At 45.5% G+C, this 72,089-nt stretch overlaps 1 protein-coding gene across 1 annotated transcript; it reads left to right on the forward strand.

Moving 5' to 3' along the window:
- Positions 1-12,321: 12,321 nt before the first annotated feature.
- On the forward strand, positions 12,322-58,063 carry CAPZA2 (capping actin protein of muscle Z-line subunit alpha 2). The gene is made up of 10 exons (XM_075345035.1): positions 12,322-12,420; positions 28,444-28,507; positions 32,405-32,456; positions 36,737-36,800; positions 41,730-41,936; positions 42,445-42,524; positions 47,865-47,943; positions 49,105-49,176; positions 51,597-51,659; positions 57,237-58,063. The coding sequence occupies exons 1-10, from the start codon at positions 12,382-12,384 to the stop codon at positions 57,375-57,377; spliced, it is 861 nt and encodes a 286-aa protein (XP_075201150.1). The 5' UTR covers positions 12,322-12,381; the 3' UTR covers positions 57,378-58,063.
- The last annotated feature ends 14,026 nt before the right edge of the window (positions 58,064-72,089 follow it).

Genomic DNA, 72,089 nt, shown 5'->3' on the forward strand with positions numbered 1-72,089 from the left:
TTCCAGATGTGGCTTTTCAAGTGATTTATAGAGGGGTAACAATACATTGGGATCACGGGATCTAATCTATTTATACACCCTAAAATTTTGTTTGCTTTAGCAGCTGCTGCTTGCCATTGAGTACTGCTGCTCAGCTTATTTGTAATACGAATACCCAAGTCCTTCTCCTGTTCTGTAGTCCCGAGTTTACTTCCATTTAATGTATACACAGTTATAGGATTACTCCGCCCTAGGTGCATTACATTACATTTATCAACATTAAATCTCATTTGCCAAGTATCTGCCCATTCTGACATCTTATCCAGATCTTTTTGTAATATTGTACTATCAAGGTCAGTTTTTAATATCCTACATAGTTTGGTGTCATCAGCAAAGACTGACACTTTACTATCAATCCCATCCACAAGGCCATTAATAAAGAGATTAAAAAGAATCGGTCCTAGCACAGATCGCTGCGGCACCCCACTGCTGTCTCTAGCCCATTTAGAGAATGTACCATTTATGACTACTCTTTGTTTCCTAGACTGATACAAATACAGACAGAGAGATAGAAACAGACTGACAGAGACAGACACAGACAGACAAGGAAAGAGACAGAGAGACAGACAGACAGCGACACACAGACAGAGACTGGGAGAGAGACAGAGAGACAGTTACTATCCCGGGCAACGCCCGGGTACTACAGCGAGTCTATTATATAAAGCTGAGTGTATGTATGTATTTATGTATGTGTGTGTGTGTATGTCCGCTAAAGGAATTCAAATCATGGAATGTACAATCATGAAATTTTGCACAGACACAGACTGATGTGCCGCAGGGCGGATGCAACGCAAGACCATCCATTGCAATCCGCCCTTAATAGAAGCCTATGAGGAATAAACGGATTACTGCAACGGTTACCGTAATTCCTCAAGACGGCGGATCGCAACGGATGCCGCACAACGCAAGTGTGAAAGTAGCCTTGGATACATGTAAAACAGCTATTACAGATTTTAAGAGATAAACTGTATCACAAACTGGAGAAGAGTGTTATTGCTGTCCAAGGGGTACAATTTTTGGGGTACTTATTGTCGTCTTCACGTTTTCGGATGAATCCTGAGAAGTGTAACAGCACTTTCTAGGATTTGCCAACTTTTGTCAGAAATGTATTAAGAACTTTTCAGTAATTGTAAAGCCTCTCACTGACATGACAAAAAAAGGGACACATTTCTCTAAATGGTCAGATTCCACCCAGCAGGCTTTTTCCTCTTTAAAAAGATGTTTTTTTTCACAGCAACTATACTAAAGGCCACGTCACACACAGAGATAAATCTTTGGCAGATCTGTGGTTGCAGTGAAATCATGGACATATTGTTCCATTTGTACACAGCCACAAACCTGGCACTGATTGTCCACAATTTCACTGCAACCACAGATCTGTTGCAGATTTATCACTGTGTGTGACAGGGCCTTTAGTCTTTCTGATGTTTTGCAGATTTTTATCTTGGAGGTCGATGCATCTGAGGTGGCAGTTTCTGCTGTGTTGTCACAAGGTCTGTCTCCTGGTAAGTTGCATCCTTTTACTTTCTTTTCCAAGAAATTGTCCTCAGCTGAGAAAAACTATAATGTTGGTAACAGAGAGCTCTTGGCGATTAAGCTATCTTTCGAGGAATGGCATCATTAGCTGGAGGGGGCAGTTCATCCCATTACAGTAATCACAGACCATAAAAACCTGTCATATCTTGAGTCTGCCAAATGTCTGTCTTGCTAAATTTTCCTAAAAAGGGGGCTGAAAGCCCGTACTTACGAAGTGCTCACTGATATCCTAATCAGGCACAAATACTAATATTCTTTATAGCAAGATACTATTTATTTTAATAGCACATGAATAATCAATGGTACATAGGCATTAGAACTACTTTATAGTCATAGAATCCTATACAATAACAGAAATATGCATCAACATTACCGTATGTTGTAGCACGCCTTTCTCATCGGAGGGACTCGATTAGTGAGAAGGAAACAACATGGCATCTGCATCACAGGAACAGTGCGTCCACTTGAGCGTCCTGGAAATGTACCCATCTCATTAAGCGAGTCCGGTATTTTTATAGGAAACTTTGTACCTCGTGTGCACTGAATGGTGAATTGGTGACCAGCATGTGACAGCTGAGTCATGTTCATGTAACTTGACCACAAGCTGCTGTGGGCACCAGTAGCTTCCTGCACATTTTGCCAGTTGACCACTGGCCGACCACAGTTTCCTGGAGATATTGCAAGGAGCCGTGAATTTTACATGCCAGTTTCCTTACACCTGTTGTCACCTAGCCACGAGTTTCCTGACTGTTGAACTGTAAACGTTACTTCCTCATAATTGTGGTTTGTTCAAGATCTGCTAACACGTACGCTTTGGTCATGGTGAAATAGCTTCAACCAGAGGACACCTCTTTGATTCTGAGTATTGGATGGATCAAATAATACCTGTGATCACTATCTTTTGATTATGATTCCTATCTATTCACACTCATTCTTCAGTCATATCACATTGGTATCACAATCGGTCCTTGATCCCAGGGATTATTTTCCATCATCAGTATTCCACTAGAGGAAGATCACTCGGAATACACCATACCATGACAAAGAGGCATCGTTTGCCATAAATTTTGTTTTCTTGGTTTGTTTAAATAAACGTTGAATCATAAATATAATCACTTTCACTACTATGTATATTAAAACTAAAAACAATATTATCTGAAAAGCTCCCTTGAATATCATGTGTTTTGGCATTTGCTCAATATTCAGAGGAATGATTACACATTAAATTTCCCAATATGTTACTACAAGTTTCACTAGTGCCATTTATTAATATATTGGCATAAGGCCATAACATATCATGAATTGTCCTTTTCACTAAGCTGTGTTTAAAAGCATCTACAGTATTTATAGCTGTCCCAAAACTTATTTTTATATTCTCCATAGGGATGAATCCCAGGTTAGTCAGTCCATTCTTGGTACCCAAAGTCCTCCCTTAAAAGTCAGATATTGTAAATTGGTGACTGTTCCACTCAAATTGCCTTGCCACCATGGAAGATTGAGCCATCACACTACGGGAATGGGTACTGTAGTATTCCATAGACGAACATTTCGAGTGTCTTTATCAGCAAGATGATCAGAACAACTTTTCCACTTTAAGATTTCCTCCATTGATACCGGGGTAGCCAGATAAGGGATACTGGTGGTTGTAACTGGAGAATGTGTACAGATCCAACAATCTGTGTTGACTACTGTTCAGCGCATCAGTTAAAATGTGATGGTGCATCAGAAATTTATTTGCCATAGGTTCCTCCTGATGTAGACTTGTCCATCCAACGACCAAAGAGGCAAACATCAAACACAGGAATTTTTCCATCTCATCACTATCGAGCTCTTCACAGTACCGATAAAATGGATTCCGCTTATTTACAACACCATCTGCAAATAGAGATACACTATTATTCTCGTAAATAACATTTTTCTTGTGGAACATATTCCCACTTCTCCACTCCTGGTCTCATTATCAGAAGAGTACAATCTTTTCCGATTGCTATTACCTCTGCCTCTAAGGGCGGTCCTTGGAGGTTTTGAATCCATATTTTTGTTCCTACATTTGTAATATTAGAGGATCCAAAACCTTTAGTACCCTGTATTGTTAATTCTGCCGGGGCAGTTCCTTCTCTTATCTTATACAAGTTTACTGGAATTATCAACATCTGAGCCACCTTCTGGTGTTTCACCAAGATCAAAGGTTAATTTCCCAAATTTAGCATCAGTACCTTGATTTCTTTCTGATAATCTGCATCTATTACCCCTCCCACAACTATGCTCCTTTTAACGCTAGACTAGAACAAGTGGCTATTTGACCATAATGATCCTTTGGAATCTGGTAACCCAATCCTGTTGAAATTGGTTTTACCTTACCTGAGGGTACCATGACAGTTTCCAATGTACTGAGGTCTAAACCTGCTGAATAAGGTGTCGCTCTTTCTGGTGTGCCCAAACAGCTGTACCTTGCAAATATGCCTCTTTTTTCCTTGTCAACTGTTGGACTGATTTGTCTGATGGCTGCTGCTTTATCTGCTTCTGAATTAAACAAACGTTCAAGTGAGTTAGTAGGGAAATGAGCATCGACATGAAATACAGTGGTCTTGGTAGATTGAATCTCTTCAATGTCTTGCCACACTTCCTTACCCCAAATCTCTTTTCCATGAATTAACCATTTGTGTTTTTTGACCAAGAATCGATATAAAGATGACACTCTTTTCCCTGTTCAAAAGATAATGCCAAGAATATGGCATAGAGTTATGCATATTGGCTACTTTTGCCTTCCCCTTCTATTGACAGAAATTTTTCCAATCTGTGATTATATGCAACACTTTTCCACAACTTTTTCCCGCTCACATAATGAGCCGATCCGTCTGTGAACCATGCATATGTTTGTTGTTGTTTGGTTAAATCTTCATATGCTTTCCCCCACTTGACCGGGGATTCTTCCTTCAACAGTCGGGCATTACATTCCAGAACTGTTTTCTGGCCACCTAATTCTATCATCTTTTGTTCCATCTGGGAACATTTCTTCTGCATCTTTACATTACGCTCATGCATCGCGCGATATGCACTTGCCAAAATCCAGATGCGCCGTCCTAAAGACAGTACATCACCTGCTTTCACAGGGACACTACTGAGTACATTCACAACATCAGTAGGTTCACTACCCTTGACATCACCTGCTTTCACAGGGACACTACTGAGTACATTCACAACATGAGTAGGTTCACAACCCTTGACATCACCTGCTTTCACAGGGACACTACTGAGTACATTCACAACATCAGTAGGTTCACAACCCTTGACATCACCTGCTTTCACAGGGACACTACTGAGTACATTCACATCAGTAGGTTCACAACCCTTAAGCTTATGCTGCCATTGTTCTGCCAATCCACAAGTGACCAATTCATGTGCTATAAGATTGTAGGGAGCCTCAGTCCAGCCGGGGATCTCCACAACAACCTCCTTAACATTATTCTTATGTTTTCTGAACATTTTGACACTATGCAAAAAGATTTAAAAAAAAATGTGGAAATTTGCCAAATATATGTTTTCAATTTTTAAATTACAAAAATTCATTTAATTACTTCTTATAGAAGTAATCCTGCCGACTACGCCAATGTATGTCTTGCTAAATTCTCCTAAAAAGGGGGCTGAAAGCCCGTACTTATGAAGCACTCACTGATATCCTAATCAGGCATGAATACTAAGATTCTTTATAGCAAGATACTATTTATTTTAATAGCACATGAATAATAAATGGTACATAGGCATTAGAACTACTTTATAGTCATAGAATCCTATACAATAACAGAAATATGCATCAACATTACCGTATGTTGTACCACGCCTTTCTCATCGGAGGGACTCGATTAGTGAGAAGGAAACAACATGGCATCTGCATCACAGGAACAGTGCGTCCACTTGAGCGTCGTGGAAATGTACCCATCTCATTAAGTGAGTCCGGTATTTTTATAGGAAACTTTGTACGTCGTGTGCACTGAGTGGTGAATTGGTGACCAGCATGTGACAGCTGAGTCATGTTCATGTAACTTGACCACAAGCTGCTGTGGGCACCAGTAGCTTCCTGCACATTTTGCCAGTTAACCACTAGCCGACCAGTTTCCTTGAGATATTGCAAGGAGCCGTGAATTTTACATGCCAGTTTCCTTACACCTGTTGTCAACTAACCACGAGTTTCCTGACTGTTGAACTGTAAACGTTACTTCCTCATAATCGTGGTTTGTTCAAGATCTGCTAACACGTACGCTTTGGTCATGGTGAAATAGGTTCAACCAGAGGACACCTCTTTGATACTGAGTATTGGATGGATCAAATAATACCTGTGATCACTATCTTTTGATTATGATTCCTATCTAATCATACTCATTCTCCAGTCATATCACATTGGTATCACAACGTCTCAATCCCAGGCAGGCTAGATATTCTTTGTTTTTTACCAGGTTTAATGTTACTGTCATTTATCATCTAGGGATTAAAAACATCAAAGCAGATGCATTATCCTGGAGGTAGTGATCATGTGAACCCGGTACCCATTTTGCATAAGGGTTCCTTTCGACCTTGTGCCCAGACCTGGAGGGGGAAGTGTTGGAGTATCAAGGGGACGCCCCGGCCTCTTGCCCTTCAGGGAAGTTGTTTGTGCTACCCAATTTGCATCGTAAACTAATTGGGGAACATCATAATTCTGTACTTGCGGGTCATCCAGGTAGTAAAGCATCCTTGGCCCTTTTGTCTCATCATTTTTGGTGACCGAGATTGCACCAGTATGTGGTTAACTATGTGTCTGCTTGTAGTATTTGCGCATATTCCAAGGTAACTCATACCTGTCCATCGGTATCTCTCTGGCTATTAGCTATCCCGATTAGACCATGGATGCATTTAGTCATGGAGTTCATTGCTGACCTACCTTTGTCTTCGGGAAACACTGTGGTTTTTTTGGTTGTGGATATGTTCAGTAAGATGATGCATTTCATCGCGTTACTGGCACTTCTGAATGCCAAGACTCTGGGTCAGGTGTTCATCAATCAGATCGTGAAGCTTCACGGGGTTCCTTCCAATGTGGTCTCAGATTAAGGAACCCAGTTTGCTTTCAAATTTTGGAAAACATTTTGTGCTCGACTGGGTGTACAGCTGTCATTCTCTTCTGCCTTCCATCCTCAGTTGAATGGCAAACAGAGTGCAAAAATCAAAATATTGGAAACTTACCTTAGGTGCTTTGTCTCCAAGAACCAGGAGGATTGGGCATTTCATTTACCATTGACCAAATTTGCTTTAAATAATCGTCACCAGGAGTCTACCAGAAAGTCATCATTCTTTGGTGCATACGGTTTTCATCCACAATTTGATACCTTTAGTAGTAGGGTTGCTTCAGAAATTCCTGAGGAGCGTTCTGCCTCATCGCTCTCTTCAGTATGGCAAGGGGTTCTGAGTAATTTGAAGCACATGGGAGACAGATACAAACATATGGCTGACAAAAACCACTTGCCTGGTCCGGACCCAAGTGTGAATGATTATGTGTGGTTGTCTACAGGAACATAAAGTTCAAAATTAATTCCTGCAAGCTGGGGCTTAGGTTTATTGGTCCCTATAAAATAACTGCTCGGGTGTTCACTACTCATAACTAGTGATGAGCGGGCACTACCATACCCAGATTAACCCAGGAGCATTTTGTCTAGAGTTACCTCAGGCTCTTAAGATCCACAATGTGTTCCACACGGCACTGCTCAAAAAATATGAGGTACCTTTGGAGCCATTCCCCTTGCCCTCGGCCCCAACCATGGTTGATGTTAACTTGAAGTTTCAAATAGCTAAAATTGTTGACTCTCATTTTGTATGTCGTTCCCTTCAATACTTGGTGCACTGGAGGGGTTACGGACCAGAGGCAAGGATGTGGGTCCCAGCATTGGATGTGAATGCCACAAGACTGGTTCATTCATTACATGCTGCCCATCCAGATAGGCCTGACCCTGAGACCACTCGTAGAAAGGGGGGTACCGTCTCAGGTGTGTCACAAGTGACATATAATCATGTGGTTTCTGACCATCGAAAGTCACGGCATCTGGCTGCTCAGAATGCTACCTGATTTTCCATTTTTCCTGCTGTCAGTATTCATTGGTATAGGTAGCTTTCCTGCTGGATTCACCTCTCCCTCTTTTGGGCCAAGCAGGAGCTTGCCACCCAGCTGCTGTTCATTAGCATTATCTTCGTGCTTATCTACTCCTTTGTTCCTTGGACTGGTGCTGATTTTCAGTTCATTCATGCCTTGGTTACAAGCAGGTGGCTTGCACGCCTCTGTGGTGTTGTTGTTGAAAGCTTTGCTGAATCTTTACCTGTGTCATATGTAGATAAGTAGTTCATGCATTTTCTCTGTGTGTCGCTCCTGTGTTATCTTTAGTGTTTAGTGGGGTTGACAAAGAGCTCATTCCATCGATTCCCTATTTAGGGCTCAGCACTAGGGATACCAGGTCAGGTATCCGGCTTGGCACATAGGTTCCACACCTATCTGGACTGGTGATGGATCAGCAGTAGATTTGGTCAGGAGTCCCCATCTTCCCAAGGCAAAGGGTTTCACTTTTATTTTGCTTGCTACTTCCCTGTACCAAGTGTGACAGTGGGAAATTTGCTCCCTGTGATATTGTGGGCGTCTGTAATAAGGTAGCTTCCTGGGATATTGTGGGCGTCTGTAATAAGGTGGTGTAATACTATTGTATGAACTTGAAGATTCTTATCGCTTAGGGCAATGAAGAGCAGAAGCGGGTTCTTGGTGCAAGGAATTTATATAATACACAGCCAACAATATGTACCCAGTATATAACACACAGAAACATAACACAAAAACGGTATATGTCGCTGAGCACAGTCCTTACGAATATAGTCAGGAAAATAAGCAGTCCAGATAACGTAGATCCGAATGAACAAAGTTCGTGGCACAAATCCTCACACCGGTGTGACCGGGTGATAAGTCCCTGGTTTTAGTCCACAGGAATAAGGTATCAATTAGTCCTGGCAAAGTTCAATAAGTCCAAACATATCTTTAGTTCTGGGAAGACAGTCACAATATAGTTATCTGGTAGTATTGCTTACATACACTTGGGACGTCCAGCCGCTGGTAGAAGCAATACTGCCAGGAGTTCACCTGAGACCAGCCTGACAAGGAAGCCACGGGTAATTCACAAGGATCCGGAAAGGCAACCAGGTAACGAGAGCAGCTGAGCAAGAGCAGACAGGAAGCAGTATACTCAAGCAACTAGACTAAGCTTATGGGTGGGCTTTTATACAGATGAACCGGAAGTAGGTCACATAGCATAGAAACTCTATTTTAACCAAGGGCAAAATCAGAAGCAACCTGGAAACCCCGGAACACTGACAGGTGGCTTCCTGGGATATTGTGGGCATCCTTAATAAGGTAGCTTCCTGGGATTTTTTTGGGCGTCTGTAATAAGGGGGCTTCCTGGAATATTGTGGGCGTCTGTAATACGGTGGCTCCGTGGAATATTGGGGGGGTCCATAATAAGGGGGCTTCCTGGGGTATTTTGGGGGTGTGTAATAAGGGGTCTTCCTGGGGTATTGTGGGAGTCTGTAATAAAGGGGCTTTCTGGGATATTGTGGGTGTCTCTAATAAGGTGGCTCCTAGGGTATTGTGGGCATCTGTAATAAGGGGGATCTCTGTAATATTGTGGGCATCTGTAATAAGGTGGCTTCCTCGGGTATGTTGAGCATCTGTAATAAGGGGGCTTCCTGGTGTATTGTGGGTGTATGTAATATGGTGGCTCCCTGGGATATTATGGGGGTCCATAATAAGAGGGCTTCCTGGGATATTGCGGCAGTCTGTAAAAAGGGGGCTTCCTGGGGTATTGTGGGCATCCTTAATAAGGTAGCTTCCTGGGATTTTTTTAGGCGTCTATAATAAGGGGGCTTCCTGGAATATTGTGGGCGTCTGTAATACGGTGGCTCCCTGGAATATTGGGGGGTCCATAATAAGGGGGCTTCCTGGGGTATTGTGGGGGTGTGTAATAAGGGGGCTTCCTGGGGTATTGTGGGAGTCTGTAATAAGGTGGCTTCCTGGGATATTGTGGGCGTCTGTAATAAGGTGACTTCCTGGGATATTGTGGGAGTCTGTAATAAAGGGGCTTTCTGGGATATTTTGGGTGTCTCTAATAAGGTGGCTCCTAGGGTATTGTGGGCATCTGTAATAAGGGGGATCTCTGTAATATTGTGGGCATCTGTAATAAGGTGGCTTCCTCGGGTATGTTGAGCATCTGTAATAAGGGGGCTTCCTGGTGTATTGTGGGTGTATGTAATATGGTGGCTCCCTGGGATATTATGGGGGTCCATAATAAGAGGGCTTCCTGGGATATTGCGGCAGTCTGTAAAAAGGGGGCTTCCTGGGGTATTGTGGGCATCCTTAATAAGGTAGCTTCCTGGGATTTTTTTAGGCGTCTATAATAAGGGGGCTTCCTGGAATATTGTGGGCGTCTGTAATACGGTGGCTCCCTGGAATATTGGGGGGTCCATAATAAGGGGGCTTCCTGGGGTATTGTGGGGGTGTGTAATAAGGGGGCTTCCTGGGGTATTGTGGGACTCTGTAATAAGGTGGCTTCCTGGGATATTGTGGGCGTCTGTAATAAGGTGGCTTCCTGGGATATTGTGGGAGTCTGTAATAAAGGGGCTTTCTGGGATATTTTGGGTGTCTCTAATAAGGTGGCTCCTAGGGTATTGTGGGCATCTGTAATAAGGGGGATCTCTGTGATATTGTGGGCATCTGTAATAAGGTGGCTTCCTGGGGTATGTTGAGCGTCTGTAATAAGGGGGCTTCCTGGTGTATTGTGGGTGAATGTAATATGGTGGCTCCCTGGATATTATGGGGGTCCATAATAAGAGGGCTTCCTGGGATATTGCGGCAGTCTGTAAAAAGGGGGCTTCCTGGGGTATTGTGGGCATCCTTAATAAGGTAGCTTCCTGGGATTTTTTTAGGCGTCTATAATAAGGGGGCTTCCTGGAATATTGTGGGCGTCTGTAATACGGTGGCTCCCTGGAATATTGGGGGGGGTCCATAATAAGGGGGCTTCCTGGGGTATTGTGGGGGGGTGTAATAAGGGGGCTTCCTGGGGTATTGTGGGAGTCTGTAATAAGGTGGCTTCCTGGGATATTGTGGGCGTCTGTAATAAGGTGGCTTCCTGGGATATTGTGGGAGTCTGTAATAAAGGGGCTTTCTGGGATATTTTGGGTGTCTCTAATAAGGTGGCTCCTAGGGTATTGTGGGCATCTGTAATAAGGGGGATCTCTGTGATATTGTGGGCATCTGTAATAAGGTGGCTTCCTGGGGTATGTTGAGCGTCTGTAATAAGGGGGCTTCCTGGTGTATTGTGGGTGTATGTAATATGGTGGCTCCCTGGGATATTATGGGGGTCCATAATAAGAGGGCTTCCTGGGATATTGCGGCAGTCTGTAAAAAGGGGGCTTCCTGGGGTATTGTGGGCATCCTTAATAAGGTAGCTTCCTGGGATTTTTTTGGGCGTCTGTAATAAGGGGGCTTCCTGGGATATTGTGGGCGTCTATAATAAGGGGGCTTCCTGGGATATTGTGGACGTCTGTAATAAGGGGGCTCTCTGGGATATTGTGGGCATCTGTAATAAGGGGGCTTCCTGGGCTATTGTGGGCATCTGTAATAAGCGGGCTTCCTGGGCTATTGTGGGCGTCTGTAATAAGGGGGCTTCCTGGGCTATTGTGGACGTCTGTAATAAGGAGGCTTCCTGGGCTATTGTGGGCGTCTGTAATAATGGGGCTTCCTGGGATATTGTGGGGGTCTATAATAAGGGGGCTCTCTGGGATATTGTGGGCGTCTGTAATAAGGGGGTTTCCTGGGCTATTGTGGGTGTCTGTAATAAGGGGGCTTCCTGGGCTATTGTGGGCATCTGTAATAAGGGGGCTTCCTGGGCTATTGTGGGCGTCTGTAATAAGGGGGCTTCCTGGGATATTGTGGGCGTCTGTAATAGGAGGGCTTCCTGGGGTATTGTGGACGTCTGTGATAAGGGGGTTTCCTGGGGTATTGTGGGCATCTGTAATAAGGTGGCTTTCTGGGATATTATGGGAGTCTGTAATAAGGGGGCTTCCTGGGATATTGTGGACGTCTGTAATAAGGGGGCTCTCTGGGATATTGTGGGCGTCTGTAATAAGGGGATAAGGGGGCTTCCTGGGATATTGTAAGCCTCTGTAATAAGGGGGTTTCCTGGGTATTGTGGGCGTCTGTAATAAGAGGGCTTCCTGGGGTATTGTGGACGTCTGTGATAAGGGGGTTTCCTGGGGTATTGTGGGCATCTGTAATAAGGTGGCTCTCTGGGATATTATGGACGTCTATAGTAAGGGGGCTTCTTGGGATATTGTGGACGTCTGTAATAAGGGGGCTCTCTGGGATATTGTGGGCGTCTGTAATAAGAGGGCTTCCTGGGATATTGTGGGCGTCTGTAATAAGGGGGCTTCCTGGGCGTCTGTAATAACGGGGCTATTGTGGGCGTCTGTAATAAGGGGGCTTCCTGGGATATTGTCGGGGTCTATAATAAGGGGGATCTCTGGGATATTGTGGGCGTCTGTAGGAGGCCCCCTTTTTTTGCATCTACAGCCCCTGGTGACCCCGGTATCCACGCAGTAGGGCGCAGGCAGACCTCTCTCATACAGATGCTGTACGTAAGTCACACGTGACTGGGCGCGCGCTCCCGCCTCACTCCAAGCCGTCCTGTGACGTCAGGCTCCGCCCACTGGGCGCGCACCGTCATTCAGGAAAAGGGGGTGAAGAAAATGGCGGACGTGGACGATCAGCTGTCCGATGAGGACAAGGTTGGTGCTGTGCTGTGTGCGGGCGGCCGGTGCTCTTTATCACCATTGTCCGGGGGCTGCCGTGCAGGTTCTCAGGCCGGGCTGCTGGGGGCGCTGTTTATAGGCCGCTTGTGAGGCCGTTAATGGGCCGGGTTAGCAGGTGACTCCAGGACTGGCTGACAGCTCCGGGGCGGCGGACTCCGCTCAGCTGCGGCTCGTCCTCCTCCGCCCGTGTATCCGCTCCTTGTACGGCCGGAGCCGAAAATAGTCAGGAGGGTGGAGACCGGGGCACAACGGGGCCTGCATGGCCGGTGGGCACAGGCTGCCAGCTACTGCCAGGAAGTGCAGGCACAAGTGACAGCACAACTTCCTCATCTGCACAGAGCAGGTGTCTTCCCTGTGCCTGGTACTGCCCACTGCTGCCCTGTCTCACTGTGAGGCATCCTGGTCACTGCAGGTGTCTTCCCTGTGCCTGGCACTGCCCACTGCTGCCCTGTGTCTGGTGTGAGGTGCCCGGGTCACTGCAGGTGTCTGCCTTGTACCTGGCACTGCCCACTGCTGCCCTGTGTCTGGTGTGAGGTGCCTGGGTCACTGTAGGTGGCTGCCTTGTGCCTGGCACTGCCCACTGCTGCCCAGTATCTGGTGTGAGGTGCCCGGTCACTGCAGGTGTCTGCCCTGTGGCTGGCACTGCCCACTGCTACCCTGTCTGGTGTGAGGTGCCCGGTCACTACAGGTGTCTGCCCTGGCACTGCCCACTGCTATCCTGTGTCTGGGGTGGGATGCCTGGGTCACTGCAGGTGTCTGCCCTAATGCCTGGCACTGCCCACTGCTGCCCTGTGTGAGGTGCTCTGGTGACTGCAGGTGTCTGCCATGTGCCTGGCACTGCCCACTACTGTCTGGTATGAGGTGCCTGGGTCACTGTAGGTGTCTGCCCTGTGCCTGGCACTGCCCACTGCTGCCCGATATCTGGTGTGAGGTGCCCTGGAAACTACAGCTTTCCACCCTGCGACAGACCTCTGCTTGGCGTGATGTTCGGGGTACCTGTAATGACATGGCGGCCCTGAGGGCAGTGCGGGGTCCTGGGCTCATATCCCCCCAAGGACATCATCTGTAAGGAGTTTGTATGTTCTCCCCATGTTTGCGTGGGTTTCCTCGGAGTGCTCCGGATTCCTCCCACACTCCAATGACATACAGATAAGATTGTGCGGACACTGATGTCTGTAAGGTGCTGTGGAATACGATGGCGCTATATGTGAGTACGGTATTTGTCACCTCACATGACCAGTCACTAAGCTATGTCCCTACAGGACCCCACCAGAGCCTGGAGCACCCCCTAACCTCCAGCGTACACGGGCCATGGCACGCTGCTCTCACTAGCTTATTTCACTTTAGACAGGTTATACTTTATAGAACAGCACATTTACACTGTGTGTGTCCCGACAAACAGCCATGGGCTAGGCCCAATACTGCTGGCTGCGGATATGTCCAGGCCTTGCTGTAATAGGAACATCTGATGTGCACTGACCCAGGGCCAGAACCCACAGGGAAAACTAAAATGTTCACAAACCATATTCACATGTTTGTTTCCCACCATTAATTTACTATAAGCTCTGGGCTGTAGGCACATGTGGATACTGCTGTCTGGACTCCACCGTAGGGGCTTGATTGTACACATCACCCATCAGAGGCTTGGAGCTCAACGGCCATCTTCACACTGAGGATCTGGTCACATGTACAGAAATATCCACATTGGGGTTTTGTTTTTTTTTTTTTTTTTTTTTTACTCTACTCCATTACCAATCAATGTATAGAGTTAAATCTGCTGTGAAAATCCAGCCAAGAACAAACATGCCGCAGATATGCTTTCCATTTCCAGCAGGTTTTCTGTAACGTGTGTGTACTGCTAAGATCCGGGAACCCCACTTCATTTGGGATTGGATTCTTGTATGCAGAAGCAGCTCTGCCCTAGCACAGGAATATTGTAGACCACCCTCATTGTTAACACTGAAAGGGAATCTGTCACTAGGTTTTTGCTCCCCCATCTGAGTGCAGCATAATGTAGTAGCAGAGACCCTGATTCCAGCGTGTCACTTAGGCTACGAACACACATCCGGCATTTCTGCCGTTTGTCGGATCCGGCGCACTCCCGTACAGTCTATACAGTACAGTGGCTGCGCTTCAACTTCCTGGTCACATGACAGCATGTGACCGGAGATTGTCGCGCAGCCGCTGTACTGTATAGACTTTACGGGAGTGCGCCGGATGTGTGTTCATAGCCTCAAGCTGGGTTCACACATAGCGACAACGACGTCGCGTCACCATTTTCTGTGACGCAACAGCGATCTTGTAAATCGCTGTTATGATCGCTGCTTAGCTGTCAAACACAGCAGAAGCAGCAGTGATCATAACGACACGCGTCACTGTGCTACATGTGCAGGGAGCCGCGCACACTGCTTGGTGTTGGCTCCCTGCACTCCTAGCTACAGTACACATCGGGTTAATTACCCGATGTGTACTGCAGCTACATGTGCAGAGAGCAGGAGCCGGCGCTGGCAGCGAGAGCGGCGGACGCTGGTAACGAAGGTAAATATCAGGTAACCAGGGAAAAGGCTTATTGGTTACCCGATGTTTACCTTGGTTACAGCTTACCGCAGGCTGCCAGACGCCGGCTCCTGCTCCCTGCTCACATCATTTCGTTGCTCTCTCGCTGTCACACACAGCGATGTGTGCCTCACAGCGGGAGAGTGACGACCAAAAAATGAAGCTGGACATTCAGCAACGATCGGCGACCTCACAGCAGGGGCCAGCTCGTTGCTGGATGACACACACAGCGACAGCGACGGGACGTCGCTGCAACTTCACAGAAAATGGTGATGTAACAGCGACGTCGTTGTCGTCGTCGCTGTGTGTGACACCACCCTTACTGAGCTGTTTGCTGTCATTTTGATAAAGTCACTGTTTTCTCTGCAGCGGGTCTAGCAGTTATTAGAATGTAAAGCAGGGTCATAAGCAGCTCATGCATCTGCTGATGATAATGGTTATCTAATGGTAATCTGCTAATTAAACTGTGATTTTAGAAAAACTACACTGTGCAGCCCAGTAAGTGACACCTCATTGGAATTGGGGTCTCTTTTCTTTCATCCTGCTGCTTTCAGGTGGCAAAAACCTGGTGACAGTGTCCATTTAAAGGTGTTTTCCATGATGCCTGCACTCTATACTTCCAGATTGCTGAATTGGGACTATGTGCAGTGCGCACTGTCACGAAGGCTCTGGATTCTATTGGGGGAAGTGGGGGAGGGTTCATTTAGCACATCACCCCAATTATAAGAATCGCATGCAAACAGTCATGTGACTGCCCAATTGAGTGGGCAATACATTGCATACATTACATTGATTGTCACATTGAGTGACTTTAGCCTTCTTTTCTTTTCTCATCCTGGACAACCCCTGTTATTCCCTACTATCCCTGCCAGACATGACCAGTATGGCCACATTCCCACTATGAGCTTTTGATGACTTTTTAATGCTGCAGAATTTTTGCACCCACTACTTGTGTGATTGTGTTTTGTTTTTTTTACGCATTTTCTTGTGTCAATATTTTTTTTTTTTCTTCATGCGTTTTTGTCTTGGGATGTCATGCTTTAAAAGACACCTATCACTTGGATAAATGTTATTAACCTGCAGATATGTTGCTAATCTGCAGGTTAACTGCATTCTGAGCCAGCATGGCACCTGAACACTAAACCCTGCTGCCAGGAGGAAATTAACTTTAATCCTCCCAGCAGCGTTCCACTTTCCGTCACTGGGATGGCGCCAGTACAGTTGCCATTCTGTGTATGGAGAGTTGTGGCAGCTGGGTTTAATGCTGAGCTTCTCTCCATACACAGCGGTGACTGAACCCCTGATGGCACCGCCTTTGTGACTGAAACTGGAACACTGCTGAGAGGATTAAAGTTAATTTCCTCCTGGCAGCGGTTTTCAATATTCAGGCATTGGGCAGGTTCATAATGCTATTAACCTGCAGATTAACAGCAAATCTGCAGGTTAATAGCATTTTTCCACCTGACAGCTCATCTGGCCGAGAACAACAGTATTTGCGGTCCAATATTGGACAGGCTAGGTCCTTATCAAACTTGCTGACTATATCGGCCATTTCAGGCATTGATATTTTGTGTATGGTGCTTTTAGCCTTAAGTGTCTTAGTGTTATTCCTATAATATCAGTAACGTGCTTTTTTGGTAATAGTCCTTAAAGGGAATCTGTCACTGTCACCCTTCTGATTTTTTTTTTTTTTTTAATTAATATTTGCATACAGGTAGCAGAGCATAACGATGAAATTAGCCATATCTGTATACCTCCTGGATGGGGGGTTGTTTGGCAAAAAAAAATCATCTTTTATATTTTCTATCTTCTGGGCCATGGTCCATGTGCTGCCTGGAAGATAAGCCTGCCTCCGGTCTTCAGATTCTTCCTCCCCTTCTCTTCAGAGTCTCTGTGATGTCAGGAGCACAGCCGGAAATCCTGCGCATGTGCATTCTGCCTGAGGTCTCTCTACTGGACTGTGAAGTAGCAGTGACACCCGGCGCCTGTACCTACAGAAGGGCGGAATAGTGCAGGGGAGGGATGGTGGGCAGAATGTGCTGGATTTCTGGCTGCACACCTGAATACACTAGAGAAGAGAAGGAGGTATCCTATATAATGAAGACTTATCTCATGGGCAGCACATGCCCCATAGCCCAGAAGATTTAAGGCTATATGCGCACAGTGCGTTTTTCGCGGCGTTTTTGCACGTTTTTCGGGTGCGTTTTTGGCCTCAAAACTGCAGGACTTTGCTTCCCCAGCAAAGTCTATGAGTTTTCATTTTTGCTGTCCGCACACATCTGTTTTTTTACCTGCGTTTTTGAGTTAAAAAAAAAAAAATGGACATGTCAGTTCTTTCCTGCGTTTTTCTGCGTTTTCCCCCCATGCAATGCATTGGAAAAACGCAGCAAAACGCAGAGATCAAAAACGCAGCCAAAAATGCACCAAATCGCGGCAAAAACGCATGCGTTTTTTGATGCGTTTTTCGACGCAGGTGCGTTTTTGTGCGTTTTTAGCGGCCAAAACCGCAGCGTCAAAAAGACGCAGTGTGCGAACCTAGCCTAAGAGAGGATTTTTGCAAAATGACCGCTCATCCAGGAGGCATACAGGTATAGCTAATTTCACCTTTATGCCACCGTGTGCCCATATTAATAACTTAAAAAACTCAAAAGGGGGACAGATTCCCTTTAAAAACCTCCTGCACTGTTACTGAACTGATCACTTAGAGGAGGGGTGACCTTTTAGTCATGATGTAAGGTATGGACTATATAGGCAGTTTGGGGAAAGGTTGGTTGGGGATTACCCACATGGTAACTAGGTACATATTGTCGCAAAGCCCAAGGCTCTGGGATGGCAGCACACCACACACATGAACTTTGAGTAACTGGAAGCATAGTTGGAAAACTGCATTCAATGTGTAATGGAAGGACTAGCGTATGTCTAAAAGAAACAAGTGTAGACCAACCATTAACTTTTTTTTTTTTTTTTTTTTTTCCCCCGCTTTAGTTCTTTCTTGCCCTTCTTCCAAGATACATAACTTTGTTTATTTTTCCATCAATATAGCTGAATGAGGGCTTGTTTTTGTCAGGACGAGTTGTACTTTTGAATAACACGATTCATTTTACCATATAGTGCACTGGAAAACAGGAAAAAAAATCCAAGTGCTGGTACATTGCAGAAAGAAGGTGTAATTCTGCAAGTTTTTGAGGTCTTTTAGTTACCATGTTCACTATATAGTAAAAGTGGTGAAAAAAAAATTCAGAAGTTTGTTAAAATAAATAAATTAAATCTCTTGGCGCCTTTTTTTGAGAACCGTAATGCTTTGATTTTTCGGGATCTAGGGCTATGTGACAGCTTATATTTTGTGTCCTAAGCTGATGTTTTTAATTATACCCAAAAATTATAATTCCGGCTTTTTTTTTTTTTTGTTATGGTGTCAAGTGATCGGATTAATTTTATTTTATATTTTGAAAGATCGGACATGTCTGAAAGCAACGATATCAAATGTGCATTTTTTGTTTTAATGGGGCAAAAGAGGGGTGATTTGAACTTGTGTGGATTTTTTCATGTTTTTAAAAACTTTATTTTTTTCCTTTTTTTTTAATTTATTTATTGTATTTACTAGTCCCCTTAGGGGACTTGAAGCTGCGATCGTCCGATGCTTCTGCAATGCATAATAGTGCTTCAGCACCTCTTTGTAAAGCAGAAATCACTATGAATGTGGATCACAGCTGGCGTTCACAGGAGGATTATAAAGACAGACACAGGGGTCATCAGTTGACCGCTGGCAGTCATGATAACCCATCAGTGCCCCGCTATCATGTCGTGGGACCGCCGATTAATGCGGGGAATGACGCCAGTGCGTGTTAAATCCCGCTGTCAGTGATTGCCAGTGGGATTTAACTGGTTAAGAGCCACAGGTGGTTCTCCGATCCATCCAAGGCTGTTAGGTTCACATGTTGGCTGCTCAGATCAGCTGTCATGTGCAGGGAAAGCTGATGGCTCTGCAGGCAAGCCCACATGAAAGCAAGAGACACGTCCTATGTTTTACTAGTACATCATAAGTGAATGGGTTAAAGGGAATCTGCCAGCAGATTTTCGTTACCTCATCTGAGAACAGCATAATGTAGTAAGAGACCCCAAATCCAACCATATATCAGTTAGTTTAATGGGTGCAGCAGTTGTGACCGTTCTTATCCTGAGGTCACACTGGCGTACAGCATCTCATGCAAAATAATCCGGTGCTATATGCTAATGACACTCTGCTCAAAGACTGCTGTGAGCGCGAGCTGAGCGTTATTACATTGCCATACAATTCTCTCACATGCAAGAATCGGATCTCAGGTACAGAGAAGATGGAGAGATTAGTTTCTCCGTTTTATCCATTGCCTGTCTCTGTATCAGGTGCAGTCCAATGTTTGACACGCACCCTTAAATTGTATGGGTGCACGTGATCCGATTTGCAGAGGCACTCTCAGCATGCTATAATTGTTTTCTCGTGCTGAAATCGGCATGAGAAAAAAAATCACAGATCAGCACTACCCCATAGTATAACATTGTTCTGAGTGCTATCCAATAAAACATCATAGTACTCGTCCGTGTTTGTGAGCGAACCCTTAGATTTAGCAGAGCTCAGAAAGCTTGCCCTGCCCACACCACAGCTTTCTGTATACATTGTCTAAAGACAGTGAGCAGCTTAGAGGAAGGGGCATGGCTGGAGCAGGGCTCATGTGAGCTGTAGTCCTGGCATCATTGTAAGAAAACAACACAATCTAAGTGACACATCGCTGTATTCTGTCTCACCTTGAACCTCATGCTGTACTGAGATTACATAGAATAAACCTGCTGACAGATTCCCTTTACACCATGGAAATGTCTGATATCAGTAGGAATGGCCAACATGCCCCGCTGGTTACTGAATGTTGATTACAAACCCTATTGATGCTCCATTGCTGAATAGACCAGGTTACAGAATGCCATAACCACCTGCCGGCATCCACATCTTGTGTTAGTGGATGATAGCACTGGATAAATCAAAGGTAACGAATACCTTTTTTTTTTTTTGTTTTATATGTTATTGGGGTTGCACAGGGCAGCTGAGCGTGGTGTAGACCCATAGACTAGTATCTATCACAACAAATGTTTGGCCCCACAGATTAAAGGTCACTGTTCTATTAAGAACTGCAATACCCAGCACAGCCGTAGTCTCCTGACCTGAACTCCGCAGCCTTATAGGAATTTGTGGCAGTCTTGGTTGGATCAGGAAACCCGTGGTCGCTCTATGCTTCGTAGTACATACTTGTACTGTGAAGCTCTGAAAGGTTGTGTCACCAGGTTTTTCCTACCTCATCTTAGAGTATCGTAACTTAGGGCTGGAATCAGGGTCTCTTTTCCTATCACTTAGTTTTACTGGGTGCAGCAGTTATCACAATCAGAAGTATTAGTTGTAATATGTAGCAGAGCTCAGATAGCTAACCCCGCCCACACCATAGCTTTCTCTATTTATTGTATATTGATAGTAAGGGGTGCTTCACACACAGCGAGATCGCTGCTGAGTCACGGTTTTTGTGACCTCATTAGCGATCTCGCTGTGTGTGACACTGAGCAGCGATCTGGCCCCTGCTGTGAGATCGCTGCTCGTTACACACAGCCCTGGTTCGTTTTTTTATTGTTGCTCTCCCGCTGATAAGCACACATCGCTGTGTATGACACCGAGAGAGCAACAATCCTGAATGTGAAGGGAGCAGGAGCCGGCGTCTGACAGCCTGCGGTAAGCTATAACCAAGGTAAACATCGGGTAACCAAGGTGGTTACCCGATATTTACCTTCGTTACCAGCCTCCGCAGCTCTCAAGCTGCCAGTGCCGGCTCCTGCTCCCTGCACACACTAACCTAAGCAGTGTGCGCTGGTAACTAAGCTAAACATCGGGTAACCATACCCGATGTTTATCTTTAGTTACCAGTGTCCGCAGCTTCCAGACGCCGGCTCCGTGCAAGTGCAGCGTCGCTTGCACGTCGCTGCTGGCTGGGGGCTGGTCACTGGTGAGATCTGCCTGTTTGACAGCTCACCAGCGACCATGTAGCGATGCAGCAGCGATCCTGACCAGGTCAGATCGTTGCTGCATCGCTAAAGTGTGAAGGTACCCTAAGCTGCTAGTCAGTGCTGGGCAAGTGGTTTTGGGCCAGATCTCAAGTTGGCGCCTAATCTGGGCCTTGATAATCTTCTGCTGATAACACAATCATTGTATTGAAACAGCACACAGCCTAATAAGTGACACTACCCTGAATTCAGTGTCTCAGCCCCTACCTCTTGCTCCCCTCAGATTATATAGTAAAAAGAAAAAAAAGCCTGCTGAGAATTTCCTTTTAATTCAACCTTAAATGGATCACGATTCAGTAGCATAAAGGTACCGTCACACTAAGCAACTTACCAGCGATCCCAACAACGATAGGGATCGCTGGTAAGTTGCTAGGAGGTTGCTGGTGAGCTGTCACACTGCGACGCTCCAGCGATCCCACCAGCAACCTGACCTGGCAGGGATCGCTGGAGCGTGGCTACACGAGTTGCTGGTGAGCTCACCAGCAACCAGTGACCAGCCCCCAGCGCCGCGTGGAAGATGCTGCGCTTGGTAACTAAGGTAAATATCGGTAACCAACCCGATATTTACCTTGGTTACCACTGCACGGAGCTACACGTGCAGAGAGCAGGGAGCAGCGCACACTGAGCGCTGGCTCCCTGCTCTCCTAGTACAGCACACATCGGGTTAATTACCCAATGTGTGCTGCAGGGAGCAGCGCACACTGAGCGCTGGCTCCTTGCTCTCCTACTTACAGCACACATGGGGTTAATTACCTGATGTGTGCTGCAGCTACATGTGCACAGAGCAGGGAGCAGCGCACAATGCTTAGCGCTGGCTCCTTGCTCTCCTAGCTGCAGGACACATCAGGTTAATTAACCCGATGTGTCCTGCAGCTAGCTACATGTGCACAGAGCAGGAGCCGGCAGCACAGGCAGTGAGAGAGGCTGGTATCGAAGGTAAATATCGGGTAACCAAGGACAGGGCTTCTTGGTTACCCGATGTTTACATTGGTTACCAGCCTCCGCAGAAGCCGGCTCCTGCTGCCTGCACATTTAGTTGTTGCTGTCTCGCTGTTACACACAGCGATCTGTGCTTCACAGCGGGACAGCAACAACTAAAAAATGGCCCAGGACATTCAGCAACAACCAACGACCTCACAGCAGGGGCCAGGTTGTTGCTGGATGTCACACACAGCAACATCGCTAGCAACGTCACAAAAGTTGTTCGTTAGCAGCGATGTTGCTAGCGATGTTGCTTAGTGTGACGGGGCCTTTAAGGCTAGACTGCCTTCAGGACTGTACAGGGCTTAGGGTACCTTCACACTTAGCGATGCAGCAGCGATCCGACCAGCGATCTGACCTGGTCAGGATCGCTGCTGCATCGCTACATGGTCGCTGGTGAGCTGTCAAACAGGCAGATCTCACCAGCGACCAGTGAACAGCCAGCAGCGACGTGCAAGCGACGCTGCGCTTGCACGGAGCTGCCGTCTGGAAGCTGCGGAGACTGGTAACTAAGGTAAACATCGGGTATGGTTACCCGATGTTTACATTAGTTACCAGCGCACAGCTGTGTGTGCAGGGAGCCGCGCACACTGAGCGCTGGCTCCTTGCTCTCCTACCATAGCTACAGTACACATCGGGTTAATTAACCCGATGTGTAATGCAGCTACATGTGCAGAGAGCCGGAGCCGGCAGCACAGGCAGCGTGAGAGCTGCAGAGGCTGGTAACTAAGGTAAATATCGGGTAACCACCTTGGTTACCCGATGTTTATCTTGGATACAGCTTACCTCAGCTGTCAGATGCCGGCTCCTGCTCCCTGCTCGCTTCATTTGTCGCTCTCTCGCTGTCACACAGAGCGATCTGTGTGTCACAGCGGGAGAGCGGCTTTGAAGAAAACGAACCAGGGCTGTGTGTAACGAGCAGCGATCTCGCAGCAGGGGCCAGATCGCTGCTCATTGTCACACACAGCGAGATCGCTAATGAGGTCACTGCTGCGTCACAAAAAACGTGACTCAGCAGCGATCTCGGCAGTGAGCTCGCTGTGTGTGAAGCACCCCTTAGAGCTAATGTTTATTTGTATTCCCTGCATGTCGTGTCTATACAATCTTGCTTTGCTTTCTGTGAATTTTCTGCCACGACCAATGTGCCCATAGGTTCTGCACAGTGTGTGATCTGTGGAAAATGATTATTTTCAAGCCAATGTTTCCCCTAAGGGTACGCTCACACGAGCGTGAAAATCGGAGGAGTGCAATGCGAGAAATTCTCGCATTGCACTCTGACCAATGTTAGGCAATGAGGTTGAGCTGTTAGTCAGCTTTTCTCGCATCCAGATTCTGGATGCGAGAAAAGCGGCAGCATGCTGCGTTTTGCTGCTACCGCCGTATCTCTCGCACCCATTCAAGTGAATGGATGCGAGAGATACATCGGACTGCACTCGGATGTTATCCCAGTGCAGTGCGATCTACGCACAGGCTGACAGTGGAGGAGATGGGAGGATTAACCCCTCCCTCTCCTCCGCAGCGCCTGCACTCAGCTTCACAGCTGTGACCTGATCGCAAGATCGGGTTACAGTCGCATGACACTCGGCTCGCAGCAGAGCCTGAGCCGGGGGACATTAGCATATCGCATCCGATGCTCTCGCATCAGATGCCATACGCTCGTGTGAGTCCAGCCTAAAACTGAAAGTCTTGCAGCCGCCATAGGTTTTGGATGAGCTGAAGATCGCCAATCTAATGTCTGTTGCTTTTTTTGTCATAAATTTGTTAAATGGAAAAAAAACCCCTGAAAGGTGTGACAAACAAGGGAGCACACGTCCCAGCATTTCTGCATCTACCATTGCCACTGATTGAGCACCGCTGTATGGCAGGACCTAATGAAGGCGCTGTAAGGTGGCACCTGTACCTGTCTATTATATCCTGTTATTATATAGTTATTTCTCTGGTTTTGTCCCCTGATCCTTACTGTTTGCTGCTCTGTAGGCTGAAGTATGAGGGTGTGCCTGTCCCTTCCCTGCCCGTGTCATGTAGTCATTATTGCCATAAATGGACACATAAGCCACTGTCACACTGGTGATGCTATTGGTTTGTAGTATAAGATGTAGGAGGAAGTGGTTGTAGTGTAATCTGTATGTAAAGTCAGGCCATGATTGCGTTATTGCCTAGGAAGATTGTCACCCTGAATGTGTATCCCATGTGAAGATCCTGCCCGGAGATCAGTGTGCGGCCTTTAATTTTAGACCTGCTTACAGAGCACTTCTCTGCCATCAGAAGTGCAGCTGAAGAGGGACCAGTACTGGCAGAAAGGAGGCATTGGAGTAGAATATCAGGCCCTGACATGATTGCAATGAGCACTGGAGCCTTGTGTTACGTAGATGATTACTGAAGGAGGGCGGATTCCAGATTGGGAATTGTCAGGAATGTTACTGCACAGCGCTGTCACTGAGATCTGCTGCGTCTGTTGTATCAGCTCGTGCCTCAGTATCTAGTGTGTTTACAGCTAGTTCAGCTTAGAAATGTCTTTTTGATATCTTATGTGAGGCCATTTTAAATTAGGAGAGAGCCCTCTATTTTGGACCTTCACCTCTTGGCTACAGGAGAGAGGTTACATAGTGGCTCCCTGTCCTTTCCTGCATTACATGGACAGCTCATTTATCGGAACAGGAATTATAAAGGGTTTAATTTCACACTTAGTGACGATACAGGAGAATTGAGTTGGTTTCCACATAAATTAACTGTTGAGATGTTCCAGAATGGGGTTGGTTAGGGATTTCCCAAAGTGGAAACCCCCTGTAAGAGTGTTCTTAATTGTTTTAGATGCTAAACAGTGATATAGCATTGCTAAGGCTATGTGCCCACGCTGCGGATTTTGCCGCGGATTTACCACGGATTTACCACGGATTTTCCGAAAACCTGCAGCAGCGGCACTTCCAAGCCATTTCAATGGCATTTTGGAAATGCTGTGTCCATGCTGCGGATTTTTCCGCGGCGGATTTGCCGCGGATTTTGAGCCGGAAAAATCTGCAGCATGTCAATTATTGTTGCGGATTTTGGTGTGGATTTTGGGTATAGAATGGGAAAAAAAAAAATCCGCATCAAAATCCGCGGCAAAAATAAGGTGCGGATTTGCCGCGAAAGTCGCGGATTTTCATGCAGAAAAATCCGCAGGTACATTCTACCATGGACACATAGCCTAAGTCTTTTAAAGTTGTCTATTAATGATGAAGATAAACTCATGTCATCTAGGAAGTTTCTACTGTAGTCATACAGAATATTGTGTTCATATCAAAAAAGCCCATTAACCTTTATAATGGCTTGGGAACTTTGTTTTTGCACTTTTGTTTTGTTTTTTTTATCCCCTCTTTTGTTCCATGATCCATAACTTTTTGTTTTGTTTTTTTTTTAATGTTCACAGTATGGTAAAAATGGCCTGTAAGCATGACTCTAAAGCAGGAATCTATGGCTTTATGCACACGCTGAAGTTTTTGGTGCAGTTTTGTTGTTAGAAATTTTGATACCCAGCCAAGATAAAGACAGCTGGGGCTGGGAATTCTCAGGCTGAAGAGACTCATGCTTATTGGGGCCCTGAAAATAAAAATATTGGTTTGCAGCCACCCAGGATTGTCGCATTCATTAACCCCAGCATCTTACCCCCCTCTTCCCGATTGCCCTGGTGCAGTGGCAATCACGGTAATAAGGGGTTAATGTCAGCTCACAGCTGCCAACATGCCCTAGATTAGTAATGGCAGACGTCTGAGCCCCCCCCCATCAGTAATCTGTAAGTAAAAGAAATAAATACACCCAAAAAGTCCTTTATTTGAAATAAAATACAAAAAAACCCTCTTTCACACCCCTATTAACCCCAAAAATACCCATGTTTGATATAATCCACATGAGATCCCATGACGATTCCAGCTCTGCTACATCTGAATTCACTCTGAGCGGCCATATAACATGACTGCCCGCTGTGAGATTCAGGCAGAGGCTCAGTGAGCCATGTGATGAGTGGTGACATCACTCAGGTTAACCGCGACCACAGCTGGAGGTTCCCATGGGCCTCCACCTGTGACTGCAGGTAACCTGGCCACAGGGGAACCTCAATGAACTCAGGTGAAGTTACACACAGGGTTTGGGGAGTTATGTTGATGTTCCAGAATGTGATATGATTACATCTGAATAAATGTTGATTTAAACCCTAGCCCACGTGTCAGATGAAAGAAAATATGACCCTCTTATTTTCGGAGAAACACGATACAGATATAAGTGCATCTCAATAAATTACATTAACCTTTTGATGATATTCTATTTCAGTAATTCAATACAAAAAGGGAAACGTATATAATCATTACAAACAGAGCAATCTAGTTCAAGTGTTTATTTCTATTAATGTTGATGATTATGCCTTATAGCCAATGAAAACCGAAAAGTCATTATCTCCAAAAATTAGAATAACTACCATAAAACACCTGAAAAGGCTTCATAAGTGTTTAAAATGGGCTCTTAGTCTGGTTCAGTAGGCTACACAATCATGGGAAAGACTGCTGAGTTGACAGATGTCCAGAAGGCAGTCTTTTACACATTCTGCAAGGAGGTTAAGCCACAAAAGGTCATTGCTAAAGATGTTGACTGTTCAGAGTGCTGTATCCAAGCATATTAATTAATGGGAAGTTAAGTGGAAGAAAAAAGTGTGGTAGAAAAAGGTGCACAAGCAACCGCAGCCTTGATAGGATTGTTAAGAAAAGGCCATTCAAAAATTTGGTGGCAATTCACAAGGAGTAGACTGCTTCTGGAGTCAGTGCTTCAAGAGCCACCACACAGACGTATCCAAGACTTGGCTACAACTGTTGCATTCCTTGTGTCAAGCCACTCATGACCAGTAGACAACGCCAGAAGTGTGTTACCAGGGCCAAGGAGAAGAACTGGACTGTTGCTCAGTGGTACAAGGTGTGTTTTTCAGATAAAAGTAAATTTTGCATTTCAATTGTATATCAAGGTCCCTGAGTCTGGAGGAAGAGTGGAGAGGCCAGAATCCAAGCTGCTTGAGGTCTAGTGTGAAGTTTCCACAATCAGTGATCTGCCGGTGTACATCCACTGTGTTTTATCAAGACCAAATACCAGGAAATATAGAGCATTCCATGTTTCCCTCTGCCGTCAAGCTTTTTGGAGATGGAAATTTCATTTTCCAGCAGGACTTGGCACGTGTCCACACTGCCAAAAGTACCAATACCTGGTTTAATAACCACAGTATCACTGTGCTTAATTGGCCAGCAAACTCGCCTGACCTAAACCCCATAGAGAATCTGAGGTATTGTCAAGACGAAGATGAGACACCAGACCAACAATGCAGACGAGCTGAAGGTTGCTATCAAAGCAACCTGGGCTTCCATAACGCCTTAGCAGTGCCACAGGCTGATCGCCTCCATACCACGCCGCATTGATGCACTAATTCATGCAAAAGGAACCCCAACCAAGTATTGCGTGCATTTACTCTACATACTTCTCAGTAGGCCAACATTTCTGAGTGTAAAATCATTTTTTCAGTTGGTCTTATGTAATATTCTAATTTTCTGAGATAATGACTTTTGGGTTTTCATTGGCTGTAAGCCATGATCATCAACATTAACAGAAATAAACACTTGAAATAGATTATTCTGTGTGTAAGGACTATATAATGTGTTTTGTATTGAATTACTGAAATTAACTTTTTGATGATATTCTAATTTATTGAGATGCACTTGTAGGTAGATATATAAATTTCATAATTTATTTTTTAGTATGAGTGGGGTTTTGTTTTTTTCTTTTCCCCCTGCCTTTACATACGGTTCCAACCATTTCATATTTGAATTGGTCCAGGTCGCTCATGACCAGCTTTTCTGCCAGTAGGGAAATGCTTCCTGCACTGCTCTCAGGTGGAAGTGGCACTGTGTGCAGGTAAAATGAGTCACTATATTTTACAAGCTTATCCTTTTCTTCTAGTGAATATTGAGGGTGTCAATAAGTCAGAAGCCCAATGATTAGTGTGGCCAGTCATAAACATAAGTGTGTTGGCAAGCCAGACTGCAGATTGCAAAGCTCCTAACCCTGGAGAGAGCGGTCAGATAAACCACTACTTTGTGTGTGTCTGGTTAGCTTTCGCGGTGATTATTGTACATTTATTTCCACATTTAGTTCTCCACGTGACCTCATGGGACAGTTGGGGGCAGCATTAGATAACAATCTTGCTTGTTCTAAACATTTGTGACATTGAAAGTGCTGCACACATTGTATTCTGCAGCATTAGGAGATGCGTGTCCTGGGGCACTGTATTGCCCGTCCCAGTGGAGACTGACTCAATCTTTCCTGGAAATGACTTACATTTCTTACAAATTTTGTTTTCCTTTTTGTTTTTAGGTACGTGTCGCAGCAAAATTCATCATTCATGCGCCTCCAGGAGAGTTTAATGAAGTGTTCAATGGTATGTAATAGTGTTAGCTTTACATTTTTACCTTAATATTATTCTTGAATATTAGACAAAATATGCAGAGTCCCAGACTGGAGGTCAAGAAACTGCTAGATTCGGTATATCAGCGTCTGTTGCAGGTGGGGAGGGGAAAATTCTACGAGTTTGGGGACAAGCCGGGCAGATTGCTGGCCAATGCATTAAAAGAAGGGAGAGCCCACACTATTCCCTGCGTAAAGAACTCTCGAGATGAACTGCTATACGCTACTCCTGATATCTCTAATGCCTTCCACACTTATTATTCCAAATTATATAATCTGACCCCGGGGCCTCTTGAAGTAAACTGTGAGCCCCCTTCAATGCCTTCTCCCTTTAAACCTTTCAACAGGACCACAATTGTAGACCTTAAGAGCCCTTTTCTACTGGAGGACGTCCTGACAGTAATCCGTGATACACCCAGTAACAAGAGCCCCGGCCCAGACGGATTCCCTGCCAAATTTTATAAAGCATTTGCAGCACAGATTGCGCCCCTGATGCTCCTCTCTTTTAATACCATTTCAGACGAGATTCCATTCCCCCCCCCACGCCACGACGGCCCATGTGGCCTCACTCTGAAAAGCTGGAAAGGATCCCACCGTGTGTAGCAGCTTCAGACCAATATCACTGCTTAATGTGGATTTAAAAATATACGCTAAGCTTCTCGCAAACAGACTCAATCCCCATCTGCCAGATTTGGTGCATTTGGATCACTTTGGATTTGTCCCTGGTAGGGAAGGAAGGGATAATACCCTCAAAACTCTAGACCTGATTCAACATGCCCACACCCAAAAAATCCCCATGATGATGTTATCATTAGACGCCGAAAAGGCATTCGATAGAATTTCTTTGCACTCACTCTCACAGACCCTGACCCACATCGGCTTCGACCCAGCCTTCTCATCCAAAATTCTGGCCCTATATCGCTTCCCGAACGCATATCTTAAAATTAATGGCAGTTTGTCGAGGCCCTTTAACATTTATAATGGGACTCTACAGGGGTGCCCCCTATCCCCATTACTTTACATCTTAGTCATGGAACATCTGTTGTCGGCCATCCGACTCAACCCCGACATTACAAGGGATCAAAATTGCAGACGACCTCCTCATATATTTGCAAAACCCACTGACCTCTCTTCCATCCCTAATGCAGGAACTAAACCGCTTCAGCAAGTGGTCCAATTTTAAAATCAATTTTGATAAATCAGAAGCTCTGAACATATCACTTCCCCAAGAAGTGGTTAACGTCGTAAAACCAAATTTCCCCTTTAAATGGCCAACTAATGGTAGTATTGGATACCTAGGTATTGTTATCCCATCTGACGTAAACAGACTTTTCCAACTAAATTTTCAAAGTTTTCTGTCTAGGCTTGAGAGGGACTTGGCTTCCTGGCATCGAGGTACCCTCTCGTGGTTTGGCAGGATTAGCTCCCTTAGGATGACAGCCCTACCCAGACTGCTCTATTTACTTCAGACTGTTCCGGTATATGTCCCGGCGTCTTATTGGGTAAAGTTACAGCGTTCATTCAATCAATTTGTGTGGTGCAAGGGATGACCCCGACTTGGGAGTAATGTTCTGACTAGGACCAAGGGGGCGGGAGGAGCGGGGCTTCCCTGCTGCCAGCGATACTACCTGGCGGCTGCCCACGCCAGGGTCTTAGATCTCTTACATAATTATGGATCGAAGCTCTGGGTACGGCTGGCGCATGACTTGTGCCCCTTATCAGTCCCAACCCTGCCGTGGAGTTGGCCGCTCTTCACTAAACATAAAATAGTAATGTCCTACAGTACCAAACAAACACTGAAATCTGTACACTCATTACCATTGAGTAAACGCCTGCTTCAGCCCTGGGGTCCTCTTATGCATGTTGGCGCTGCGGAGCTCAGGGCGGTACCATGGCCCATATCTGGTGGTCCTGCTCGAGCCTGACGGCCTTCTGGAGCAAAGTATTGGAGGCTGTCCAAGAGGTTACGGGGATCATAATCCCTAGTCGCCCCGAGGCAGCCCTGCTGTTTGTTTACAATATCAGAGAAAAAAACCCTCACAGGACATCTCCTCCAGGCCGCCAAGACAGTGATCCCACGACGTTGGAAAGACTCCACTCCCCCGACTATAGTGGAATGGGCGACAGAAGTGAATACAGTACACCGTATGGAGATGGTAATGACCCAGTCACGAGGTCAGATAGTGGAAACTTCCTCTAAATGGCTCACGTGGGAGGTCTTCCTCTCTGACCCCAAGTTCCTAGCTTTAACTCCCAGTGATCAGACTCCTTGGCATGCATCACCCCCAGAAACCATTTACTTTCCCCTTTCAGGTTCAACAGTTGAGGCTTCCTTCCCGGTCATCACACACCCCTCCGTGTCTCTCTCTTCACTGATCCACATCCCCATCTCTTCTCCGATCTTCCCCTCTCCCCGTTCACTTCTCTTTACTTCTGTCATGTTCTCATTTGTGGTAAGACTCGTCCAAATTTTCCTTATTTACAGTTGTAAAGTCGTTGAGCCTGAGGCTTTGATCCGTTGTAAAGGCTCTTTATATTTCAGTGTTTCCCCCCCTCCCATGATTAATCTGTAGTGAAAGTAAATGAACAAACACCGAAAAATCCTTTATTTAAAATAAGACATGAAAACACCCTTTTCCACCACTTCATTAATCCTCAAATACCCTCCAGGTCTGGCGTAATCCACATGAGGTCCCATGACGCTTTCAGCTCTGCTACATCGGAAGCTGACAGGAGTGGTTGTAGAGCATGACCACTCTCTGTGAGCTCCACGGAGCAACTGAAGTGAGTTGCGCCGTCGGCGGTGACGTCACTCAGGTTACCTACGGCCATAGCTGGATTCTCTTTGCCAGGTACAAACTTCTACAGAGGACCAGTTTTTTTAACTGATCCATCCTATCAGTTGCACCACAATTTCAAACGCATCTGTCACTTCAGTCACAAAATGGATTGTGACTGATGCAAAACAACGGAAGTGTGAAAGCAGCCTTAGGCAATTGAGCTTGTAAAAGTCTGGTCATTTGTTCTATATACAGCAAGCAATGTCACAGCATTGCTGTATATAGATATAGAAGAAATCACAGTATCCTATGTATGCCGGTCATGGACTGGTTTTCACAGGATCACTGTGACACACGGGTTATCATGACAATTTATCGATGTCCCTCGTTTGCGTTGCGTATATGCCAATGACCGTTCAGAAGAGCACACCCCACGTATCAGCGCGTGTTAAATGCAGCTTTCAGAGATTGATCGCAGCATTAAACAGGTTTACAGCTGGGGGTGGAAGAGGCAGATGAAGGCTGAATGATTCAGCCTTCATCTGCAGGGAAAGATGCGGGCTCTGCATGCGAGTCCGCATCAAAGGTAGGGAAATGTCTCACGACGGACATAGCGCGTATTAGTCTTAAAGGAGTTAAAGAAGTGGTTCACCCATATTTATTATTGGCCACAATGATATTATGTTGAGAGACAAGGCTTCTCTCAAATACCTTGTGTTGCCAATAGTGCTTGTGAGCAGTGCTATTGCAGTCCGCTCTTCTCAATCGCCTGACCCGTGACCTCGGTGATCCGGTGATGTCACGTCAACTTCCTGCTCACGTGACATCACCGCGGCCGACCTCAGTCATCGTGAGTCACTGGGCTTTGGGTGGTGTTACCCTCCAAGTAAAGGGAGAGAAAATACTGTACTACCCTTTGAAAGTGAAGGGAGAGAAAATATTACATGCTTTAAGGAAAGAAAATACCCTCTGTAAGTGGAGAGAACACTGTAATAGTACATTTTTTTTTTTTTGTGAAAATTTGTGCTCTTTATTTGTCAATATAAATCTTGTTTCACATTAATTCTTCCTTGAAATGTTTTCTTCTGCAGATGTTCGGTTCCTGCTGAACAACGATAATTTACTCAGGGAAGGTGCTGCTCAGTAAGTATCAGTTTATAAGTCCTGCCATATTTCTGGTATTTCCATGTACTTGTATTTCAGAGTTCCCCATTTCCTAGTTTGGGGAGGGTTTAGTAAATGCAGGCATTCAGGCCAGATGCAACTAGGTCCAGAAATATTTGGACAGTGACTGAATCTTCATGTTTTGGCCTCTGATTGCCACTATTTTTTTTATTGAAAGGGAACCTGTCACCAGTTTTTTGCCCTATAAGTTGCAGCCACCACCACCGGGCTCTTATATACAGCATTCTAACATGCTGTACAGTATGTAAGAGCCCAGGCTGCTGTGAGAGCATAAACACTTTATAATACTTAACTAACGGTCACGCGGTGGGCCTTATGGGCGTCTCCATTGTCCGGTGCTGGCGCTGCCTCTTTCGGCCACCTTCGTCCTCCATCTTCTGAAGCTGCGGTGCATGACGGTGCGATGTCATCCACACTCGCCGACATTCAGGTCCTGAGCAGGGCAGATCAAAGTATTGTAGTGCGCCTGCGCAGGATCGGCGAGTGTGTATGATGTAGACGCGTCATGCACACAGGCTTCAGAAAGAGGACGAAGATGGCCGAAAGAGGCGGCGCTGGCACCGAAGAACAGATGCCCATATGGCCAACCGCGCGACCGTTAGGTAAGTATTAAGTGTTTTTTGTTATACCCCCGGCCTGGGCTCTTATATACAGCATGTTAGAATGCTGTATATAAGAGCCCGGTGGTGGTGGCCGCAGCTTATACACCTAAAGAGTGGTGACAGGTTCCCTTTAAAATTAAATAACATGTAGTTGAAGTGTAGCTTTTCAGGTTTAGTTAACTCCTTAACGACGTATGATGTACTATGCTAATTAGCACTCCGAGCCTGCATCTGTGCTGGTAAATGGCTGAATTTAATTTAACCTGTTAAATGTCACTGTCAATCTCTGACAGCGCCATTCTGCCTGCACGCTGCTGTAACCCCTTAATGACGCGCTGTGTGAAGACTTGTTTTTGTGGGACAAATTGTACTTTTCATATGATGTAATGGAAAGCAGGAAGAAATGTACAGCGGACCCAGCAGTATGGTTCCCCAAGTCAATATGATTACGCAGATGCCAAACATACATATATTTTTTATTTTAAGTAGTGGAAAAAAATATGAAATTTTGTTAAACAAAATAATTAAAATTAATAATAATAACGACTTTCCGAGAGCTGTAATGTTTACTACTTTCAGATATGCTCCCCAAACCAGTGTTCTTATTAATATAATATTGGGGTATATATTTTTTGTTCGCTGCTTGTTAATTTCTTCTTTCTGTTGTTGCGGTGGCCAAGAAACAGCAAGTCAGCAGTTTTTTTTTTGTTTTTTTTTCTCTCATTGCCTTGTTTACCGATTTTTTTTTTTTTTTTTTTGATTTGTTTTTATCGGCTTTTTCAGAAAGTAGCGATGCTAAACAGGTGATGCTTTTTAAGCATGTTAAATTGGCACATCATGGAATAGTGGCTGCAATTGAATATATAAAGCTGACTGTGTGTGTGTCCGTATGTCCGCTAAAGGAATCCGCACCGTCGCATTTACAATCCCGAAATTTTGCACAGATGGCTCAAGTGACCCAGGGAACGTCGAAGACTATGTTTTGACAGAAAAATGTAACCCCGCGCTTTACAGTTAGTCTCTAAAATCCTGCCGCCATTAAACTGAATGGAGGTGGGAGCTATAGGTTATTAATAGCAACTGTCAGTGGTTGCTATAGGAACAAAATAAACTGTTAGTTGAAGCTTATGCATGAGGTTATAGGATGTCTGTGGAGAGCTGGATAGAGACAGAAAAAGACGGACACAGATGGGGAAAGAGGCGGCAAGAGACGGCCGGGGCAAGAGGCAGACAGACAGTTACTATCCCGGGCAACGCCCGGGTGCTACAGCTAGTGCTAAATAAAACATAGCTAAAACCCCCCCAACCCCCACCCTCCCACCTCTCTGTTGCAGAGATATTGGCTTGTAAAGTTCCGGTAAATATTAAAGTCCAAAGGAGATTTTTCCAAAATATCCAAAGGGAGTGTACGTTTTCCCCTGCATGAAGTTTACCAATCATATGCAGGAACATAGTAGGGAAAAAAGAACACACCCACAGTTGCTTAGAGCGGATTATTTTCCTTGTGCACTATGTAATGATAGTTTGCTCTCACTGTAGAGCTGTGTGAGTTTACGAATACTACTACAGCTTTCATCTCATGGCAGACGATGTGAGAGGAGAGCTGCAGGAGTGTTTGTAGTGAGGCAAAGCTTAGCTCTGCTGTACTGCACTGCTCACCCCGACTACTGTGAGAGGAAAAGTGTATGCAGTGAGATCAGTGAGGATAGCAACCCTGTCAAAACATGTTTCACATAGGAGCCAAGTGTGTGTCCGGAGGCAGCAGAGCCGTGTGTGTCTCTATGTGCAGCAGAGCTGAGTGTGGGCAACAGAGCGATGTGTGCAGTAGAGCTGTGTGCATATATACTCTTTAGGCAGCAGAGTGTGTATTTACTCTGGGCATTAGAGCTGTGTGTGCAGCAGAGCTTTGTGAATATGTGCTGTTTTGGCAGCAGAGATGTGTGTGTGTATGTATATTTATTATTATTAATATTATTATTATTATTATTATTAGTAGCGTGTGTCTTTGGACAGCAGAGCTGTGTGTGTCTGTACATATGCAGCAGACATGTGTGCAACAGTGCTATCGGGGGGGGGGGGGGGGGGGGTGTAGCAGAGCTGTGTGAGTGTAAATGTATGGATCAGAGCTGTGCATGTCCTCCCCCCCCCCCCCCCCCCCCCATAGCAATCTGTGCGGCCCCCCCAGACCACTATGCAACCCACCCCAGTAATGTGTATACCCCCAGAGTTGTTTGTTACTCCAATAACATCTATGCCCTCCAGTAGTGTCTATGCCCCTCCTGTGATGTATATATTGAAGCTCCCTGCCCCTCCTGTGATGTTTATACAGCAGTGTCAGTGTGCACTGTGCGCGGCCATGTCTGTTAGTGACGGCCATCATGCAGCACAGCCACATGCCCAGGACGAGCTGGATGGAGACAAGCGGGAATGTGTCTGTATGCATGCATGATGTGTATCTACTATGTATGTCGGTGTATATAACTCTGTATAGATTTGTCGGTTTATAAGTATTATTGTGAGTTTGTCTTCAAATATGTATATGTACGTGTGCCTGTATGTGTACGTATTTGTGTGTCTGCATGCGGATAGGGCCCAGTGAGACTCTTCCGCCCGGGGCCCACAAAAACCTGGAGTCGGCCCTGGGAAGGAGTACACACCCCCAGAGACAAATCTCTGCTAACACCTATCACTCCATCAATTATAACCTGAATTTTACAGGTTAATATTTCAGCAGGAGAAAAATAAAAACTAAGCTCTCCTCAGATGTGCAGCCACTATTCCCTGATGTGGCCAGTTTAATATGCGTAAACTGGAGAAGTTACCGTATCTTTCGTTTTATAAGACGCACCACAAATTTGGAGGGAAAAAAAGGTAAAAAAAAAACCAAAAACAAATATGAGGTCCATTTATAATTTGGTGTCTTACCAGGGAGGGGGGCCTGCAGAGGAGCGGGGGTCACAGGAGGCAGGGGCGATACTGGAGTACTGCAAGTAGTATAGAGGGGGGGCCCAGATACTCACTGCGCGCGCTGCTCTGTGCGGGGCCGCGCGCTGCTCTGTGCGGGGCCGCGCGCTGCTCTGTGCGGGGCCGCGCGCTGCTCTGTGCGGGGCCGCGCGCTGCTCTGTGCGGGGCCGCGCGCTGCTCTGTGCGGGGCCGCGCGCTGCTCTGTGCGGGGCCGCGCGCTGCTCTGTGCGGGGCCGCGCGCTGCTCTGTGCGGGGCCGCGCGCTGCTCTGTGCGGGGCCGCGCGCTGCTCTGTGCGGGGCCGCGCGCTGCTCTGTGCGGGCACATGAGCAGGACTGAGCGGCTCGGCCCGATCCAGAACAGCGTCGCACAGACCAGCAGCGCCATCAGCACAGTGCACTGCTCGGAGCATCTCCCTGCCTCCTTTGACCCCTCTGCACAACTGCCCGGTAAGCTACATTCGGATTTTAAGACGCACCCCTCATTTTCCTCTCAAAGTTTTGGGAGGAAAAGTGTGTCTTATAATCCGAAAAATACGGTATCTCTTTAAAGTTTTGTGACAGCATTGTACAAGACCTGCAGTAATAATGGTTCAGGCACATGACTGTTACTGATATCGATGGTGAGACTTTGAATTTCTACAAGTTGAGTTGTAACATTTTTATGTACCCTAGTGCCTTTGCACAATATAACTTGGACCAGTTCACCCCAGTAAAGACTGAAGGCTATGAAGACCAGGTATGTGGCAACTGTTTTAGATATTATTGTTACATTTATCATTATTAGACTACATGGTTCTTGGTTCATATAATGGATCTATGCATTTAACCAACAACCGTCCAATACATGGGATTGTGTGTAAAAATGAATGGTTTGCAGTAGGTAATATAGCATGTTAAGGCCCTGTCACACACAGAGATAAATCTGCGGCAGATCTGTGGTTGCAGTGAAATTGTGGACAATCAGTGCCAGGTTTGTGGCTGTGTACAAATGGAACAATATGTCCATGATTTTTCCCTCACCCTATGACGGCACCACGACAGAGGATCCACCCATCCAGGACAGGAAACCTTCAGGTTAAAAAGGGGCGGTCCTCTCGCCGCTTCAGTTTGGTTTCCTGTCCTGGACGGATATCTCAGGATACGGCCCTGGAGGGCCGTGGATCTTCCGGACAATCTTACCCGGTCCCGACGGGCGGTTCTGGCGGCGGCATGGGTCCTGCCTCGCTCCGTTCGGGTGCCTGGAGGCGCCATGGCTGACCCCCGGGGGTTGCGTCCATGAGCGGGTGCGGTGCATCAGGCGGCAGGTGAGTACAGCAGCCGGCCGGTCCTTCCTGGGCGGCGGGGCTGCTCGCGGCCGCGTGTGCTGCACGCCGCCGCCATCTTGGAGGCGGGTTTTGTGTGCGGGCGTTGCGCATGCGCGGCGGCTGCACCTGACATGCGCTGTCGTCGGCGGTGACGTCAGATCCAGGAAGTGGGTCCGGAGGCGCGGGAGAACAGCGCTCAGTTTGAAAAACGGCGCTCGGAGCTGGGGGACAGTGCTCCAGTCCTCCTGCAGAACGGAGGTGTTTGTTGCTCTGACGGCAGGGTTAGGTATGGACAAAGATGGGCACCGTGAGGAGGACCGGCACTCGGTGCGTGAGTCCTCCTCCCCTCCTGCTGGCAAGAAAGCGGTGAAACCACCGGAGCGTCGCAAGAGCGACTCTGGCTCAGATGCCAGTTTATCCAGCAAACGTGGCACCCGGGTTGAAATGTTGCCCGGGGGATCTGCAGGTTAAGTCTAAGCTGTGTTCCATTCCCTGTCAGGGCGAGTTTCTTTTTTGATCAGTTCTGGATAATGTCCTTGAGAAGGCTGGGGACAGAAAAAAGAATTTTCCAGCCCCGTCCTTTCCCTCCTTCAAGCGGTCCTTTCGTAAGAAGCAGTTTACCCCCAGGAATAGAAGCACCTGGTCGGATCGTAAGAAGGGTGATAAGGGGTTCTTGTTCAAGGGCCCTTCCCAATCCAAGAAGTTTTCCCAATGACTCCCTTCCCCAGGTGGGGGGGGGGGGGGGTTTAACCTACTTTCTTCCGGCCTGGGAATGTATTTCTTCGAGCCCGTGGATTCTCAATATCGTCCGCACAGGTCTGACATTTCCATTCCGCAGTGTTCCTCCCAGGCGCTTTCTCCTGACATCCCCGAGGACGTCCCCGAGCGAACAACATGCCTTGGAGGGGGAAGTGACGTCCCTATTGCGCCGGGCGGTCCTGACAGACGTCCCATTGCCGGAAAGGGGAGAGGGGTTTTACTCCCCTCTCTTTTTGGTCGGGAAACCGGACGGCTCCTTTCGGGTCATCATAAACCTCAAAGGCCTGAACCGCCACCTGCAGATCTTGTCCTTCAAGATGGAATCAATGAAGTCCACAATCAAGTCTGTCTACCCGAATTGTCATATGGCTGTCCTGGATCTGAAGGACGCGTATTATCATGTTCCCATCGCTCCTCCCTTCCATAAATATCTCAGGGTGGCGGTGTTGCTCGAGGGGTCAGTGCGTCATCTGCAGTTCAGGGCCTTACCATTCGGCCTGGCAATTGCGCCCCGTCTCTTCACGAAGCTCGTCCTGGAAATCACTGCCCACCTGCGGGAAGACAGAATTCTCATTATCCCGTATCTCGACGACTTGCTCGTGGTAGGGGATTCAGCGAACCATTGTACTGCCGTGCTTCAGACTGTATGCTCAAAGCTGGAAAGTCTCGGCTGGCTTTTGAACAGGGAGAAGTCAAGGTTGCTTCCGGCCACGGTGCAAGTCTTTTTGGGGCTTACTTTGGACTCTCTCCTCAAAGAATGTCATCTACCGCCTTCCAAAGTGGAGAAGATTCGCTCTCTGGTGCAGCAGGCGGTGGCGGTTCCGCACATGTCCCTGCGACGGGCTATGTCTCTTCTGGGCTCCCTGACCTCTACTCTCCCTGCAGTGTTGTGGGCTCAAGGCCATACCAGAGCCCTCCAGTGGGACATTTTGGGGCATCAGTCATTTCTGGGGGACAGGTTGAACTCTCGGATTACTCTGAGCTCCAGCTCCATCGCCTCCCTTCACTGGTGGCTGGTTCCTGCGCACCTCCACGGGGAGTCCCATGGTCTGTCCCGGTGTCCCGAATTGTGACCACGGATGCTAGTGTGTCCGGATGGGGGGCTCACCTGCTGGACCGTCCGATTCAGGGTCTCTGGTCGCCCAGGGAGGCGGCTTCCTCCTCCAATATCAGAGAGCTGCTGGCTGTGGAACGGGCCCTGACTGAACTTCTCCCTTCACTGACTGGTCACCATACCCGGGTGTTGTCGTACAATCAGGTGACTGTGGCTTATCTGAACCATCAGGGGGCACAAGATCCAGGTCCCTTATGTTGATAGCCGACAGGATTCTGCTACTGGCAGAAACTCCCCTTCTGTCCCTCACTGCTGTTCACATCAGGGGGAAAGACAACCTAGCGGCGGATTTTCTGAGTCGCACTCGCCTGCGCGAGGGGGAGTGGGAGCTCATCACGGCCAGGTGGGGGGTTCCAGCCATCGACCTTTTTTCCACCAAACAGAAAAGGAAGGTTCCTCTGTTCTGCTCTCTCAATCTCAAGGAACTTCCGTATGCTGTGGACGCCCTGTCAATCCCATGGGACTTTCCCCTTGCTTATGCGTTTCCCGCACTGGTCCTTCTCCCCGCAGTCCTGAAAAAAAATCAGGGACGACTGGGCCAGAGTCCTTCTAATTGCTCCCTTCTGGCCAAAGCGACCATGGTTTTTTTGGCTGGTTCGGATGTCCCTGACCGACCCGTGGGTCCTCCCAGAACTTCCGAATCTCCTGTCCCAGGGACCTGTGTGCCATCCTCCGACAGTCAAGTTGCACCAGACGGCATGGAATTTGAGAGGGCATTGCTGATCAGTAAAGGGTTTTCTCCCAATTTAGTTTCCACACTGTTGGGTTGTAGAAAGCCTGTGACAACCAAGATCTACTGTAGGACTTGGAGGAAGTTCTTATCTTACTCGGGCGCTAGTGTAACAGGGGAGGTTCCCATTGGTCCCATCCTGGAATTCCTGCAGTGTGGGTTGGACAAGGGGTTGGCGGTTAGCACACTCAAGGTCCAGATCTCCGCGTTAGCAGCACTCTACAATTATGATGTCGCGGGGAACCCTTGGGTGGCTCGGTTTATCAGGGCTAGTTCGCGCCAGCGTCCTAGACGGGTAGTCTCCCTTCCCCCTTGGGACCTTAACCTGGTTTTGGAGGCCCTGACGGATCCTCCGTTCGAGCCCCTTGGCTCCATCTCTGTTAAATGTCTTTCCCTTAAGACCGGTCCTCCTGGTAGCCCTGACCTCGGCCCGTAGGATTAGCGACATTCAGGCCCTTTCTATTGACTCACCTTACACTCAAATACTGGACGATAGGGTAGTGTAGCGCCCTGACCCTGCGTACCTCCCCAAGGTGGTTTCTCGGTTTCATACGTCCCAGGAGATTGTACTGCCGTCCTTTTGCGCTAACCCGACGCGTGCAGAGGAAAGGCGTTGGCATTGTCTGGATGTACGTCGTTGTCTTATCCAATATCTGCTTGTCACCAGTTCCTGGAGGCGGGACAAGTCTGTTTGTCTCTTTCCAGGGGCCTACGAAGGGGGTTAAGTGTTCCAAATCCACGCTGGCCAGGTGGATTCGGGACGCCATTGAGTTAGCTTACACGACTAGGGGTGCTGCTGTTCCGGTGGGTCTGAAGGCACATTCCACGCGGGCTGTAGCATCTTCTTGGGCAGAACGGGCGGATGTTTCCATTGCTCAAATTTGTGAAGCTGCCACATGGTCCTCACCCTCGACCTTTTATAAGCATTATAGGTTGGATCTTTCCTTCTCTGACTTCACCTTTTGGGAGGCGTGTTCTACAGGCTGTGGTCCCTCCCTAATTTTTTTTGTTCGCTGTAATTCTCTCGTGGTGCCGTCATAGGGTGAGGGAAAAATACGTAATTACTTACCGGTAATGTGTTTTTTCCGAACCCATGATGGCACCCTTATATTCCCACTTTGCACTGGGGATTGTTGGTTAGTTCACTTTCCTTTTTCCTTCTTCCACAATTTTACTGGTGGTGGCCTTATACTAACCTGTTGGGTTTTTTTGGAGGTCCTCTCATGCTCTGTAATCAAACTGAAGCTGCGAGAGGACCGCCCCTTTTTAACCTGAAGGTTTTCTGTCCTGGATGGGCGGATCCTCTCTCGTGGTGCCGTCATGGGTTCGGAAAAAACACATTACCGGTAAGTAATTACGTATTTCACTGCAACCACAGATCTGCCAAATTTTTATGTGTGTGTGACGGGGCCTTTAGTGTGCAGACAAATATAGGATTGATGCACATCCCATCCCACAATCCTGGCTTCATGTCTGGGAGCGTTCCCTGCACAAGAGGAATAAACTTAAGGGCTTTCTACTTGCTACATGGTAAAATTCAGAAGAACACACCGTTTTTATATCATCCCCTTCACCATCCCCTAGAAGCCCCTACTTTCTACAGTATTTTCCCCAGTTTAGCTGCTGATTTTGATACTTTTCCTTTGCTTCCGTACACACCAGTGCTGCTGTCTGTTGTCATAGGACCATTGCTATCATACAATATGCATGTTGTATCTTATTTTTCTATTTTAACTTTTGGATACCTTTTTAACTCAGGTATTAATAACAGAGCATGGAGATCTTGGCAATGGAAGATTCCTGGATCCTAAGAATAAGATTTCATTCAAATTTGATCACTTGAGAAAGGAGGCAAGCGACCCAAGGCCCTCTGAAGGAGAAAACGCCATGGAGTCTTGGAGAAATGTGGTTGATACTGCAGTGAGGTCCTATGTGAAAGATCATTATCCAAATGGAGTTTGTACTGTAAGTGTATTTCTGGGTCACCCCTCCCTAAGGGATCTTGTCATTAGATTCATGATGCCTGAACCAAGGACCGCATGAATCAGAGCATTGCTGTGTGATTGCAGCTAGGTATGTTTTACTCTGAAACTTTGTTGCGTGTTAACTCATAGTTTCAAAAGCAGTCCTGGGACTGCAGGCAGAGATCTAAGTAGTCTGATGCATCCATGGCCTGCTTTTCCTTGCCCCGCTCCAGTTGATTAATAGGTCTCTTTCTATGTCAGTCAACCAGAGCAGGTCAGTTAGCATTCATCCAGTGCTGGACTAGTCTTGTGCCTCCCTAAAGTCCCCAGCCGGACCTATAACTATGCCGAAGCATTTCAGAGAATAGCATACCTTTCTGCATTTGTGCTACCACACTATGATTCGTTCTGCCCATGATTTGAGCAGCATGAATGATAGGTTCTCTTTTACATATTTATTTCAGCACTTCTTTGCCAAGTTTGAACCATAATAATTTCAATATTTTCAGGTGTATGGCAAAACAATAGATGGACAACAAACGATAATTGTATGCATTGAGAGTCATCAGTTTCAAGCAAAGAACTTCTGGTAAGTCATTGTATTGTTGTTCTTAAACCCTTAACGACCATGGGCAGTACTATTACGTGCTAGCGGTCATAGTTAATCCCCGCCGGCTGCTGCAGGAAGCCTGTGGCGATCTGCACACATGTCAGCTGATTTTTACAGCTGACATGTATCTGGCAGGCATGAGTAAATCCGCAATCTGTCTGTGCCTGTTAACCCCTTAAATGGTGCTGTCAAATGTGACAGCGCCATTTAAATCTTGGACGCGGTAAAACTTTACTCACTGGCCACCACCGGAATCACGTGACTTGATCAAGTGGAGTCGATGGTTGTCATGGTAGCACAGGGAAAATGGCGGAAAACGTACGCCACTTTTTTTGGACAAACATCTGATTTTTCTTAACTTTAAAAGTAAACCTATACATGTTTTGTGTCTACGAACTTGCACCGGCCTGAGGCATCACACCGACATATCCCTTTCACCATAATGAACACAGTGAATAAAATATCTCAAAAACAATTGTATCACACTTTTTTTTTTTTTTTTTTTTTTTTGCAATTTTTCCACATTTGGAATTTGTTTTTCCGTTTTCGAGGTACACTATATGGTAAAACTCATGGTTAAATTTATAAGTGCAACTCGTCCTCACTTGACAAGATTGACTGAAAAATAAAAAAATTACGGCTCTCGGAAGAAGGGGAGCAAAAAAACGGAAAATGGAAAATTGGTCGGGGGAGAAGTGGGTTAAAGGTTTGTGGCGCTTGCTAATATATTGTATGACAGGTTCTCCTCTTGCCCTAGCCTGCCAGCCTTCCTCACACACTCCTGCTGAACTAGGGGTTTTTTACTTCTTTTGGAATTGACAATTTTTTTTCAAATCCAGGTTTTTTTTTCCCACAAATTTTATTGACATTTTTGCTGTGTTTTGCAGAAAGAAAAGGCAAAACATAAATAATCCATATAACACGCAAGTCAATATTTCTTATTGAGAACGTGTGAGATCTCCATCCATCCTAAGTTGTATGCTCTAGTGCCAAGCCTTTATATCATTGGGTCATCTGTCCCTAATGACAGTATTATTGAATCTTCAATCCAGACAGACTGCCCCGTGAATCCGACACCAGATACCATGCTGTATTTACAAAAGGATGAACTGTTGGTTTTATTTCTAATACGTTGTAATACATTTCCTCCATTTGTCAAAGAGTGGTTTTTAGTCTCCTTGTTCAATTCCGTTTCTACTCTCTATATCTAGTAGAGATTTTAGCTGTTAGAACCCACCTCTCCCATCTATCAGGAGACTTTTTTTTTTTTTTTTAAAGATATTCTAAGCATGTAATGGAGGTGGTTAGGTAATGGGCTACTTGCGTTATTTCCATCTAAAACCTCCTCTTCGTTGTAATGAAATATTGATAACCTTAGATTCAGCTGTATTTTCTTATCCCAAATACTTTGCGCAAGCGACTGAACTTTCTTCCAAAAGCTTTGTACTATAATACATTGCCACAACCCATACAACATATCGGTTTTGGGGGAATAACACTTAGGTTCTCACACTGCCCTATCGGGCCGCTGTTTATAATTCTGTGCATTGAAGCCATAAATCGCTCTATGTATTGCTTCTCAATGATCACACATTTCTCTGTCGACCTAGAAGACTCAATTTGTCCACTAAATTTAAACAAAATTCACTGGCTTAGGTGGACAAGAATCATAAAACATAACATTTATAAGCAGTATTTAAAATGGCCAGAACATCTCTACCATAAATATTAAAGCTCTGGATAAGCATTAATATTTATGGTGGAGATGTTTTTGCTATTTTAAATACTGCTTATAAATGTTATGTTTTATGATTCTTGTCCACCTAAGCCAGTGAATTTTGATCACACATTTCCCACCAGTTTTCAAGCCCTCTCATTATTCCTGACCCCACCCCAGCCCTACTTCCAGATCCCCTAGTTCTTTAGCCCATGCTTTGAAGATATACTCTGGGCATACTGGAATCAGATTTTCCCTCATTCTCCTGAAGATCAGCGATATGTACAATGTTTATGTCCATCTTTAGGCTTTGTGCGCACGTTGCGTAAATTCATACATTTACGCTGCAGTGTAAATGCTTGCGTCCTGCATCCCCAGCACAATCTATTTAGATTGTGCATAATCCTTGCGCACGATTGTGACACAAATCTGTGCGTTCAAAAAAGCAACATGTCAATTATTCTGTGCACTTTGGATGCTGCTCCCACTCTGTCTATGGTGGGGGCAGCATCCCGAGCGCATGAAATCGGGATTTATTCTGCTGAAACACTGCATCCATTACGCGTTGTTTCTGCAGCGATTTGAAGCGCACATGTGCTGTCAAATCACTGCAGAAATTTCAGCATTTACGTGCGCACAAAGCCTTATAGTTGTATCTAATTTGTTGCTACCTACCACCTTAGACACATTTTGCAATGATTGCACAATATATTTCCCGATCTGTGTAAATTGCATGGTTTGAAAAGATGACAATCTATATTTTACCTATGATCTCTGGACAAGTTAGTAATCTTTCATCTGAATCATATAGTAGGTCCTTGAACAATTGTGTGTCCCCCCCCCCCCCCCCCTACAATATGGATTTAAATATAATGCCTGAATATAGCCTCCGAAGGCATCTGTTAATCCTACTGTTTCCCGAACCAACTCTAGCCATATCCAATTAACCTTGCCAAATGCCTTTTCTGCATCCAATGTAACGATAGCTGGCATTTCTTCCTTCATGAGTATTTTACCCTTAAAAACATCCATGACTAGTAAAGCTTTTCGCACATTTTTCACTGCTGATATACCCCATTATAAAGCCTGACTGGAACACTTAGTTTGGCCACAATTCTACCTAAACTATTTGCCATTAAGTTGGAAAGTGTTTAAAGATCTTGGTTTATTAAAAGGAACCAATCACCATTATTTTCATATATAAGCTAAAGCCAGTGCTATACTGGCACTATCAGGCAGATACCATACATACCTGTAGTGGTCTGCTCGGATGTTTAGATTTTTAAAGCCAAAAAAGTAAAGTTTATAAAATTAGCTGCTTGTTGAGTGACAGCAGCAATGGATATCTGATCCTCAGCTGTTGTCACTCATCAAGCTGCTAATTTTACAAACTTTACTGTCATGAATTTCAAAACCTAAACATCTGAGCTGACCACTACAGGTATGTAGAGAATCAGCCTGATAGTGCTGTACTGGCACTAGCTTTTAGCTTGTATACGAAAATCCTGGGGATTGGTTCCCTTTTAACGATATTGGATTTGCAGGACTAATAATTTGCAGGACTGACTAGATTTTTACCCCCTTTTTGGTTTGTTTTTTTTATGTAGGCTGTAGTAAGGTGTTGCAATAGCTTTGAGCTGTTTACTACTTTTTTATACAAAGCTTGACAGGGTGGTTATGATCTGTTCATTCAGAGTTCTGGAAAACTCTCCTTTGAATCCATCCGCTTTTGGCGCTTTGCTTGTATTGAGTTCCCCAATAACCTTTAACTTCCTCATCTAACACTTCTGCTTATACACTCCAGATCCTCAGCCGTTAGGTGCGGCAGGTTTACCGTTTAGAATCATCCCACCTCCTTATTTCTCACCTTTTGATCCCTTACAGTATTCAACTGGTTTTTATGTGCGTAATAGATTAGTGCACCTTCCCCAAAAAAAAAAATTATACAGTTTTAAAATAAAATAAATTTTAAAATCCCGGATAAAAACAGTTAACATAACTGTTTTAATACTGAGTATTACCTGATAATGGCTACAGATAGCACAACTACAATTTACCACAAGTGTACTGGCCCATTTTTTTTTTTAAGATTTCAAATAGATATTAGTTTCACATTAAAAAAATAAAAAAATAGATGCCATGACACTTGATGGAAGGCTAGCACTAAGAAGTGGGCATTGCTTCACGAAGGAGAGATTTCCATATTAGAAACTGCCACAATACATTTGTTATACTGTAATGGTATGTGCCCACTATCAGGACTTACTGCGTTCAGAACGCAGCGAGTCCTGACCGACGGGGCCGCATGTCTCCTCTGCAGAAGAATACATGCGATTCCGCAGCAAACAATTGACATGCTGCGGTCTGGAAAAACGCTCCGCAGGTCAGTGTTTGCTGCAGAAAAATCAAGCACAGTGGGCACGGGATTTCTAGAATTCCCGTCTGGTGTGCTTGTACTGTACACTGCAGCGGTTGGAAACAGCTGAAGCATGCTGTGTCCAAAATGCTGCAAATACTGATCGTGGGCACGCAGCCTTAGTGTATAGCTGCTTTAAAGCACCACTCCAGCTTTTTGTTTATTTTTTTCAGCGCTGGAGTCGTGCTTGTAATCTGTCTTCTGTCCCTACTCTTATACTCAATCTGCAGCATCTTCATCTTCTATCCAGATTGCTCCTGTTGGTCTCCTGCAGTTTTTGACCAGCCGGCTGCTCTAGTGCTTCATGGAGCACATCAGAGGTCATTCCTCAATACAAGTCCAAGAGACATGTTCTGGATCTGGGCTGTACATTGAGAGCTTGTGATGTAACTTTGGACTTCCAGCTGGTCAGAAGTTGTGTACACAAGATGGCGCTGTGGGACCGGAGCAACACCAAGAAAAGGTGAAAATCCCAGAGGATGAGTTTTTAAGACATGGGGCAGGGTCCTTTTATGTTAAATGTACCATTCCAGCACTGGAAAAACAAAAAAACTAGACATTTTAGTACTGCTTCTAAATTTGTTTTTAAGGCGAAATGTTCTCTTCTTCGAGAAATCACATGTAATAGTATTTTTTTTTTCAAAATGTTTACTAATAAAAAAAACAATTCTTCCTAACTGGCAAATTTTGATTGAGCTGACTTTCCATGTAGCCCTGTAAGGGTAAGTACACACGTTCAGTTTCGTGGCTTTTTTTCTTGGTAGCAAAAAACCCCACTAAGAGTAAACATACTTTAAGGCTCCCTTTTGTCTGAGATGTGAGAAGCATCTGTGAGCATGAAGCCAGTTAGTGTGCAGAAACTCTTTGGGCCGGAGCTTTAATCAGAAGGTGTTTGCATATTTTGTAGCAGGGCTTGTAAAATGATTAAACCCGATAGGGCCGAAACCTAGAGCCCATGCCCATCTATTCACACTGATGTTGCTGCATAGCTCACCCTCCTAGTGGAAACTTGTATACTGACACTATTACAAAGTGTATATGAGGCTGGATGTTGGTTTAGCCTCAATATGAGATGTGTACTGTGGGTTTGGCGAGAAGAGGGAGCTACTTTCGACTGTCTGAATTGCCTATTTTCATTCTGAGTTACTCTGCAATGTACATATTGAATTCTTCTTTTCTTGTACAGGAATGGACGCTGGAGGTCAGAATGGAAGTTTACAATCACACAAGCCACTACCAGAGTGGTTGGCAGTCTAAAAATTCAGGTATGATGATTATTTATTCATTTTCCTGCCAGGATAACTTGCACACAAAAAAAAAATACATTAGTCAAATCTATATATCTTCTTAAAGTAGACACCTGTACTTGGTGAATATGCCACCTGGCACCTTAGAAAGTACCATATTTTTCGAATTATAAGACACACTTTTCCTCCCAAAAATTTGGGAGGAAAATGAGGGGTGCGTCTTATAAACCGAATGTAGTTTACCAAGGGGTGGAGACTGGGTGCTGTGCTGGGGTTGTGGGCGGTACGACAGGTGTCCCAGATGCTCTGTTGGCTTTGTGGGCTTCAAATAATGGTGCCCGGAGTTGTTGCGTGTGCAGGTAGAGCGCTCTGCTCAAGATCTCATCTGCGCACACGCCACCTCCAGACCATTGATCTCACTACAGTGGGCTTAAGGAAATTGGTGCCTGGAGGTGGCACGTGCGCTGAAGAGATCTATGCTTGCCATTGAGCCGAGAGCTCAATCTGCGCACACGCCAACTCCGGGTGCCATTTCCTTGAAGCCTGCACTGCCAACTGAACATCTGAGACACCCGTTGCACGGCCTGCAGCATCGCCCTACTCCAGCACCGCCCCTGTCTCCTGTGACCGTGCTCCATCACTGCTGGCTACTGCCCTCCCTCCGGTAAGACACCATCCACAGGAGTATAAGACATAACCCCCCCTTTTTTTTTCTCTAAATTTGGGGTGCGCCTTGTAATCCGGTGCGTCTTATAAAGCAAAAAATCCGGCATAATATATAGCAATGTCTGTTTGCAGTGTTGCCGTTAGATCCACAACAGCACTGCAGCTAATCAGTGACTCCTGCTGTCAATTCGGGCAGAGCTGCTGAGTTCAGTTATTGGCTGCAGAGATGGCGACGTTACCTCTGCTCTTTAATTCATCTTTTGTTTGTTTTTGTAAAAAGAGTGGGAATTACTGCAGCCCTTTCTGATTGTAGCAGCAAATATATTCTGCATCATGTCTTTGTCTAAAATCGGCAAAGGTTTCCAGAGCCTACATTTATGTGCTGGTAATAGGTAAATTTTTTTATTTCTGATGTCTCATTCTTCTCTTCGGATTCTTCATATCTGAGAACCTTATTTTGAGATGTAGAAAAGTTTCACATTTGACTCAAATCTTCGTTGATTCCCCCCACAGGTTCATTATTATGAAGATGGTAATGTTCAGCTAGTGAGCCATAAAGACATTGCAGAGTCCCTAACAGTGACGGTAAGTTTAGTGTTACTGCAGCTGGGAAAGTTGGCACATACTGGAAAATGACTAGTTTGTAACGTACTGGGTATTGGCGTACATACGATGTTTTGTTCATTTTTTTTTTTATTGCATTTTTGAGGGGAGAGGAGGTGGGGTTTTTTGTTTACTGTACAGGGTTTTTTTGTCTATAGAAGATGCATGTTTAGAGAGATTAATTTTAGTATGTCCCTATTTTTCCCCAAGTCTATATATATATCATGCAATGCAATACATCAATATTGCAGTAGGTAGCAAGAATCATAAGTTCCTATAATGCCTAGGCTGTGGCTTGGTTTCACAGGAGTCCCATTATGGCAGCCATTCATGCCTTCAGTAAGCACCTGTCTGCAATGTATAAACCTTCAGCAACCTGCAATCACATTGCAGAGAGGGACTATGTAATGACCCAAATCGACGCCCAGGCTGAATCACTGCACTCAAATCCTGCTGTTAGTAATCAGTAGCAAGCTCACATTTCTGCTGTTGGTTTTGGATGTCGGCTGTACAACACAGCCTGAATATGCCATGTGTGACTTGGCTTCTGAGCCCTCATCGCACACCTGCATCGGACACAGGACAAGCTATTGTGTTATTTCGGGAAGGGTGTAAGGTGGGGGTTACACTGAAATGTATCAATACATGCTGCCCAATCAAGAAAATGGTAATCCATATAATGCATGGATGTGCCTGGTGCACCAGAACAGCTATTCTTCCTGGCATGTGACCATTCCATTCCATTACATTTTTATAATCCAACTAATTTACAATGGAGGTTAAATAATTTTGAATACATCTGTACACTGACAAATGTTCTGCTGTTAATAATAAACCAATGAAACATGAACAATTTAAATGGCTCAAAACTATTAATAAAACAAGTCCCACTACTGAGATAGGAGTTGGCAGTTGTTACAATGAGATTCTATGAGGAGGAGCTAGAGGCAGAGCTCCGCCCCTCCTCCCTCTTCTATCTACATAGAATCTCATTAGCACCAACTGCCATCTCTTATCTCAGTAATGGGAAAGTCTTCACTGAATACAGATTTTACCTCAGAAATGAGAATTTTGATAATGAATGAGCAATTCTAGCAATGAAAGAAACAGGTATGTCTGTTAAGATATGTTACAAAATTGCTTATTTTCATGTGTACTATTGATTTATGAAATAAAATTAAACCGACGGTTACACTTTAACCCCTTTACGACCACGGGCCTCACAGTCGCGTCTTATTTTTTTACATCACTTCACAACCAGGGACATAACTGTATATCCTAAAATTTGATTGACAAGGCCATAGCGGTGGCTTTCAAATTATGCCCCCTGCTGTTTTTTTTTACAGCTAAGCACCTTTGCTTGACCCCGGGGAGAGTGGCATCACCACCCCCCATCTACGATCGCTGTGACTGGCGGTTCAAATCTGAACCGCCAATCACAGCGATCACACTGTTATCGGCAAAAAGAAAAATGCCCCAAACCGTGAGATCCAGCTATGAGGTGCTGCAGCAGCATCTGATCATTAGTTGGAGGCCAGGAAACACGGCACCCCACCTGATTGTTGCTCCTCGATCTGCCACCATGCCACCTTTTGATCTGCCCCTTCTCTTCCACATACTCTTCATCTGCCCCTTCCAACCTATCTGCCCCCTGCGTGTGTTCTGTCCATCAGCGTCCCTGTGTTCTCTCCTGCTCTGATTCTCTTGCGTCTGCGGTTGGTGCGATACCTTGGCTTCTCCTGTTTCTCCCTCGGCATCTGCTGTCCCCCTACCTGCTGCCACTGGGTGGTGTGAGGTCTTCATTGGTCCGATCGCATCTGCCTCAATCGCTGAGTCCTCCTCGCGCGTGAGCCGTTAATCTTGCTGCCTGCTGCTGTGTCTTGTGATGAGCTGTCCATCTTGCTGCCTTCTATTCCTCCTGCAGTTCATCTGGTCCTGTGATTATAATTTTTTTTATTTTTTATTGTCCCTTTTTGAATCTCATTCGTCCGTGTGTCCTGCAAGCGCTGATCAGTGATGCACATCACGGATCAGCATCCATGCTCAGTTTTGGGCAGGATTTTTTTCATTTCGGCCGTATCACCTTATCCGTCCGTGCGTCCTGCAGCGGCCGAGCACTGATCAGTGATGCACATCACTGATCTGCCTCTGTGCATTAGAAAAGTCAAATGGCGCTCCTTGCCTTCTGAGCCTTGCCATGCGCCTAAACAGTTGATTTCCTACACATATGAGGTATCGTTGTACTCAGGAGAAATTGCACAATACATTGTATGGTGCCTTTTTCTCCTGATACTCTTGTGTGTAAAAAAAAAAAACAACTACGTGGTTGAAGCAACGATTTTGCGGAGACTGTGTTTTTATGGTGTTTATTGTTTTGATTTTTTTTTTTTCCTCCTATTTAGAATGAAGTTCAAACAGCTAAGGAATTCATTAAAATAGTAGAGGATGCTGAAAATGAGTACCAGGTAGGTCTTCAAAATTTCGAAAAACTGCAAAAATAAAATGTCTAAATATCTCCATGGATACAAATTTTGGGAGTATTCTGATCCCACTACCATACCTTACCTAAATTATATGGTTCTACAAGACTGCAGTCTGAGGTTTGTTTCCAGTCTATACTCCTGGATCTCCTCAGGAGCTGCAGACAAACATAAGCACTTTTAGTACATATGTAAAATACACATGTAAAACTGCGCATGTCCGCAAGAGAAATTGACATGATGCGGCTTGGAAAAATGAACCGCAGGTGTGTATACACTGCATTAAAGAAAAACGGTGGACAAGAGATTTCTATCAATCCCATCCACTTTGCTGGTACTGTAAAAACAGTGTTTTGGACACAGCAAAAATCCGTTGCTCCAAGAACACTAGTAACACTGATCATGACTGTGTACCCTTACATCGGGGTTTACATGTAAATATCTGAAATATGTGACTCAAGTGGAACCCCCAACAGAACATTCACTATAATGAGCCAGGTTGAGACACTGTCTTATGATCCAGCAGTATCAGTCTTTTTAAGCGAGAATAAAAGTGTAGTCAACCACAGTTCTGTGCACTTCTGAAAAGGACAACGCTGAACAGAGGTCAGACAAAATTCAGAGTAACTCTGCTGCCTCATTAGTGAATAGATCCCTCTGGGGTTTCATCTGAATCGTGTCATTTGGACATGTAGATGGAAACCACGATGTAAGTGTTCAGCATAGAGCACACGATAAATGTGATCCAAAATTTTATTCTAAATATTTCCAATAAAAGATTTGTCAATCCACAAAAAAAACAAGCCTACTCGGGTCCATCATGTAAAGTGGAGATATAAGGGGTCACATTAGTGATAGCACAGAGGCTCTGGAAAAATGAAATGGCTCCACCTCAAAAAAGAAATACAGAAAAGTCTTTTCTCCCAATCCTCCCCTTTCTGAGCCCCAAAGTGTGCCTAAACCACATTGTGTGCAAATGTTTGGCATTTCTGTAGTGATGAGAGCCTACTTAATTTATGGGGTCCAGTTCTCCAAAAGCATGAGCTGGGCTCTATATTTTCCAGTAACAAGCAGCAATGGATATTGCCAAGTGAAAATTGCAAGCAACCATGGAATCAAAATAGTCACTACGCATGTAGATAAATTAACAGAGGGATGTAATTTCCAAAATGGGGTCACTTGAGGGGGGAATTATGCTTTTCTGGGACTTAACGGCTCTGTATATGGAGTCTGCAAAGCATCCTAGGAAAAATCTGTGCTCTAAGGGTCAAATAGTGCCCCTTCCCTCCAGAGTATTGCTGTGTGACTAAACAGTAATGTAGAGCCACATGTGGGGGTATTGCTACATTCCACATAAATTGTGACAAATTTTGATGCCATTTTTCTGTGTGAAAATGTAAAATCTAAGACTAAAACAAAATTTTAGTGGTTACAAATTCATGTGCAAGTATGATGCTTGAAATGAGTGAACACTATTATGCTCGAGTGCTCGTTACTAGAATTGCGCTGGTCAGATGCTCAGACAGGCTCCACTCGAGTAACGAGTATAATGGAAGTAAGTGATTGGGCAGTTCGGCTCGCCACGCAAATACAGCCAGCCATAAACAGAGCATTTCCAGTGAGTGCCCTTCAGAGACTACAAGTGACTCTCACTGGGGTGCCTGCTCCCATCATTCAGTGAAGGAAACCTGTGCTTTGCATTGACTTTAATGAATAAGCAACTCGATCGAGTGCCGAGAACATTTGCCCATCATTAGTAAAAATGTTGTTTTTTTTCTTCACCGCTGAATGGTATAAAATTGTGATATACACCTGTGATATCATATATGATCACTGCACCCATAAGGGGTCACTTATGGGGTTTCTGCTGTTCTGGCACCTCAGGTGCTCTGGCAGTGTGACATGGAACTCGCAAACCATACCAGAAAAATCTGCACCATAATATGGTGCTCCTTCCCTTCTGAGCTTTCCACTCTGCCTGGAGAGAATTTCCCGATTTACATGTAGAGTATTGGTGCACTCAGGAAAAATTGCACAAGAAACTGTGCAGTCAATTTTTTCCTATTCGCCTTTTTTAAAAATTGAAAACTTTGGGTAAAACAAAGTTTAAGTGGTAAAAATTATTTCTTCACCCCACAATGGTATAAAATTCTGTGAGGCACATGTTGTCAACATGCTCACTCACCCCTAGATGATGTCATTGGGAATTTTAATGTGGGGTCTTTTTTGGGGGGATGGGAGAGGGACTTTTTCTATCATGTCAGAGGCTCTTTGGGTGCCATGCTGCATAAACAGTTTATTCTAGTCAAAAGGTGATCCTTCCCGTCTGAACCCGGGTGTGCACCCAAACAATAGCTATACACCACATTAAGGGTATCTAAAATTCTGTAAAGTACCTGTAGTTTCAAGGTGCTCACCACACCTCCTAAATAAATTCCTTGAGGGTTGTAGTTTTCATAATGGGGTCACTTTTTTGGGGGGAGAGGGGGGATCCTACTATTCTGTCACATGATGGGCTCTGAAAATACAACATGACGTTTGCAATTTATCCAGCCAATTTTACCAAAAAGTCAGATGGTTATCTTTCCCTTCCGAGTTCTACCATGTGCCCAAACAGTAGTTTTTCCACTACATTATGAGGTATCTGTACTTAAGAGACATTGCACAACAAATTGTACTGTCTTTTTTTTTTTTCTCCTGTTACTCTTATAAAAATGAAAAATTTGAGGTCATGCAACATTTTTGTAGGAAAAATTAAAATGTTAGTTTTTTTTTTTTTTTTCCTTCCACATTGCTTAAATTCTTGTGAAGCACCTAAAGGGTTAATTAAACTCTTGAATGTAGTGTTGAGGTCTGCAGTTTTTAAAATGGTGTCCTTTTTGGGGTATTTTCTGTCACCAATTCATATCAAATTTACTTGAAATGTGATGTGGTCTATAAAAAAAAATATTGTCTTATGAATTATTGTTTGGATAAATTTAAAAATGTAAAGTTATGCGGAAAATGTTAACTATTTTGCTTGGTATATCTGTGGTTTAAGGGTATCAAAATTCAATTATTTTTGTCAAATTATTACAACTAACATGTACAATATGTCATGAAAAAACAATCTCAGAATCACTTGGATATCAAAGTATTCCAGAGTTGTTATATCATAAAGTGATGTCTGAGCATTTTAAAATTTTTGACCCAGTAAGGAAGATGAAAATCAGCTTTGGGGGTGAAGGAATTAAACCTTTTTTTACTTAATTACATTTGTCAGAGAACCCCTTTTAAAGAGAACCTGTCACCCAGTTAAAATGGGAAGTTTTTGCTCTTATCTTCCCACTGTTTACCTGAGTATTCTGTTTTGTTGTTTTTTTAATCTTACCGTATGGTTCCAGAGATTAGGGCTTTTTATTTATTGCTAATTTTTAGTTTTTACTAAGGGGGTGGTGTTCATAGGATTGGGGGCATGTCTTTAGACTGCTCTGCAAGCTTACCCTGTGAGCACAGCCCCCTGGATAAAGATGATATAAAGTAGCACTAAATAAAAAGGCCTATATCTCTGTATCTGTATAGTGGATTTAAAGTGAACTTGTCAGGTGCAATATCCACCTAGAACCTTGAGCAGTTCTGAGTACATATTGCTAATTCCTGCTTAACTGTCCCTGCATCTAGTAGGACCCAAAGATCTTTAGAAAAAGTATTTCTAAAGATCCTTTGATATGCAAATGAGTGCAGGGACTAGTCACAAGGACGTTAGTTCTTGCACTCATTCCGCCCTCTTGGCATGTTACACCCACAGGGGTGTGCTAACATGCTATTCAATGCCCATGGCTTAGCGTCATCATCGGCAGTGACATGCGTACCTGTGTCCGTTGCACTGCCTCAGATGCAGAGCGTGAGATCAGTGCGCATGGATCAGAATGCCCTGCACTTCCGGTCATGCACACTATGAAGCTGGGTGTACGCGTCCTGGCTTCAGAGAGGTCTACTGCGCATGACCGAAAGTGCAGTGACTTCTGAGCATGTGCACTGACCTCCCGTTCGGCGTCTGAGGCAGTGCAAAAGACACAGGTACGCACGTCACTGCTCTTGATGCTAGGCAATGGGCATTGTATAGCATGTTACCACGTCCCTGTGGGCGTGCTAACATGCTAAGAGGGCGGAATGAGTCCAGGTACTAACACACTTGCGATTGGTCCCAGCGTTCATTTTACATATCAAACGACTTTTAGAAATACTTTTTCTAAAGATCTCTTTATCTATGCTACTACAGGCTGGGACTGTTTGACAGGGATTAGAAATATGCACCCAGAACTGCTCATAAATCTGGGTGCATAATGCACCTGACAGATTCCCTTTAAAAACAAAAACTGGAAATTCGGGAGCAGCAAGAAATAAAATAAAAGCAAAAACAGACTGATAATCTTTACTTTGGTGAAATTGGCAGTGTATGTTTTTACACCTTGTAAACATGTTGGCTACACATTCTTTTAGGTGAAGCTTTACATAATTCTTCTAAGAAAGAGGATGTGATGTGTGTAGACACGTCCCATTTGTAATCAATGAGAGCTTCAGTCATATGCTTTCACAACAACCATTTCATACATGTAGTGTGTGGCATTTACAAAAGCATAGTTTAGATCTGGGTTATGTTTTTTTTTTTTCCCTGCCCCCCTCCCTCCCCCCGTTCTTCCCATTATCTTATGGCCATTCTAATATCTGCCTCACATGTGAACTCTGTATACATCATGTTAGGCATTGAACTAACCCTAATCTTTACGTTACTTTCTTTTCTTGAAGAAAAAACAAAAAGCCAGCACCAAATGTGCACTTCAGCACTAAACATTCCAAACTGTACTTATTATAAAAAAAATTTGAGATTTTTGGCAAAAAATTGCAATTTCTTGAGCTGCCTCGCCACGTCACGGCAAATCTCATTTGAGGCAGTCCTACACTAAAATATTTTTATAAAATGTGCCATACGGCCTCACATATGAATAGTAGAACTGCTCTTAGCAGCACTCACCTGGTCTATTTCAATCCCGTACCCATGACTGAGTCATGGCTGTGGGCGGGACAGGTCCAAGCAAATGCTGCATGAAGTAAATAGCCTGTGGACAAAGCCTGATGACTTAATGTGAACAGTCACCAACCGCCAAAATCTAGAAATAAAATAAAAGCAAAAACAGACTGATCATCTTTACTTTGGTGAAATTGGCAGTGTATGTTTTTCCACCTTGTAAACATGTTGGCTACACATTCTTTTAGGTGAAGCTTTACATAATTCTTATAAGAAAGAGGATGTGATGTGTGTAGACACGTCCCATTTGTAATCGATGAGAGCTTCAGTCATATGCTTTCACAACAACCATTTCATACATGTAGTGTGTGGCATTTACAAAAGCATAGTTTAGATCTGGGTTATGTTTCTTTTTTTTCCCTGCCCCCCTCCCTCCCCCCGTTCTTCCCATTATCTTATGGCCATTCTAATATCTGCCCCACATGTGAACTCTGTATACATCATGTTAGGCATTGAACTAACCCTAATCTTTACGTTACTTTCTTTTCTTGTAGACTGCGATCAGTGAAAATTACCAGACCATGTCGGACACTACTTTCAAGGCCTTACGCCGGCAATTGCCAGTGACACGCACCAAGATTGACTGGAACAAGATTCTTAGTTACAAAATTGGCAAAGAGATGCAAAATGCCTAACGTGAACATTGCATGACTGGATGATTTTCGTGTCTGTGCATATAAATAAAACATGGTTACAAAAGTATTGGGAACTGCCAACTCGCCTGGTCAGCATGGCCCTCTGCTATTAAATCACTGTAATTCCAATAATTCAGCTACAGCACAACATTTACCTTATTAGTTTCATTTCAGTTTACATTTGGGGTTGGTATATGTGCTGAATTTAATGATTTCCAATATATCACAATAAGAGAAAATGGGAAGCTAATGGCGCAAGGATAATGCGGGAATATCTAGACTCATTTGTGCCAGCTCTATTACCAGGCTCTTCACGGTGGCTTTGCTATGTGAAGCGCTTCACCTGTGTGAATACTCTGTTGTACCTTTTTTATATTTTGCTAAATTGAACTAACCCCTATAAGGTAAATACAGTAGCTGAGCGCTCTCGTTCCGGAATCGATAAATCAGTCATTGCTTACATATATATATTAAATGCTTTCTTCCCATGACAGCTATTCAAATTGGCTTGAAATCCGTCTGCCCTTAACTCTTATTTTATTACATAGCCGCCAATGTATTATAACAAGGCAAACTGTAATATATATAATCCTGTACTCATTACCATGTCTGTCAGTTTATTTTTCTGTTTCTGCACTTGAAATGTATTACAATTCAATGTGACATTAAAATGCAGATTTTCTATTTCTCTGAGTGCATATCTTATGTAAATCGCCTAACATATTCCTGAAAAGAGCAAATCTAAGGCCTTGTGTAAGGGTGGCTTTACACGCTGCAACATCGCTAGCCGATGCTAGCGATGGCGAGCGTGATAGCACCCGCCCCTATCGTTGTGGCGATCGCTGCCGTAGCGAACATTATCGCTACGGCAGCATCACACGTACTTACCTGCTCGGTGACGTCGCTGTGACCGGCGAACCGCCTCCTTTCTAAGGGGGCGGTTCACTCGGCGTCACAGCGACGTCACGAAGCGGCCGCCCTATCAAAGTGGAGGGGCAGAGATGAGTGGGACGAACATCCGGCCCACGTCCTTCCTTCCTCATTGCTGGCGTGTGGCAGGTAAGGAGAGGTTCCTCGTTCCTGCGGCGTCACACGTAGCGATGTGTGCTGCCGCAGGGACGAGGAACAACTTCTCCCCAGCGACAGCAGCGATAATTGGGAGAGGACCCCCCCCCACGTCAACGAGGAGCGATTTTTGCAACGATCCAAAATCTCTCCTAGGAGTCACACACACCGAGATCGCTACAGCGGCCGGATGTGCATCACAAAATCCGTGACCCCAGCGAAATCGCTGTAGCGATCTCGTAGCGTGTAAAGCCCGCTGGCTTAAGTAATGCAGAGTGCAAAATGGAAGTGTCCTGCAACTGCTTAATTTCTGGGCAAATAAGTTTTATTTGTGGGCCCCAAGGTAAGAAACCAGGCAGCCATGTCCTGTATTGTGGACTTACTGTATGTGTCACCTTTAAACTAAATACTTGACAGTAAACCATTTCCAGCATATATGAAGTCTACTACTTTTACAAAACTGAATAATGGCATACAGCTACTAAACAGCATTAAGCCTAGAATCGCATGCAGCTTTTCTGTTTTGTTTTTTAGCAAAACACAGGACAGGTTACAAGACTGGAGTGTGGTTTCCTTTCTTCCCCCACTGGAACCACTGTGGACCTTGGCTCAGTGGCATGTGTGATTTCAGTATTGGCTTATACTGGATGAGAGTTTGTGAATCCAGAAAGCTCCTGTACCATCACTCCTACTGTGTACCTTTTTTGTGTACTGCTTTCCCCCCCTTTATACTGGTAAGGCTCAGGTATAATTTAATCTCCCCTATACTATACAGATTGATATTTGCCTTTGCAGGTAATCTCTACAGTGATCCAGCTTGTGTGAATCCCCCTTCCGATACAGACTCAGCTCTTGGCATGCCTCTCCCTGGCAAATCATTGTTGTGTTTTTGTTTTTTTTCTGTTTTGTTTTGCTGGTGAATTGAGATACTTAAGACATTTTTTTTTTGTTCATACAGGACTATACAGATAAAACATAGTATACAGTCCTTTTTTTGAACTCCGTGGTAATTATGGGTAATTATCTCGCTGTATGCCTACAGTGCTGGCCAAAAGTATTGGCACCCCTGCAATTCTGTCAGATAACTCAGTTTCTTCTTGAAAATGATTGCAATCACAAATTCTGTGGTATTATTAACTTCATTTATTTTGCTTGCAATGAAAAAACACAAAAGAGAATGAAACAAAAATCAAATCATTGATCATTTCACACACAACTCCAAAAATGGGCCAGACAAAAGTATTGGCACCCTTAGCCTAACACTTGATTGCACAACCTTTAGCCAAAATAACTGCGAACAACCGCTTCCGGTAACAGTTAATGAGTTTCTTACAATGCTCTGCTGGAATTTTAGACCATTCTTCTTTGGCAAACTGCTCCAGGTCCCTGAGATTTGAAGGGTACCTTCTCCAAGCTGCTATTTTGAGATCTCTCCACAGGTGTTCTATGGGATTCAGGTCTGGACTCGTTGCTGGCCACTTTAGTAGTCTCCAGTGCTTTCTATCAAACCATTTTCTAGTGCTTTTTGAAGTGTATTTTGGGTCATTGTCCTGCTGGAAGACCCATGACCTCTGACGGGAGACCCAGCTTTCTCACACTGGTCCCTACATTATGCTGCAAAATTTGTTGGTAGTCTTCAGACTTCATAATGCCATGCACACGGTCAAGCATTCCAGTGCCAGAGGCAGCAAAGCAACCCCAAAACATCAGGGAACCTCTGCCATGTTTGACTGTAGGGACCGTGTTCTTTTCTTTGAATGCCTTTCCTGTAAACTCTATGTTGATGGCTTTTTCCAAAAAGCTCTACTTTTGTCTCATCTGACCAGAAAAAATTCCTCAAACGTTTTAGGCTTTCTCAGGTAAGTTTTGGCAAACTCCAGGCTGGCTTTATGTCTCGGGGTAAGAAGTTGGGTCTTCCTGGGTATCCTACCATACACTCCCTTTTCATTCAGACGCCGACTGATAGTACGGGTTGACACTGTTGTACCCTCGGACTGCAGGGCAGCTTGAACTTGTTTGGATGTTAGTCGAGGTTCTTTATCCACCATCCGCACAATCTTGCTTTGAAATCTCTCGTCAATTTTTTCTTTTCCTTCCACATCTAGGGAGGATAGCCACAGTGCCATGGGCTTTAAACGTCTTGATGACACTGCGCACCGTAGACACAGGAACTTTCAGGTCTTTGGAGATGGACTTTTAGCCTTGAGATTGCTCATGCTTCCTCACAATTTGCATTCTCAAGTCCTCAGACAGTTCTTTGGTCTTCTTTCTTTTCTCATGCTCAATGTGGTACACACAAGGACACAGGACAGAGGTTGAGTCAACTTTAATCCATGTCAACTGGCTGCAAGTGTGATTTAGTCATTGCCAACACCTGTTAGGTGTCACACGTAAGTTACAGATGCTGTTAATTACACAAATTAGAGAAGCATCACATGATTTTTCAAACAGTGCCAATACTTTTGTCCACCCTTTTTTATGTTTGGTGTGGAATTATATCCAATTTGGCCTTATGACAAATTTTTTTATTTTTTTTCATTGAAGACAAATTAAATGAAAATAATAATACCAAAGAATTTGTGATTGCAATCATTTTCAAGAAGAAACTGAGTATTATCTGACAGAATTGCAGGGGTGCCAATACTTTTGGCCGGCACTGTATATAATGAGATGTATCACCGCTTTCAAATGAAGGTAAATGAGCATTTTTCAGCATTTACATCGGACTCCACACGTGATGTGAACAGGCCCGACACTCACTGCTGATGTCATCTGCACTATCCCTTTGTCCTAGGCAGCAGCATCTGTACAGCACTAGACAATTTAGAAATAATATATATTATATTTCTATTAAATCAAATGCATTTGTAAAATGAAAATTCACTTTGTATAGTTATTACTGTTACATACTTGATGATTCCTTCCCCCAATTTCCTCCAGATTGTTTTGTTGTTTTTTTTAAATTCTCTTACAGAGTTCATTGTGTCCAGTGCTGTGATCCTTGTGTGTATGGTGAGTGATTTCATAAGCTATCGTCCAAAGGCCAGAAATGTAAAAAGCATGTATAGTATGGGAGAAATAGAACTAGGTGATGACATCTGGGAAAACGACTTGAGCATAATAGTAGATCCCAGATTCAACATGAGCCAGCAGTGTGGTTCTGCAGCTAAAAAGGCTAACACAATTCTGGGATGTATGAAGACAAGCTCTGGTCTGACTACAACCTGGAATACTGTGTACAGTTCTGGGCCCCTAAGTCAAGAAAGACATTTGATTACTGTATATTGGAGCAAGTCCAGAGACGAGCAACCAAGATTTTGGAAGGTCTGCAAACCATGTCATATGAAGACCAGCTAAAAGTACTACGAATGTTAGTTTGCAAAAGAGAAGGCTGAGAGGAGACTTAATAGTGGTCTATAAATATCTGAAAGGTAGTCAGATTGCAGAGGGAACTACTCTATTCTCATTAGTACAAGGAAGTACAAGAAGCAAAGGGATGAAACTATAAAAGGAAGGAGATACAGATAAGACATTAGGAAACACTTTAACAGGGCAGTCAGAGAGTGGAACAGGCTACCGCGGGAAGTAGTGAGCTCTCCATCAATGGAAATCTTCAAGCGGAAACTGGATAAACATGTAGCTGGGATGATTTAGGAAACCTGCACTCACAGGAGGTTGGACCCGATGGCCCTTGAGGTCCCTTCCAGCGCTACCATTCTATGATTAACAACTGGTGCATTTAAAGTAGCTTAGCCTCACCAATCTGGGCATACTGGATGCATATGCTGGGATGAAATCAATGAAACACCTGGGGGCGCCATAAATATAAGTAATGTACTTCTAGACTTTTTTTTTTACAAATACTGTAACTACAGTACATATGTTTTTGTGGTCTAATAAATATAATTTAATCAAATCAGTTGGTGTTGCTATTACTCTATATTGTAAATATTAGCGGGTAGAGTAGCTTCTCCTTAAAGACAACAGCAGAGGGGTGTGTATATATAATCTATATATATTTGAATGTCAAAAAAAATATCTTGCAACTGAATAACTGAAACTAGTAACACTTGGGTTCCTTTGGGCCGAGGACAAGATCTGCATAGTTTGTATACAAGTACAGCTCAATAAATTAAATTCACTTTTTGATGATATTCTATTTCAGTAACTCAATACAAAAAGGAAACCGCATATATTATAGTCATTACAAACTAAGTGATCTATTTTAAGTGTTTTTTTTTTACTTAACATTTTGCTTTCTTTTTCAAGCAAGATAACCAGTAGCAAGCATACATGGGAAAATGGTACATTCGTAAACTTAATCACATCAAACGAGAGTCACCCAGAAAGAATTACACACTCCTTTAGTGACATCAGTTAAAGTCAATTTGAGGCTAAACAAATAAAGGTGGGTCACCTTGATATTTTTTATTTATTTATTTTTTTAAATTAAACTCCAAAGACATACAGATAGGGACCTTAGATTGTGAGCCCCAATGGGGACAGCATTGCCAATGTATGTAAAGCGCTATGGAATTAATAGCACTATATAAATGAATAAATATTATTATATTATTATAATTCCCCCAAACACAAGAGGAGAGAAGAACCTGAGAAAAAGAACCACAGAAGGAAAGAGTGTAAAGGAGAAAGTGGGAGAGAGCAAGATACCACGGGCGTCTTCACCAGCCAGATCCAAGACATGTAACTGTAAGGCAGACGGGAGCCTATCGCCCCAAATTTAACTGCAAATACCGCGCACTAACTCACGGCGCAAAAGCCGGGACTGGTTAAGAAAGATTCCCAGTGGAACCACTTTGTGGCAGTGGATGCTACGTTGTTACGAGACTGCGCAAGTATCCTTTCCATCTGATAAATCACGTCCACTTCGCCCACCCACTCCTCCAGAGACTGAGGCACCACGGTTTTCCAGTGTCGGGAAATGACTGTCTTGGCAGCCTGAAGGCGGTGCCTGAGCAAAGAATTTTTTTTTTCTACAATTTTTTTAGATAACGGGAACATATATAGGAGAACCGCCTCTGGTCATCTAGGCACCACAATACCTGAGATCTCCTGGATCGCTTTCAAGACCCCATCCCAGAAAGCCACCACATATGCGTCATGGTACCTACCTGCAGTCTGCATCTGGAGCACATCCGGAACCCCAGGAAACCATCTGTGGAGCAGAGCGGGGACCCTATACCACTATGACACACTTTTGTAACTTGTCTCTTGAGACCTGGTGGCGGTTGCTGATTTATGGGATAGATGAAAACACTGGTCCCACTGCTTTTTGGAGAACACCTGCCCAATCTCGTTCTCCCAAGTCCTACAAAAGAGAGGGCGATGGGCCAAACTATTGGCAGTCAATAGCTTATAGATGCTCAAAATGGCGTGTTTGGGGCTGGAACTTGTGGCACATAGGACCTCAAAAGGTGTCCGAATGAGAGGGCTCACTTGTCTAACAGAAGAGAGGAAGTGTTAAAGCTGCGTGTGCTCGAAGTGATAGCGCGGTCTCTGCGAACTATCCCCAAGAATCGATGGGGACCTCAAAAGGTGTCAGAATGAGAGGGCTCACTTGTCTAACAGAAGAGCACCCTGCCTTGGGGATGACAGTGATATGCGCTAACGTGGAATCGGCTGGGAAGGAGGGAACCTCGTAAATTTAATTAAAAGATTCCAGCATCAGAGGGGCGAGAAGTTCCGGGAAAGATTTGTAAAATTTTGCAGTCAGACCATCCGGGCCAGGGCTCTTATTTACAGATGCGTCCTGAATGACCTGCATAAGTTTCTCCAGCGTGAACCGGGCCCTCTAGGTCTGCAATTAATGTTCTAGTCAACTTTTTAAAGGGGGAGTCGGGGGAATAGGTGACATCGTTAGTGGCCACAGGGAGCGGATTTAGGTTATAAAGCTTAGAATAGTAGCAATGAAAGGCATCGGCAATGTCGGGCGTAGTATGCACTAACTTATCCATTGAATTTTTAATGCACGGGACCAGGGATGTCGCCTTTTTTTTTGCCCGTATCGTGTTAGCTAACAATCTAACTGGTTTGTCCCCAAATTCATATAATCGGCTTCTACCTAGTTGGAAATGTGCCCATAAGCCGAATCCAACAATTTCTTAACCTCCAGCCGAGCTCCCAAAAGCCTTCTCAAAGTAGAGGTATTCAGCGCCCGTTTATGAAGAAGTTCTAAACTTGTGACCCTCTGGAGGGCATCTTTTATGTCCTGAGACCTCTGTTTTTTAATCCGCGCTGTGTTTGATTAATATTCCCCATAGGACACATTTGAGGGCCTCCCATTTAAAGGCAGGTGCCGTGGCGTCAGACGCATGATCCACAGCAAAATTGGTGATAGAGGAACGTATTTCTGAGGCACAAGACTCATCTAGAAGCAGAGACTCGTTCAGGCGCCATGACCTCATCGTTCTAATCATGGAGGGCACACGAATGGAGCAGAATACCGGGGCGTGGTCCGAGGAGATGATATTTCTAATCAGTCAGGACAGCGCATTGTGCTGAACTAGGATGTAGTCCAGACTGCTGTACGAATCCTGCAAATGTGAATAAAAACTATAGTCCCTCTCTAAGGGATGTTGTATTCGCTACGCGTCGTATAGTTGAATAAGTAGTAGTGATTTTTTAAGCCGCTTAATGAGTAAGAGACTGGATCGGCCCCTGGAATTATCCAAAGCCAGGTCCAGTGTCACATTCAAGTCCCCGCATAAGAGCACCATACCTCTCACCAAGGGCAGGGCAGCATCTATTAGCCTAGCGACGAAGAGGACCTGATTCTGATTGGGGGCATAAGCATTAATGACCGTGAAAACCTGACTACCTAGTGACAAAGAAAGAATAATGTAACGAGAGTTCTCATCTCTTTTGAGATCTAATATTGGGTGTGGGAGAGATCTGTGCACCGCAATCGTCACCCCCTTCGAGTGAGACTCTGGATTATTGGAAAAAAAACAGGTAGGGTAATATTTATTTTTAATCTGGGGGGAGTGATTGGTCTTGAAGTGAGTCTCCTGAAAACAAGCCAGATGTACCTTGCGTTTGTGGAGATGGTATAGGATCTGTGCCCGTTTCTCCGGCTTATTAAAACCCTTCACATTGAAAGAGGTGATGTTCAAGTCCGCCATTTGTGGTATGGCCAAGATTCTGTACCTGCGAGTGGAGCGGACCTAGGCGTCCGTGAAAGGTACTAGTGGCTAGAACAGGAGTAGAAATGGGGAGGGAGGGAAAGAAAAGAGAGTAAGAGAAAAAGCAAAACATAAACAAGCAGAGGGACAACCTCTTCACTTAACTCAAGGCGATTGGAAGCGCACCCTGGGAACATGCCCGCTTCAAACCAGTCGTACAGAGGTTTCCAACCTATGCGGGGGAGAGAGTGGTAAGGCATCGCAAGAGAACAGCACCTATGAGAAAAATTAAGCACTAGGAAAACAATAAACATTCAAATATTTGAACAAGTGACATAATCACATTAACCCGCACTCAGACGGCCCTAGAGCTGCAGTGAAGTCCCGTGATTTTTCACGCCCCGACACTCCCACACCAATAGAGGGTAGACAGACCCGGGAGGAGGAAACAAAGGACGACGGCTGTCCTCCCGCCAGAGCAGGCAAGGTCCTTAGGTGTGGTCCCGAGAACTCCGTGAACTTGTGCGCTGAAATCTCTCCCCTGGCTGGTCCAGTCTCCGCGGTAGCCCCGCCAATCGCCCACCAGAAGAGGGATCCTTTGAAGGTCCCGAGCTCCTCTCCGGGCGCCATGGATGCAGCAGGGTGTCAGGCCAAGTGGGAAAGACACGGTCAGCAAATCCAATCCGGCCAAGAATGTTGGCACATCCTTCGGGGAGCGCAGGACGTGAGTTGTGAACTCTTTACGAACCGACAGGGAGAAGGGAAAACCCCACCGGAACTGAACACCCTTTCTTCTCAGGACATCCAGCAGGGATGCTCTCCCTGCTTGCTCTCTGGGCCAGGGTATGTCTGGACAGGTCCGGTAAGATCCAGATTGGCATCCCATTATGAGAGAGGCCGGCTTTCTTTCTTGCTGCCTGTAGGATGGCCTTTTTAACTGCATAGAAGTGGACATGGCACACAATGTCCCTTGGTCAAGGATCGTCCGGGTCCATGGGGCGAAGCGCTCTGTGGGCTCTATCAAACTCAATTTTGGCTCCTGGAGGGCGATTAAGGAGGTTGTTGAAAATGGAAACTAGAACTGAGGGAACATCCGCTGAAACAATAGATTCGGGTATGCCCCTTATACGGAGATTATTTCTCCTATCCCGATTTTCCAGGTCATCAATATTTTGCTGTAGGGAGAATTAATTGCTTGGATTGATCTTGCATCTTAATTTGCAAAGTATGAATGGAGGCGGCATTAGACGCTTGGGCAGAAGAGAGGTCATCTACTCTGGAGGTGAGGGAAGGGAGATCTGATCGAAATTGTGCATACTCCTGCTTGCACTCCGCCACCACCTGGTTTGCCAGGGCCATAATATCACTTTTGGTGGGTATCGCCTGCAGAAGCGTGCAAAAATCTGCCAGAGAGGCCGGCCTTTCCTCCCCCACAGGAGTCATCAAGGGAGGCAGAGGGGGGCCCACCTGATGCGGGCCATATGGAGTTGCAGGATAAGTTCATTGTGGGCCACTGGACAGCTGTGATCCTTCCTTTAGGGCAGGGGTGGGGAACCTTTTTTCTGTTGGGGGCCATTTGGAAATTTCTACCAACCTTCGGGGGCCGCACAAAATTATCAATGTTTAAATGACCCTGCTATATTGGGTGAAACAATTAATTAACTGGGGGCATGGGGCTGGGGGCACAGGCACCACACGCGGGGCTGGGGGCACAGGCACCACACGCGGGGCTGGGGGCACAGGCACCACACGCGGGGCTGGGGGCACAGGCACCACACGCGGGGCTGGGGGCACAGGCACCACACGCGAGGCTGGGGGCACAGGCACCACATGGAGGTTGCGCTGCACACAGGACTGGGGGCTGGGCTGCACACAGGACTGGGTGATGGGCAGCACATAGGACTGGGTGATGGGCAGCACATAGGACTGGGTGATGGGCAGCACACAGGACTGGGTAATGGGCAGCACATAGGACTGGGTGATGGGCAGCACATAGGATTGTGTGGGGGGTGCACACAGGACTGGGGGAGGGGTGCACACAGGACTGGGTGATGGGCTGCACATAGGACTGGGGTGGCTGCACACAGGATTGTGTGGGGGGTGCACATAGGACTGGGGGGGGCTGCACACAGGATTGTGTGGGGGGTGCACATAGGACTGGGGGGGCTGCACACAGGATTGTGTGGGGGGTGCACACAGGACATTGAGGGGCTGCACACAGGACTGGGGGAGGGGTGCACACAGGACATTGGGGGGCACACTGTGCTGAGAGTTTCATGCAACTCTGAGGGAGAGGGTTTACAGAACTGGGGTTTAGGCACAAAGCATTGGGCAGGGCACATAGCAGAAGAGGGTCGGCGCTGGACTCACAGCAGCATTGCATTCACATCACCGGAGTGCAGGAGCCAGACACACTGCATCAGAAGGAGAAGGCGGGCACTGATCTCCGGAGGGCAGGGGGCGTGCACACAACGCTGGAAGCTGTGAGGCTGCTGTGGACCCGCCACAAAGTAAGCACTGGCCGACGGGAGAACACATTGCAGCACAAACAGCAATGTGTGGATTTAAAGGGCCGGCGGCAGCAAGACCGCGGTGACAGCACGAGCACTGCCTCCCCCGGGAATCTGCCCGGGGGCCACATAAAAGGTCATGGCGGGCCGCATGCGGCCTGCGGGCCGGAGGTTCCCCACCCCTGCTTTAGGGGAACAAGAGCCATCTGCTGGAGAGCAAGCCACTGAAATCTGAGGCTCGCCTGAGTATAATAATGCTGTGTTTCCAGCAATACAGTGGGGTCCAGAGGAGGGCTACTTTCCCAGGATGAGCTCGTCGACCACTGTGGGGAATATCCAGAATTGGGGGTCTCCCTCGGTAGTGTCCATGAGGGTGTCTCCAAGGTATCTGAGGATGGGAGGGGGTCACACTGTTAGCCACCGGTGTAATACTTTGTGCAGAGGCGATGGTGCCTCCCTCACCGCGAGACCCAGCAGAATCAGGCATAGGAGGAGACCGCCGGGCTGGCGATGCTTCAGGAGAGTGCCCCCCCCATTTAATGGCGCTGCTCCTGCACAGCTTAATAGTGGTCTGGGCGAGGCGTCTGTCACCCCTCTCGGCTGGGATCCTGCATGTGGCACAGTCATTTGCTGGCGCCGGCGGCCATCTTGTAATGGTGCCACCAGCACACCGCTTTCCTCAGGGTCCGGGGTCGGGGCTCCCTTCAAGGTGTCTTGGCACTCACCCACTGCACCTCGCTGCACGGTGTCCTCAGCCAATCTCGATGAGTGGCAGTCTCTCACCCCCCTGTCGCAGAATCAGCAGCTACTTCCTCCGTCTCCAGCATAGGCCGCGTGGGAGCCTCAGCTGACAGGCTCCGCGGTCCAGAGAGGTATGCAGTAATATCTGTCCACCGGGATGTCAGGCCGGCTGAGGAGTGGGTTCTGTACCATCTGGTGTTGGTCCTGCCCATGATAGCAGTCGGATGCTGGTGGATTTAAAGTTGGTGCTACAGAGCTAAGATAGTGCATGTCCTCACTCAGCCATGTCCAGCGACGCCCCCCCTTAAGTGTTTATTTTTGTTTATGTTGATGATTATGGCTTACAGCCAATGAAAACCCAAAAGTCATTCTCTCAGAAAATTAAAATATTATACAAAACCAACTGAAAAATGATTTTAAACTCAGAAATGTTGGCTTACTGAAAAGCACGTACAGTAAATGCACTCAATACTTGGTCGGGGCTCCCCTGTATGAATTACTGCATCACTGCGGCGTGGCATGGAGGCAATCAGCCTGTGGCACTGCTGAGGCGTTATAGAAGCCCAGGTTGCTTTGAAAGCAGCCTTCAGCTAGTCTGCATTGTTGGGTCTGGTGTATCTCATCTTCCTTTTGACAATACCCCATAAATTCTCAATGGGGTTTAGGTCAGGTGAGTTTCCTGGCCAATAAAGCACAATTATACTGTGGTTATTAAACCAGGTATTGGTTCTTTTGGCAGTGTGGACAGGTGCCAAGTCCTGCTGGAAAATGAAATTTCCATCTCTAAAAAGCTTGTCTGCATAGGGAAGCATAAAGTGCTTTAAATTTCCTGGTAGATGGCTACGCTGACTTTGGTCTTGATAAAACACAGTGGATCTACACCAGCAGATGACATGGCTTCCGAAGCCATCACTGATTGTGGAAACGTCCCACTAGACCTCAACAGCTTGGATTGTGGCCTCTCCACTCTTCCTCCAGACTCTGGGACCTTGATTTACAAATGAAATGCAAAATTTACTTTCATCTGAAAACAACACTGTCACAGGGTTCTTCTCCCATATCACACAATCAATCAACAGAGCGAGAGATGGCTGTACAATCCAAAGAGCATTTATTCCAAGCAAATCAAATGGCCAATAACATAATCCACAAAACAGAGGGTAAAATTGTCCAGTAGTGGCATAAGTGTCCCCGTCTCTCTAAGACGTCCCAGCTTCTCTCCGAGGATCAATCCTTCTTCCTTCAAGTTCTGAAACAGACTACCTGAATCTCCCAACGCGTTTCAGCAAGATACACTTGCCATCCTCAAGTGTATCTTGCTGAAACGCGTTGTGTTAATACAAGAGCTTTATGTTATTAATAATAAAGCCAAATTTCTTAAAAGATCAAAGACCAAAGATCTATTACTAGCGCTCACAAAGACCGGAATCTTTTTTCTACATGCCTACTCCCATAAGGGAATCCGGGTAGAGCTGCTGTGAGTAATAGAATCCATCAGATCATTTGAACTAACAGCGGGAGGACACAGGTCTGCACAGAGCTCCAGGATTCAAAAAGTCGGTGAATCTGAAGCCAGCAGCGGCAACAAACCTGGATCCACTCAGCAAAACAACGGATAACGCCAGCTGAGACAGTCCCTCATCCCCCAGAGGAATTATACATCTAACACCGGGGTTGTGCGAGGGCGCACAACCTAACCAGGTGAGCAATTCTATAATATATATATACAGAAATCACTCCACGGGTGCTTCTCATATGCGCTATATTTTTATCTCTACAGTGATACCTGAATCTCCCAGGTATTCAAAGGGTTTACAGTTGGCTGGATTCTAGGCCCACCTCCCCCTACACCCAGGGACAGAAGCGCCTCAAGAGGCTATAACCTTGCACTATAGGGGGTGATTACTTAGAAACAATAGAAATGTACACAGAAGCAGTACAAATTATGGACAGTGAACCAGACTAAAAATAGGAATCTGTACAGCAAGATACACCTCCCCCCATATCCCACCATCACAAACACCTTGGACCACTGAGCAACAGTCCAGTTCTTTTTCACCTTGGCCCAGGTAAGACACTTCTGGTGTGGTCTATTGGTCATGAGTGGCTCTTGAAGCACTGACTCAAGCAGCAGTCTACTATTTGTGAATCTCTGAAAAAAATCAAAAAAGAACTCGCCAGAGAAAAAGCCACTGGTCAAAATGGCAAATGCACTCGCAGGATGCAGCCGGCCCCCTATGATAAGGCTGGTTTCAGACGTCCGTGTTTTAGGTACGTGTAACATCCATTTTTAACATGGATGTCACACGTACCCATGTTACCCTATTGTGTACTCTCACGACCGTGTTTTCACACGAATCGTGTGGCCCCGCTGTTTCACACGGAGACGTGCCCGTTTTTTCTCCGGCAGCACGGGTGTCACACGGACCGCACACTGATGTGATCCGTGTGACATCAGTGTGACACGGACCGGAGAAAACACGGGTTTTTAACTAAAAAGATTTTCTATAGTTACCTGTTCCAGCGATGCTGTCTCTGGCTCTGCTGCCTCCAGCTCCTGACCCCCGCTCATTATTTTCATTGATTATTCACCGCAGTGAGCAGCTGGAAGCAGAGGCATCACGGTGACAGCGTAGGAGACAGTACCGCCGGGGACAGCATCGCAGGGGACATCGCTAGTGACAGGTGAGTATCCTGCCAGCAGTGTGTGTGCAGGGACGTCCAGGAGGTCATCGGATTTCCCAATGAACTCTGATGACCTCCTGATGACACCCTGCGACAACTGCGCTACGAGCTGCGAGTATCACGATGGTGACTTCCAGAGGTTCATGAGAGTTCATTGGGAACTCCGATGACCCCCTGAATGTCACTGCACAAACTGCTGTATACTCACCTGTCCACGGCGATGTCCCCGGCGGTGCTGTCCTCGGCTGTGCTGTACCCAGCCTGTCCCCGCAATGCTCTGTCCAGCTTCCAGATCCTCGGGCAGTGAATAATCAATGAAAATAACGAGTTGGGGTTAGGAGCGGGAGGCAGCAGAGCAGAAGACAGCATCGCTGGATACAGGTGAATATAGAACATCTTTTCATTGCAGAGACACGTGTTTTACCCGGTACGTGTCACCTGTATGCAAACACGGATGTCACATGCGTGACACACGTGTAAAACACGTGTGACCATAACCATGCATGTGACTGGTACCTGATTAAACACAGATGTCTGAAACCGGCCTAAAGGTGGGGATAATAGGTGCA

The sequence above is a fragment of the Anomaloglossus baeobatrachus genome, chromosome 4, assembly GCF_048569485.1.
Source record: "Anomaloglossus baeobatrachus isolate aAnoBae1 chromosome 4, aAnoBae1.hap1, whole genome shotgun sequence".
Taxonomy (NCBI): domain Eukaryota; kingdom Metazoa; phylum Chordata; class Amphibia; order Anura; family Aromobatidae; genus Anomaloglossus; species Anomaloglossus baeobatrachus.

What these genes read in the sequence shown, in the direction of transcription:
- CAPZA2 (XM_075345035.1), top strand. Translation starts at nt 12,382, where the DNA reads ATGGCGGACGTGGACGATCAGCTGTCCGATGAGGACAAG. An exon ending in CAGAGTCCCTAACAGTGACG is followed by an intron (nt 49,177 to 51,596) that starts GTAAGTTTAGTG and finishes CCTCCTATTTAG; the next exon opens with AATGAAGTTCAAACAGCTAA. An exon ending in ATGCTGAAAATGAGTACCAG is followed by an intron (nt 51,660 to 57,236) that starts GTAGGTCTTCAA and finishes CTTTTCTTGTAG; the next exon opens with ACTGCGATCAGTGAAAATTA.